This window comes from Molothrus ater, chromosome 9 (assembly GCF_012460135.2).
Source record: "Molothrus ater isolate BHLD 08-10-18 breed brown headed cowbird chromosome 9, BPBGC_Mater_1.1, whole genome shotgun sequence".
NCBI lineage: Eukaryota > Metazoa > Chordata > Aves > Passeriformes > Icteridae > Molothrus > Molothrus ater.
Window position 1 is genome coordinate 13902494 of NC_050486.2, and position 72089 is coordinate 13974582.

The 72089-nt window shown below is 39.4% G+C and overlaps 1 protein-coding gene across 1 annotated transcript; it reads right to left on the minus strand.

Moving 5' to 3' along the window:
• Nucleotides 1-1148: 1148 nt before the first annotated feature.
• Nucleotides 1149-36817, minus strand: SLC44A3 (solute carrier family 44 member 3). The gene is given in 17 exon segments (XM_036388271.2): nt 1149-1400; nt 2723-2821; nt 4604-4840; nt 5312-5449; nt 14459-14536; nt 17050-17206; nt 21794-21959; nt 27707-27745; nt 27748-27892; nt 29570-29694; nt 30327-30416; nt 30947-31116; nt 32487-32580; nt 34019-34155; nt 34596-34738; nt 36024-36131; nt 36756-36817. Coding segments are annotated over 17 exon segments (1959 nt in total). The 5' UTR covers nt 36783-36817; the 3' UTR covers nt 1149-1394.
• Between the last annotated feature and the right edge of the window lie 35272 nt (nt 36818-72089).

Consider the following 72089-nt stretch of genomic DNA (forward strand, 5'->3'; position numbering starts at 1 on the left):
TGCCAGGCAGAAAGTAATTAATCTGTTTCTTTCCCTTTTTCATCATTTATCCTATATTCCACAACTTCTTGAAGTGGCTCATATTAAAGTAGACTGAAGTTAATTAAATTATGGATAAAAAGCAAGTATTTCTTAGTGTTTATAGATAACTAGTCTCCTTTCAACAGCAGGAGGCCAGATACAGTATTTAAATGAAATGGATTTCTTATTCAGGCATCAGTGAGCTTTTCTGTACATCATTTCCAAGCTGTGACTAATCAAGGGTTTATCAATCTATTCATTTAGACAGTTCTGAGTCACCTGCAGTGATGTCACACTTCCTATATTGATACTTTACTGAAATCCCTGGCTGGCATCATTTTCTCACCACAAACCTCTCCTCAAATAAAATTTGAACAAAGAGAATAAAATGTGCCACCAAGTAAAATCTGAAACCACTCCATACTCAGAACAAGGTGGAGCCTACAAAATGTATTACAGTCAGGATCCAGGCAGAAGCTTTAAAATTGCTCACAAGAAAGTGCTGGCAGACTGTTACCAAGTTAATTTTTTTTAAAGTGTCTACACCTGTGTTCCTCTTCTGACTGAAGCCCTGACAGTTGCTCCATTTCCTCCATGATGTATTTAACACCCATGTTACAGCTAACATTTCTATAAAATATTATTTATAGCATTTTTATCTCATGTCTGTCCTGTTATTTTATCTCTGTCATCTGCTACTTTGTCAAGCTCTAAATACAGATGCAAATTTTTCTGCTTCATCTTTTCAATTGCAGAAAGAAGGAAGGAAGGACTATTCCTCATATGCCCTTTGGAGAGGAGCTGGACAGTTTATGTTACAAACTTGTAAAAACCATTCCCAAAAGAGTATAATTGAAAGAAAGACGCCTACCTCATAACTGCTAATTATCTTGACTACAGAGAATTTCTATCAAGGGTAATTTCCATCAGTGAGCTTAGTCTGTTCCTTAATGGGCTGTTCAGATATGCAGAATGAATCAGGACACAGTCATCTCAGAGCACCTCCTCTACAAATGTTTCTGCATTTACTGTTCTAGGGTTGACTGGCACAGCATTCCCAGAGAAACCTGAAAAAATCATGTTAGCTCCATGACCTTTTTGACTTACTAATTTAGTCTGACAACATAGAAATTTACAAAGAGTGAGTTTATTATCAACTTTCAGACCATCATAAGAAATGTAGTAATAAAAATCAGATGTGATGACACACAAAATATTTTATTAATACAAACAGATTGTGTGTCATTTTACCAGTGCAGAAGATACAACAGATTTAGGGAGCTAATACTTTGTCCTGGGCTATTGGTCACCTTTACTGATGACCGTTTTTGCTGTTGCTGATCTGCTTCCACACTTTCTGGTGTACTTCACATTCAAGTCTACAAAGAGAGAAAAAAGAAGTCAAATAATGTGTAGCACTGTTTCTGCATTTAAATGTCGTAAGAGTAAACTGGGAAAATGATTAAGGTTCTTTTGTATCTCAAATCCACAATCTTCTTGCAGGGAATAACACCCACCCAGCCTCTGGTTTCTGTGCTTGGCAAAAAAATTACTGAAGAATGCAATAACAGACCCAAACAATGAAAATATTTAGTACTATCCCTCACTGTAGTACTAAACTGGAGGAGTCCTCTGCCTGTAGCAGAATGTCCACATAATTGTGTGAGAGGTCACTAGAGCCTGGTACCTTTTGAACGCAAATCAAGAAAAATCACCAACTTCTGTTACACTTGTGTAAGTAGCTGTGACAGCAGAGGACTTGTAGTACCCAGCAAGTGTGGGTGCCAGAGGAGCTGTTCCTGCAGAATCTTCCTCTAGCAGCCCTAGCCTGGCCCCCACAATGCTTGGGGAAAATCAGTCCCCCTGATTCTGAACTTGCTGGGGCAGCTTCTAGGTTGGGCAATTTGCAGTATTTTTTCAGATGTCAGTGAATAAGTGTTGACTCTGAGGACCTTCCCAAGCCTGGGTGTGGGGAAACACTCCCTTCTGGCATGTCAGCTTTGTTACTCCATCATAAAACTAAATAAATATATATTCTGATAAAAAAGGAAGAGAGGGAGAGGGAGAGGGAGAGGGAGAGGGAGAGGGAGAGGGAGAGGGAGAGGAGAGGAGAGGAGAGGAGAGGAGAGGAGAGGAGAGGAGAGGAGAGGAGAGGAGAGGAGAGGAGAGGAGAGGAGAGGAGAGGAGAGGAGAGGAGAGGAGAGGAGAGGAGAGGAGAGGAGAGGAGAGGAGAGGAGAGGAGAGGAGAGGAGAGGAGAGGAGAGGAGAGGAGAGGAGAAGGGAGGGGAGGGGAGGACAGGACAGGACAGGACAGGACAGGACTCTAAGCTCTGGTCTTAGAGGTCTGGAACTTCAGCATGAAATTGAGCAGCCTACCACTCTTCTGACTTTGATACAGCAGGCAGGTGAAAGACTATCTGAATATGATTTATCTCCCACCCCTCTGGCACTGTCCAAACTTTCTCTTCTTCTGCTGGCACAATGGGGAATGTGAAAAAAAAAAAGAGAATAATTATTTTATCCATTTATTTTGCACTAGCAGAGGGTTTCCTGAGGAGGGAAAGCAATAGAAGAACAGGATACTGGATACACTATCCTGGTTGCTGTGAGATGTCAGGAGCTATGTGATAATCCCTTCTTGGAACATGAAGGCAAACACATTAGCTGGCAGGTAAACACATATCCCACGCTCCTGTCTCACCATAGGCTGGAGCTCTGTCCCATCTTCATTATCCTGGAATGGTCTTGTGTTTCTGTGGTTTCGATCTTCTGTTAACTTGTTACTCTGACTCACAAAGGTCTACAAGCAAAAACCAGGGTGAGAGCGTTTGTGAAAGGAAACCATTACACTAATAAAAATACCTGGTGAAGGAAGATAATTAGCCCAGGGCTAAGAAACTGTAGCTGGTTCCTGGCTGGATGACACTGAGTGACACTGCAAGGGACTGCAGAGACAGCAAAAGTGATGAATGCAACTGAGAAAGATGAATCAAAATCTCTGTTACAACTCCTACTGCAGGAATGAGGTTTCCAGCTGTATGAAATCCCTCCCCCAGCTCTCCACCCACTTCTGCATATTGTCCTGAGGGCCACAGAGCCTCCCTTCCACCCCCGGGATGTTTGTAACCTGATTGTAACACAGACAAGTCAAATGCCTTCATGTGTTGGGAAACTCCAAATTCTTGTCTGTGTTAGCAAACTTACTCTTGATCATACAATGAGGAGGAGTTTGGATGTGCTGCCCACAGTTTTTCCATAGAAGGGTATAGAGCCTGTCCTGCTTGGAAGACTCCTTGTCCCTGGGGGAAATCCTCTCTTCACCCACAGCTCTAGGGCATGGCTAATTACACAGAATTAAGAGCAGAGTTAAAGAGAAACTACCACAAAGTATGGAAGTGGAGAAAGGAGAGCCTCTGTTTCATGAAGGAAAATTGGCTTAAGAAGTATTTAGAATTTGGCAAAACAGAGAGGGAAGAACAGAGGTCAAGGCTTCAGAGTTTTCCATTCGGTTTTATATTCCTAGCCAGGCGATGTGCTTAAGTACTATTCTGAACCAAAGCCAAAGAATATATATCTGCTTTCTTCTGTACAAAGGGTTAAGCCTATCTTTAGGCTGCCTTTTTGTTGTGCTGTTGTTGTTCTCAACAAAATTCTATGAATATTACAGAAACTCTAACAGCAGCATTAAAAAAATAAATAATAACCAGAACTCCAAAACAGTTCTGACATTGTCCTGAAGAAAGCTATCCAGAACAGTTGTGTCATATGAGTTACTCTGGCTGCTGGTTGTTTTCATGGATTGCTAAGATTTTCTCTTGTTGAGTAGTTTGTGAAGGAAAAGACAGAAGTGTCAAAAATAGCACAAAAGGAAAAAAAATATCTGCATCTTCAGATATTCTCTTAATTAGAAAGGGGTGGCACATATATATTCAAAGGCTTCAGTTACAGCACTGCATCACTATTAGCTAAGTACCGAAGGTACTACAATACAGTAATTACAAGGGTAAGATGCAGAACAACCTGTCCAGAGGCAGAAGAGTTTAATCAAGAGATAGAAGACAATGTGTTGGCAAAAGAATCTGTAAAGGTAGGAAGCAGAGCAACTCAGATTTGCATTAAATATGTACAGAACTACAGCACCTTTAGGATGTGGAGTGGATCCCTGACCTGCTACTTGTTAATTTTTTCTCATCAGTGTACAGTGAGTCACAAGAAATATAAGCATTAATCTTAGGGCACCCCATGGATCAATTTCTGCAGCTAGCTTGTCTATTTATTTATATCTTCTAATTACCAACAATATATTGAAGATATATCTAATTAGGCCTAAAGAGTCAGCCATTACTTACTGAATATGATCTAAAAGAAGGCAGCACATCATAGCTAGACACAGGAGTCAGAGGGACCCATTTACTTCAGTTTATAAATTAATGTACTTGTATCCCTGAGTCCATCCTGTTCTAAGGTGTTGGAAAGGAAGTAACATGGGTTGTGAGTTCAGATTACTAGGTCTTGGGGAAAGAAAAAGTGCTTAAAAGCTTAGAATGTCTCAAATATCTTTGCTGTAATCAGTGGGATTTACCAGCAGCTCCTGATCCACAAAGTATGGCTTCTCTGCAGTCCCATCATTTGTTTCCATATCAATAGCAAAGCAAAGGAACATGGCATCTGCTGTCACTTCAAACACAGACAGAAAACTGTGGGACATCAGGTAGGCAAAAAATCCAACCAGCAACAGAGGAACTACCCAAGCTTGCAACTCCCGGTGGTAGTTAAATGCCATCAATCCCCCAAAAACAGTGAAGCACACAACAAACACCTGTAAAGGGCAGCAAGAGAGAAGTGCAGCCTCATTAATCATGCAGAAATGTTTCTCAAGTAAAAAAACAATCTCCCCAAACCCTGAGGCAAATACATTACAGCCAGTATTTTAAGAGCACATCTCATCTGGGAGACAGCTAAGCAATTTCCAGCATCACACAGCTGTGGCACTTTGTGTTCAATTCCATGTATAAATACCACAGGGCAGAGGAAACCTCTTGCCATGTATTTACCAAAGACTTGATGCAATTGGAACTGCCAGAGGGTCCAAGGACACTGCTATCATACAACAAAATAACTCTGCAAAGGTAAATTCCTCAGATATTCTTCTCTCCCAAACTTATTTTATAGCATTGACAACACTGGATTTAACAAAGATAAACTTTATTTACTTTAGGTATATGAAAAGATAATCAAACCTGATTTTCCACTTCATTTTTACAGAACCAATATTTTTATTTACTCTTACCTTTCCTAAAAATAGGAGAAAATCTCCAAAGCAGCTAATGGATGCAAGTTTAGCAGAATTCCTTGCCAAAATACAGACAGCATCCTTTGCTGATGTACAAAAATCTGTCCCATTTATGGCTGTAGTTGTGTATGCATGCTGAAATGATATAATAATGTAGTGAGAGAGGAAACACTGATAATCTAGATTTTACTTCAGCAAAACACAAAGCCTTAAACTCCATTTGGAATTACTGACTTTATGAATATAAAGAGTTATTTATTTTAAATTACTATAATAGTCATGCTTCTAAATTCAAAGAGTTTTTCTACATAATTTCCACCATTAGCAAATGTTACAATAGTGACTAAATAAATCACTGAAGCCACATTTATCAGTTTATTTTAAAACACCGAAGTTCCTGACCCCAAAATTTGTGAATGAATATGACACAATTACCAGAGAACATCTGGAGTCACACTGTCCAAACTTACAGGCTATCTATCTCCAACACTGCTGGCCAACTGTGTAAGTGGAGAAATGAAGTTATGCATTTACTGGGTCATTAAAAGTTGATGATTAAAGAATTTTTATACATGGCTCTTTCAAACACTTTAGTGAAATTCAAGCTTATAGTTATAGCCATTAAACAAACCTTTTTGTGAAGGATTCTGGAACTAGACCAATGCCCTACCCCACTCAGAACAACAGATAATTGGGGCACTCCCAGTTTTTCAATGTATTGAGAATTTTACATTATATTGCTTGGTGGAAACTTGCCTGGATAGGTGGGGAGGATATTTACCTTCATGGATTTGATTATTTTTGCGCTTATGCATAAATTAACATGTATGTCCCATTTATGGAACTCCTCAGCAAGGTTTTGAAATTATGTCCAAAATATCAGCTAAGAAAAGCAGCACTCATGATACATGAAACATATTCTTGGCTTTACCAGCAATACTTATGAGTAGTTTCCCTTTACTCAAACTATTAGAAGGCAGATTACACCACAAGAACTTTAGTCACATCTGATATGGTCAGTAAGAGCCACAGTGTGCAAGGGATTACTCTTCTAAAGGAATTTAAAAACCAAACATGTACGTGGTGCTTACAATTGCTTTCTGCTTCACCTGGAAGTGAAAAAAAAACAGCCCATAAGGGGTTTACTGAAAGTGAATTATACTGGCCTACTGAAAACCCTTCCTGTTCAAAAATCTGTTTTTTCTTACTTACAATTCAAAATATAAAACAATTTCAGATATCTGAAGCAAAGAAAATTCATTTCTGTAGAGTTCAGTTTCACCTGTGAGCAATTTCTGTAGCATGGCAAAGCTATGACATTGTCTGAGAGAAGGAAGGAAGGAAGGAAAGGAAGGAGGAAGCAGGCAGGAAGGCAGGCAGGAAGGCAGGCAGGAAGGAAGGCTGGTTAAATGCAATCAAAGAGTTTATGCCTCTTTATTGTGGATATTATTTATATAAAAAACAGTGATTTTTCCTCTGATAGTAAAGAAAAAACCATTGACATTCTGTAAATACTGTACTTACATATTAGAAAATACATCCATAGATGGAAAAAGTATAAATAAAGACCACAGATCTATTGCCCATTCTATGAAAACATCAGAGACACCAGTGAACTCTACAGAAACTCAAAGAGTATCTGCATAAAAATATGTTTAAACAAGCAAGCTCACTTCATTCCTAAATAGGAAGAAATGCTTTCTTTGCTAACTTTCATTTATCCTGAGGGTGTTCCCCTCCTGGCAGGATGCCATCACACCAGAACTCCCAGGATGTGGCCGCAGGAGAGCTGCCAGTGCCAGCCCTGCTGGCCCAGGACACGGGCAGAGATGGCCTCACATCACACTGCCTCTGTCTGCCACCCAGAGCTGTCACTGCAGATTTCAGACATGGACAGATTTCTCTTTATAACATGCTGTGAGTTCAGTCTCTTTCATCATTCCCACTAAACACACAGGGAACTGAGACACAAAGTAGAAAAGTGTTTTCTAAGTTTGTTTTTGTTCCTTAAGATCTAAATTCACAGAGCAGATCCTGATCTGGTGAGGACAGTATAAATTTTGCCAATAAATTAAACAGAGATTCTGTATTCATTATAAATTGCAAAAAATGTGTTTTAAAAATAAAAAAGAATGTTGAAAAAGCACGTGAGCTTGTACAAACATTGTTTCCAAACTTAAAATAAATACTCATTTGCTTGCACTCTTGAAATAGCCACTTTGGTATTCAAAGAATGTGCAATGAAAAGAATTTCTGATATTTATTAACTAGAATGGTTACCTTGGAAAGATTGAAAATGACACTGGAGACTGTACACTACCTGAACAGGCATTTGTTTTGTTACAAACCAGCTGATAAAAAATGGCATTTATAGCAGTTACAACTTAAACAAATAATGTAAGTATTACCTAATGATAATACTCAAGAAATAAAGGCAGCCAGGTAATAATCTAACATTCTAGAATGAATAGGAGAGAGACAGAAATTAATGAACTGCCGAAGGCTACAAAACTAGTCAGACACATGTGAAGCAAGAATATTACCAGCACAATTGGAAGACTCAGCCAAGTGATCTCTACATTTTAGCAAAAAATACATTTCTGAGAAAAAAATATTTGAAGGGTTTCTTGTTCAGCCTAGAATCTTTTCCCATGCACTTGCCTCACAATTTTCAAGTTTCTCATACAGACCCTATGCCCTGATCCCATCCGGCCACACAGAAAACGACATATTCTCACTAACAAAACACATCAAACATTTAAGCTAACATACATTTCCATGCAACTCAGCATTGCACAAAAATGAGCTCAAGTAATTTTTCATTCTTACTCATCAAGGAACACCTAACACATACAAGTTATTACCTATATTTGCAAATAATTTTGGACTTTCAACAAAAAAGCTTATATATCCCATTAAGTTTAAAATTGCAGCATATGTGCAATAATCCAAAGGCTTTCAAATTAAAGATTGTTGCGAAGGCTAAGATGGAAGACCATGGCCAGTTAAGAACCTGCTATCATTTAGAAACAGGTTATTTAAATATGTTTCTACAGAAAATATTTTTCCATGCACAAAAGCTTTAGTGGATTTGAAAATGTTTGGGAGAAGAGCAGCAGGAATGATCCAAAAGGCATGGAATGTCTTCTGTCTGGGGAACGTGAGGCTCTTCTGTCTGGAAAAGACATGACTGAAGGAGATGCAGCAGGAGGCTCACGCTGCCGACTCATGAGAAATGCAGGGAGGCTGTGTAGGCTTAGATGGCTCACTGTTTCTTCCAGAACAAAGGCCAGGCAGGGGCAGGACAGTATGAAGCATTAGGAGCCAAATTTAAAAACAGACGGTATTCCTTCTCACCATAAATCTGCAAACTGTGGACTGCTGGGCGAAGGATGCTTTAGCTTCTAAAAGTTCACAGGAGCTCAGCGGAGATGGGGAATTTCAGGGAAAAGAATCTGCTGAGAGTTATTTAACACACAGAAAACATACAGCTCAAGAAGTCCCTAGGTTGAAAACAGATTCAGAAACAGCACAGAGGCAGGGAAATATCCTTTTGTTCTACCTTAGCATTTGCTCACAGTGTGAAGATGGGATACTGAGCTAGAAAGAGATTCAGTCTGATCTTATATACACATTAGAACTCATATTTTTATCTTTGCCTAATAAATTGATCTTTTACAATGGTAGTCTCTGTTCTGGTGACAAGCAAGTAATGGTGGCATTGAAAGCATTGAAAGCACAGCGGATAGTGGACTGGGATCAGCATTTATCTTTCCACCAGCAAGTTGATCTCGTATCACCACCTCTCTGAAGAACACAAGCTCTTCTGCCTTGGGGCCTGGGAACTAGACGCTGATTTCTCAGTGTCAGGATGAATAAATAGGGAATGTGAATGTTTACATATTTCCAAATACCACAGTATGCAAAAAAATCTATTTAAAGAATATATCCTTCTGTGCCTCACAACACAGAATGTCAAAGGTCTTGGAAAAAGTGACCTGGTAGTTTCATGAGAAAGGCGCTGTGGCTCGGATCCAGGCTGTAAGTTCTCCAATTGTTGAGAATAATTGCTACTTTGTGTAACAGCTGAATTCAGTCCTCCATTCTAGGGCTTGCTTTCATAAAATTAGCTTGGGGAGAAAATTGCCATAGCAACAGAATCTTCTTAAAAAGGAAGAAGGAGACATGCTGATCTCTCATTCCAGTTCAGCTTTTTCTGCTCTGCTGGTGTTTTCATCCCAATCTGATCTTATTGCTGCCAACTCTCCTGGGGGCTGCCCTGGTCAGCTACCCCCAGTGCAGTGTAGCTCAGGCTGGACCTTAAATTGTCTTAGCCTGCAAGTGTCACTGATGCCAATGGAAGCCCTTCAGAAAACAAAATCCAGTGGTAGCAAGAGGCAATGAGTGTGGCTGCTGTGCAGCAGTTAGTGGTCTGGTGAGAGTGTTGTATCATGACTCTCAGATGGTGGGAAATGAGAGCAAGATGGGCCTTGTGAGGCCCCACTGAAGAGATGAGGACATACAAGACTGGAAGGGACTTTCAGCCACTCCAGTGCCTATTTCAGATTAACATATTACGCAAATCTCCTAAGTGGAAAACCCCTTCTTTAAATCACTTAGGACTTCCCCTCTCCCAGGCCTTACATGTGGAGCTGTTCCAGACAGTTGTCCTGCTGGTCCTTAGGAACCTTCCAACTTCCAGACATTTATTCGTGAACAATTTATATCTACTCTACTCTATTTTTCTGCTGATCTTGTCAGGCTTTTAGCCCCCTCCCTGCTGTCTCATAGATGGCTAATGGGCTTGCTCTTGCCCTTCATTTGTCACAGGATATTCCAGTCCCCTCCATGAGATAAGCCTGAGCACATAAGCAGCAACTTGTACAATGGCATTTATCCCCTTCTTTCCAGTGCAAGTGTTTCATCTCGTAGTTTCCAGGACTTCCATTTCACCTTATATTTTCAGTCTGGACTTACTGGAGAAAATTTTCAGGTTTCCTTGCTTCCTACTCTCTGCGTTATTGACTCCTTCCATGGCTGTCAGCCAGTGGGTAGGACCAACACAGCTTTTTTCTCAGAGGGCAGTTGGGTGTCCTTTTCTGCTGCATCACAGTGTTACATGTGGGCTCCATTTCCATGACAGGGTTGGAGCAAAAGGATCCTGCTTTATGTGCCCATTGCATGATGATTACACCATTACTGGGGTTGCTTTCAGGGCTTCTGCACTTAGTGAGAAAATGTTCTTATTTGGGATTTTTGAAATAAATCAAACTGAAGATTTTCAGAGAGTTGTTAATAAATTTCTCTGCTTAAAAGCAGAGAATTACCTGTCACTCGCTTAATTGCCTTTTATTTTCTCTTTCTCTCTCTTTTCCCCCCCTTTTGTTTCTTCTTAGTGGGATAGGGAAGAAGAGAAATGTATCAAAGTAAGAATTAGTCAACTTTGTCCAACTGTATTCCCTACACGGTTCTTCCTACAGAACAAGTTAAGACCTAAAGATTTTTGTTTCCTATTATCATATACATAAAGTCCATAGGGGGGAGATAAACTTATATAAAATATTATTTCAGTGTAGAAGAACATTTTATCCTTGTATTTTCAAGAGGATTGAAAAATTAGCTCTATATCTAGAAGCAATATTGCCAGTAACATTAAAATGCATTATTGTTCTTGGGAGGAAAGAGAAGTAGTTGATGGGGTGAGGCACAATGTGTTTGGCATGGAGAGAACTGTTCTTTACAATAGCATGCATTAATTTTGGTTTTATCTAGGTGAATTCTCCAGAAGGCATTTAACTGAAACCTCCTGATAGGCTTCCATCCAAAGTTCAAGAGACAACCAACTGCTATGGATATAGAGCCGTTAGACAGACTTGCTTTGGTTTATTACACTGCACAATTGCTGGCTTTCAGCTCCCAGGAAGGGTCTCTGTCCCAGGAAATGGGGCTCACACCCTGCTGAATTCACTGACAGCCCAGAAGGCTGCAGCACTGCAGCAACTGTGCTGATGAACACAGAAACCACACCCTGCTCAGCAACCCCTTCAGAAACCCAGGCACTGTACTTTGGAGCAGTCACTTTGCCAACTGGCCGCAGATAGACCTAAAGCAGACACAGAAAAGCAAAACTATCCAGTTGTGTTGTTTTTAAAAAGTCACTGCAACAAGGCTGTAAAGGGAGAACATGTGAACACTTCGATGTATCTAAAGTTAAGACTGCCATCAGAACTTAAGAAAGCAGGAGAGACACAGACCTCATAATTCCCAAATCACATTAAAAACCAGTATATTCTTTTTACAGAAGAAAAATTTCAATCTCCTAGATTTTACTTGAGATGATTGGATATGTTTATCTGGAACATACTGAAACTATCAGAGCCAGACAAAAAATCTGTGGTAATTCTGACAAGTGTTGGCAAGCAGAACAGTCAAGTAAGGATAGTGACTTTATACTCAGAAAGCACTTTTCAGCCACAGAACCCTGAGTGCTTTACAATTGTTGCTAATGGATTATACACACACATGAATCACTTTGCCCATGACTGAAGTGGAACAGCTTAAGGAGTGAACTGTTTTACAGCACATAGCAACACTACACCACAGTTTAGCACAGGATCCAGTTGCAAATCCAAGAGAAATTTAGGAAGGCTGAATGTAATTGTCCATATTGCAATCTGCACAGGACACTGGGCTTACATTACCCCCCCTGCAAATATGACAATAGCCAGCATCTAGCACAGCACTCTCTCATGACAGGAAGATGACAGGGTAACTCTTTGGCTTGTTCCAGTTAACTTCCAGGAGAGCTGAGCAGAACCTAACTGAGCCTGCATAGAATGAGTCACTTCAGGGATGCATTCAACTATTAAAGTCAGTATTAAATATCATCACATGCAGGGTGGTAATGCAGCCCAGAAAGTACCCTTAGATAACATAATAGAGCACTTGGTTGACTCTGCATGGGAAGAAAGAAGCTTGCATTCTTTCACCAGGGTTACTTTCTCCAGCACCTGTTTCTCATCTGCCAAGTTCTCAGAGGGAAAACAAAATACTGTTTAATCCTGATTAAACTTGTGAATGAAGGAACAGAAAGAATTTAAATTACCTAAGCAGTTTAACAACAGGTTGAAGAAAATAGTGCAGAAGTGATTGGATCATCTATTTTTTTTTTTTTTAGAGCTTCAGGTAATTATATGCTTTTCATTAAAGTGAAAATAATGCTAGAATAAAAAGCAAAAGAATAGTAAATAGTAAGGAATGCTAATTTACACAATGATCTTTGGACCAACTTTTACAACAGCTGTTCCACATTTAAGGTTACAAAAATACCAAAATCTGAACTTAAGGAATACTTCTTTAAGAAAATGTTAGAAACACAGGTACAATTTTTTAATCCCTCCCTCCCAAGTCCTACTCTCAGGTCTGTGTTCAACATATGTAGGAAATTTCTACCTTGCTCCTGGCAGCTTCCACCCATCTCAGTAGGAGCTTTTAAGAGCTCGCTACTTCTGTTAATCAAGAAATATGTCAAAGCTGCTTAAAACTGCAGACATTTTTTCCTTCCTTTTTTCTTTTCTCTTCTACACATGGCCACAGATTTTACAGAACCAAAGACTAAGACTTTCAATCATGGTAAAAAAAAAATTTCAATAAATAGCCTTGAACAGATTAGTTATAGGGGAAAAATGAAACAAATAATTAGATCCACAAATTACTAAATGAGATACAATAACTCAAGACCAATGTTTAAATTTTGTACAGATAGAAGTTCTATTAAAATCTTAAGGCCTGTTCTTGCTTTTTTTCTTCTCTAATTATTGCCCAAATTTCCCTGGATTTGAAACATGTGGACAACTATCACCTTTGCTAAAAATATATTCAAAAAACAAAACAAAAGTGAAGACCTTATTATGATCATTAGATTTAAAACCACAACTCACATAAAACCAGAAACCTGCCAACAATAGAATAGGAAACAGGAAATCTTTAAAGGGGAAAAGAGCTACAATACAGCTTTCTGAAACAAAAGGAAGAACATTACAGTAATTAATTCTTTTAACAAACACATAGCGGGCAACAGCTGGAGAAAGTAAACACTAGGATGCTGGATATCTCTTTGAAAGGCAGGAAGCCAAGCCAAGGGGAACGAGTGACTACAAATAGAAAGCCTGGAGGCAAAATGAGCTCTGATATTCCTCACCAAGTCACTGCCTACAAGACCTACCTAGAAAATTTAAACCTGGAAAATTCAGAAGTTTCACTGCATAAGTATTTAATCTATGGTGAACTAAATTGAAAACTCTCTTAATAACTGTCCAAGACTAAACCTAATTTATGCACCTACTTAAGAGGAGAAGTCAGAACCTTTATCAGGATTGTCTTGTTTACTTCACTAGTACCCTCAGCAATGAGAACAAAGAGCTCAGCATTCAGAGGGTGGAATCAGCATGAACGTATGATTCCTTTCACATTAGGAATATCACAGTTCCCAGAGATAAAAACAAGGCAATGACAAAGACAAAAACTAACTATTTACAATTATATGTGTAAATCTGGAATGCATTGGGAGAAAAGAATTGTGAAGGTAAAAAGAGGTGTCAAGTATCTGTAAAACTGCTGTATGTCAGAAATCATCCATTTCCAATTAAAACATCTTTTAAACAAGACTGCTATCACCATGGTTTGTATTTCCAGATCTACTGATACTGGCAATCACTAGGAATTCAAGTTTCTTTATTAAGGACTTTCAGGTGGAAAACACTGTAGCTAGTTAATGTCACACCTCCAGGTATGTTTCCTAATTCTTTATTGCTCCCTGCTACCTGGACTCTGTGTTTCAGGAGTCTGGCACAACTCAACAAAATGTTAAGTATTCTTACCTCCAGAAATAGCACGTGGCCCTCTGAAAGGGCTGACTATCTCAAGCTGTATTAACAAGTTTTCTAAAATCTAGCACCTTGCATATTTGTCAATTCCCTGTTTCTTCGCACCAAGCACTTGGAGGCTTTTCTGTGTCTTTAATTTAGGTGGCCAGCAGGAACCTCTGGCCTGCACACCACACTAAGCCATTTTTAGCCATGCTAAGGGTCAGGCACCAACCATGGTATCCAGGCTAGGCCGAGGGACTGAGATGACAGAGCATACCTGGTTAAAGTGTCTTAAGCAACTTGTCTGGAAGCAAACCCAGCAGGAACAGCAGTTGAACAGGTGCTTTGCATTCTTCTGCAATAAAATGAAATGATTGGTTATTGGACACATAATTAGCCTCAAACAAAACCAATGTTCTAAAAAAAAACTTGCTTTACAGGTGACTGACTCTTCTAATAAAATTTTCACTTGGGCAGCAGATATTTCCATTAGGATTTTAGGAATAGATTTTAATTCAGACTGTTCAATATTAATGACTGCAGAGCTGTGCTTTTTTTCTTTTTTTTCTTCCTGTGGATGGAAGATTCTTCTCTGGGAAAAGAAAATATGTGCTGCAAGCAGCTTTGTGAGCTAACAGCTGCCTGGGGAGAAAAACAGGCAGGCAAGTCAGTAATCCTTAAAGCACTTCACAGTGATCAGGGAGTACAGAGACAGATTTTTAACCTGATTATCAAAAACCTTTCACAGTTCTGAAATGACCAGTACCCTACTGAACAAAAATAAAAGAATGGGTAGAAGGGCTTATATGAACATCCATGTGTTTTGACTGAGAGCATTACATTCATTTTTCAGATCAGGAAGAAAACTCTTGTATTAGAACAGGCTCTTTATAGACCATTGAGCTGTATTAATTTCATAGCAAAAACTGAGCAGTAAAGCTTAAGGTTTGTTCCATGCTCCTCCATCACATCATGAGCTCAGAACAGCTCATCACGGAGATGATGCAAGATCAGAACAAGACACCTTGGTATCCAGAATAGCCTTCCAAAATTAAGTGCTTGTTTTTCTCAACAAAAGGAAATCCAGTTCAGGGATACTCAGTCTTTTTAATCTTATTTTTCCAAAGGTCAGAATGTTTTTATCTTGTTTTGGAAAGCAGAGATCTTCCAGTCTCTATAGAAAACTCAAGTCCGAACAGCTACTATTGTTGAGGCAGAAACCACAAACCTCCCATTTTTTTCCAATCAGGTTCATGAAAATATTCCAGGAATAACTCCTTCAAAACAGTGACTGTACATGCAAACTCCTGACAGAGAACAATTTACTCTTGCTACGTATTGCTGGAGAGATGATTTTACTAAAGCTGTGTTATCTCAGTAAGGACTATTTGTTAAAAGCCTAGAGCAAGGGATCTCACCTACAATTTCCTCTCTGATTCTGCTTGAAGACTACTGTGAAGAAAAATCTGTAAATTTACCTGCAAACTCACAGGCCCCTGACTTCTTCTCTGTTCATAGAGAACAGCAACATTTTTTGCAAGGGTGGGGAAGTCTGTGTGAGCTCCACAAGAATGCAGGGTCAGTTCTCCATCCTTTAGTCCAGCTACTCTGGCCCTCAGTGAAAGGGGCCATGGCCTGTCCCTTCTGCCATGCCAAGGAGCAAGATTGGGTACTCCTGGGGGGATCCTTCCCAGGACTGAGCACATGAGCTGCCCAGAGCACTTTCTAGTGTCCTTAGCAGCAGTTACAGCTGTGGGGCATGTCACTGAATGCTTGGGAGCTGGACCAAAAGGAGCCTGCAGCACAGTGCTGCAGACACAAAGAATCTTTCTTTGCTATTTAAATCTACAGTAATTCAGATTACAAGAGCATGTAACAAGCAAGTCCAATTATCCTGCTTTCTCTAAAGACAGAAAATATTCTAAGTCTCCCCACCTACTGTCTTTATACAATATTCTTAGTTAACACAACTCACAAAGTTTTATAACCAAAACCTCCATATGAAAGCAACATAAATCCAGACCACACCTTTCAAGTGTTTTATGACAAGGAGTTTTTATTTAAGCATTCATAACCTATAGCTAACACATGCCTCATAGTAAATACATTGTCACTGTAAATGTAAACACCCTGTCATAACTATACATAACATGCTCAAGGCCAATATAAACCCTAGAGGAAAAGACCTACATTAAAATCTTTTCTTAAATCTTCTCCTAAAATCAGAACTGTGCATTCCTGACAGTCCTCCCTCCTTGCAAAAGTGCCAGAATTACCTACAGTGCTGTGCTTTCAGCAGAAGATAGATGCGGAGATGCATGAAAAGGAAAAAAGAAGGAAAAAAAATATTCAAAACAGCCCAGATCTATGCTTTATGTGTCTTAAAAGATGTGTCTTGGATACTACAACTCCCAGGAACAGTTCTTATTCCATATATTCTTTCTATAGAAGCATATTACAAGGCAGATGAAGTATTTTCTATAAGAGATTTAAAATCTAACAATAGTATTCTTACTCCTGCTCCTTAAAAAAAGAATGCAAAAGTTTTAATAGAGCAGTCTGCCAATTTTTTCTTTATCCTTCAGAAAAACCTTTGTATAAAAACACTAAAGTTGAGTTTCATATTGGTATTTTCTGCTTTTAAAATTATCTGACATGAGAATAAAAAGGAAGCATTGATATCTGAGTTGGAAGAAAAAAGCTTTCCTAATGAAGAAAACATGATAAAATATAAAATCCATCTATTAATAATAGACAGTAATAGCAATACCATCTATTTTAAAGCAAGATATATATTCTTCACTTCTTTGCCCCATTATCTCATCTTTAAAATACTATTTTTATAGTGTTACAGAAGTATTTACCTACCTTTTGGTTTAGGATATTGTAAAGATACAAGAGAACAATCCTTGGTATTCTCAGTATTGTGATTAGAAATGAGCCTTTGACAGCAGTTCCTAGATGGTAGCAGAAAAGAACTGATATGGAAGACAGGACTGGATGAGGTGGTGGGTTCTTTTTATTTCTAGAAAGAGAAACAAACAGTTTTAAAAATGGTTTAGCAACTTATTTAAGAAGATAAGCATTGTGTCTTTTCAGTATGGGGAAATTTTAAGAATTATGCTGTTACCTCCTTTCCTAATTGAACTACTCCAGTTTTTCTACTGACTTCATCTGAATGTTCACCTTAGTCCAAAGAAAAGCAGCCAAATTTATAACTTCTGGGTTAGTTTAATTCTTAAGAAATTACTATTTTCTGGAATGGAAAAATATCTAGGAAAAAAACTACAATGGAAAATAGGAGAAGTGAACAATATCTGAGAATACTCCTTGAACACCTCTTTTCTGTCACTTCTCTTATTCTCTGCAGTCTTTTCTTTAACTCTTGGTTCTGCAAGATTTTAGTCTGAGGGAATGAATCCACTATTTCTTCTTTAGTGGTAAAATTAAAACTAGAAAATAAACTCACAAGTTCTCACATATAGAATTGAGAGTTACTATCTACTTTTATAATTGTAATTTGGCCCAATTTGGTTTTAAATTTTAAAAAAATATTAATGCTTCTTTTTTCCCCACAGAAGAGGCTTTCTTTTTAAACTGAATGCAGCAAAAAAGCAGTATCATACTGTATGTTTAGGATTATAATCTGAACTAAAAAAACTTGTAGTTCTAGTACACACTAACCTGTATTGTTTTGTAAAAATGGTGCCTGCCAAAATCAGAAAGCAAAGCCAATAAATGGCTTAAATACAACTTTTATTACTTTGCTTCCTTTATAAAGGTCAGTTTAATGTCAGTCATTTACAGACAGTAATATGACACAGCTCTCAAGAATTTATATAAACCTCAGGAAATCACCTTAAAGAGATTCCCTCACCCCTTGTCAAACACTCAAAAAAAAAAATCAACTAGATTAACACTCTAAGTAGAGTTAAAATATTTCATAGGATAAAAAAAACACATACGGATCAATAGTCATAATTAGTCCTTCCACAAGTAACTCTTAAGCAACTGGCCCAACCCTGAAATATTTAGTTAAGCAACAGAACCAGCAGCAGTTTGACTAAGTAGCTACATAAAGATCAGACATAACATCACACATAAGAAGCCCTGTTTTCAGAACTGATTTCTTCAAAACCTCTGTTATCTTGAAAAATCAGTAGTTTGCACAAGAAATTAAAATATAAAAAGACATCAATAAGAGAATGACTGGTTTGGGCTAAGAAGCTCTAAAAATACAATATTAATATTCTATTAATCCTCACTTCAGCAAGGATTTAAATCCTACACACTATATTCACGAGTGGGATTATAGTTCTGCAAGAATCCTGAAGGTATCACTGCAGTTCATTCAAAACACAAAAAATTTAGCAGTGGAAAAGTTGTATTTAAATATGTGAATATACCACATTATTTGAAATAGGAAATTCCAGCAAAGCAGTTGCTACATTTATTATTTTTGTCTTAAAACCAGGGGAACAGCTTGGGGGATAGTGGAATTTTATACTGAATAAGGCAGTTTGGATTTTTTTTAGAGTCATCAGGTTTCTGTGTTAGAAACACATGCATTGAAGTGTGGATGAATTATTCTATTCATATTGATCCACTGTTTTCTTCTCCCCAAAACACTTTTCCCTACATATGACAGTGTTAGTTGATCTCAGAATACAAATTATTAAGTTTCTGCAAGTTAAAGGCTAACTAGTGATAAGAAACAGAAAGAAGAAAATTTATTCCTGTGTCAACAATGTACTTATTACCGAAGAGAAAAATGAAGAAGGGTTTTGATATTTTAAATGACTAAATAATGAACAGGAATGTAAAAAAAAACATTTAAAGCTTAGTTTAGATAAATTTTTACATATTTGGATGTTTTTCCACAGCTCCTTTTCCTAGCAAAGAAACTAGCACAAGAACAGGCTCTGACCAGGATTTTGCTTTGCCTCCAAACAGATTGGAAAAAGAACAGATTTTCCTTGTAATTCTGGTTCAGAGTAGAAAACAAGAAAGAGGCTAAACACAGCAATAGGTGATGGTTATGTCTGTAAACAAGTTCAAGATTGGCTCCAACCTACTCCCATTGCTCCCAAGGCTGAAGTTTCACCCACCTTTGTGCACGATGTGGCTGCAATCCTGAAGGGGCTTTAGCACAAGCAAACAATCATTATGCAGTGGATTCTGTGCATGTGCACTCATCTGCATGTGCACAAGGTACCAGGGAAATCTGGGAATCTGCCTGATTGGTTGTAAGACTGAATAGAGCCACAGCTTGCTTTTCTTCTTTGGTATTTCTGTTTTATGTTATCATGAGATTGTTTGATTTACATACAACACTGCTATTCCAAACTCCTGTGGACCTGTATTCAATATCACATTGTCTTGGAATAATTTTATTTCTTCACTACTGTCAATTGCCTTCATTTACTTGTGAGCTCTGTGACACTCAGTGTCTTTCTTTAACACTAAGTTCCTTGAATCAAATGATCACACATGCATCTTTGCTTTCATTTGAAAACATTTTTTTGAGAATAAAGAAAATGTCATCTTGACACACCCAACAGACACAGATATTTAAATGGGAGAAAAGTGTATTTCTTCAGTTCTTTAAAATTCTCTTAAGAGCTATGCTTACAGATTTCTTCACTTATGTCTCACCAATTCCAAAGACTGTCTAAAAATAACTTTAGTATAAAATACTTCAGAAATGCTAAGGAATTAATCTTCTATTCCTCAAGTAAATATGAATCTCAATTTTCAAACAAACACAATAAATTACAAGATTTGTAATAAAACAGACATGATGAGACTAACAGAGACCACACAGACTGTACTGCACTTTTACTCTATCTCAAAGCCACATGGAACAGGTCTGACCACATACATGATGGTGACTCTTTTAGGTCAAGTATATAAGTAGGGCAAAGGATGGCCATAAATATTGCAAATACATTTGAAGGGGAAGCCTTTAAAAGTTTGTTCTAGTTCATCTCTCAGTGACTTCTGTGCAACATCCATAAACCTTCATTTTTGACTTACTGGGAAAGATATGTATTTCACTTCTCTTGGAAACTGTGGTACTCAACACCTTAGTCAGGTAAATAAGCCCAACCCTTAATTTCAAACCTGTGCAGTGGTATATGTGCACTGGAGCTACCAAAGAAGCTCAGACATGGACAGAACTGTGATGCCTGTGATGGACTGAGTTACCATATCACCTTCCTTTACTCCCAGAGAGGGGGAAAGGCTCATCTCCCTGCAAAGGTAAATAGATACATAACACCTAAGCACATCAAGGTGAGAATAAACCCTCATGTAAAACACCAATTATAAAAAAGAAGGCTTTTTAAAAGACCAAGCCCTTTCCACAAGTTGTAAAATGTAATCATTAAGCAAGAAAATCTACTTATTTTTATTAAATCAATGAAATCTTTTTTGTATTCATATTTAATCTAAAATAAAAGAAGGCCAAATCCATTTTCAGTCGTGGTATTAGAGGCCAAATAAATGTATCCTGTAGGCAGAATGACCCCCTGCCCACCCCATTTGCAACTCAGCCGTGGCTGTTGGCCGCGCAGCGCGTTGCTGAGCGTGCTGTGGAGGGAGATTTCCGCATGGGAAGGCCGTGCCATTTCCTCAGAGCACTCACAGGACAAGAAGAAAGCCTGTCTGTAAGATCCCATAAACAAACTCTTGTGACATGCCTTTATGATGCAGCCCCAGGGAATACATTAAAAACACACAGCAGACAAGCTCAGAGTTGCTGGAACAGCTGAAGATAACCCTTGCCCTTGCTGGTGTGGCTGCTCCTGCAGCTAACCACCCTCTAACCACCCCTCCCCATTCCTGCACTGCTCTGCATCTCTGTGGACCTGTGCTGACAGCCTAAGGGCCGGGACAAGGGATTACCACCACAGAAAAGTTCCATTTCCCCTTGCAAACAAAACTCTCTCAACACAGGGCAGGTCACCTGGCAAGCAAGAGGAGAGCTTAATGGTATTGTACAAAATGATACCAATACAATTGGGAGCAGGAACCTTCTGTACTTGGCAGCCAGTTCCTGCAGCAGTAAAAAATAGCTGGAAAGCGGAAGCCCCTAGCAGAGCAGTAAATGTCATCACAGCAGTTTCTACAGGTGCTTCCCTGCCCTGCACCAACAAGATATGGACAGTGCCTTTGCCTCGGGGATTTATGTGGTGTATTGCACCACAAATGTGGTGTATTGACCAAAATGCAATGGTCAAACTGCCCATGAATACATGAAATTACCAAGGAACAATATACTGCTTCTCATTTGGAGCTAAAGCAGTCCTCCTGGAAAAGGGTGCAATGCAGCCTGTGCCTTCCAAATGGTAACTCCCCCAGAGCCAACAGAGCTCCAATATCAAGGCCCAGTTTGGCCCAGCATCTCCAGCAGCAGGGGTGAGCCACATTAATATCATGCCAATTGTAAAATCTTACTCAAGATCTTACAACAAGCAACATTATTTTATAGTAAATTGGATTCCCGATATTGACATAAATTGCAATCTAATTGGGACTTTTTTTCCTAGAAAAAGATTGAAAGTAAATGCTGGAAAATCCCCAAAACTATCTGGGGCTATTCTGCACTCACCTGTTGAAATAACAAGTAACCACTGCCCCAGCAATGACCATTTGCTGACAGGCAAGAATGAATTCACTAGTCCAGATAAGGCCAACGAAATGATACCATGCCATGTAGCAAATTCCAGACAGAGCTCTGTATTCTACTTGTCCTCCTGAAGTGGCCTGTGCAGTACCTGAAGTTGGGATTACACCACTGTGTTATTTTAACATGTCAGACAAGGGGGGAGAGGAGAAAGGGGGACAGGGACAAAGAAGGACATGGAAGTGCTTCTGTGCATGTTCTCTTAACTTCTCTTCAGTAAAGTTACAAAAAAATTAATTCGATGCTATTTAATTCTGTCCATTCTAACAAAGTTAGAGAAACAACATCTTATAATTCAACTTGGATTTTGAAAAAGAAAATCTCACAAAAAGCAAAAGATTGTGTTTGAATTGGGATTGAGACACAGCTACCAATAAAGGAAAAAGGAAAGCTACATATTAGTAAAGATATCTGAGAAGACATTACTCTAGACTTGAGTAATCAAATAGTTCAGAAGTAAATGAAATCTTGACGTCCATTATTCAAATTTGAAATAAATGCATAGTTATGAAATGCTTTAGGGTTTTTTTGTAAGAAGCAGAAGAGAAAGACTACAGAAAAATATTAAGGATACATAACATACTGTTGCAGCAAAACAAAACAAATATTTTAACTGCTATTACTAATCAGAACCATGGCCATTAGTCTTCTGTTCTCTATAATTTGCAATCTTTGTGCAAAATACAGGCAGATACATCTAGGCTCTCTAGGAGGCAAAAAAGCAGACATGGTATGGTAGTACATGCTCCAATGCTACTACTGTATCTAGGAGCATGGATAAATTAACTTATCCAAGCTAAAAACATTCCTTCCACTTCTGTTACGAACAAAGAATGTATTTCATATTCATAGATGGCTGTTCACAAAAGGTGGGGTCAATTCAGATTCCTCAACCATCAGACCTTTTTTCTGTGCAATCCTGTTTGTGGCACTTGACTCTGAAGGGTAGTCAGGGGATAATGGCATCAGGACAATTTGACTCTAGTAAAAGGTCTCTAGGTTCCTAACATGCTATGTTTTTTTTTTTATTTTACCAAGCCTTAAGTCTACTAACCTTAAAGAGAAACATGTTCACCAAATAAAACAATCTCTGGAGGTGAGTAGTTTCTTATTCCAACTCCATGAAAGAAATAAAAAAGTGAGACAGAATTGGCTATTACTGCTCAAACAGCAGTATAACTTAAGCTTTAATACTTCATGTATTCATTTTGTGGACTTGGCAGTGTTAGGTTTACAGCTGGACTTGATGATCTTAAAGGTTTTTTCCAAGCTAATTGATTCTATGACTCTGTGTTCTCTTACAGGACAACACACCACATTCAAATTCAAAACCGCCACATATACAAAGCTATCTAGGAAATGATTCCTTTCTAGCCTGTTTTTCTACAGCCACAGACTTCTTACTCAGAATAACTAAAAGTAGAAACAGTAAAGATTTGTTTCAGCAATACCATCAGGTTTAGACAAGCTTTTTTTAAGTTTTCAGAAGCAGCCTTTGAGTCTGTAAATAAAGAAAAATATCCATCTACCCCATAGTAGCACTGCAACATTATTTTAAAGTTCTTTGAAAGATAAAAAAATGCTACATGGGTACATAAATACAGATATATGTTCTAGATTTATTTTTTTTTCTGAGAGGTTAACAATATTGGCTGAACAGGCAAGCTCTCTCCAGTGCTGTTTGGTTGGTCATTCATAGAAACAATGTAGTGCTTCCAATATATTCAAATGAATTTTAAGTCTGTGAAGTGCAAGATATTTGATGGTTTGAAAAAGCTACTACTCAGATCTCTTCTCACAAACTCTCCCTCATTCCTCCCCATCCAGTGCCTTGCTGGTTTTAAGTTTGCACAAGTGAGGGTTTTTTAAGGTGAGTTTTTGAGGATATAATAATTTACTTAAGTCATTAAAATAAGTAAGGCACCATATAATTATGAATTCAAGAGATTTTTCGTTTCCCATATTTCTTCCAGAGGCTCTCAACTGCCTTCTCCTGCAGCACACAACTAGCTAAATACACTCATTATCCAGAGCCTACAGCCTTCACTAAGGGAACTCAGGCAAACAAGATGTCAGTGACACACAAGGTGTCCTGCTTCTCCATTTTCGTGCAAAGACATTACACCATTTGGTAGCAGAATTAAGGACATTTTCCACCATATAATTCTCCTGAACATTTCTTTTTCCAAAATAGACCTGTTCAGGCTTTGTTTCAGTACTGTTGTCATGAAGACTGATAAATGTTCATATGGCAAGCTAATCCTGTTTGCTTTTTACCAGCCTACTTAAATAACCACCTGCAGTAATAATAGTAATGGCTTTGTCTTTCCTGGACAACCTTGTACCTGTACATGTGCACAGTGCTGTGCTCAGCTGCACAGAAATCAGGCAGAGCCATCTGTGATTTCACCTTTGATCACTTTGCTGATCAGATAAGGTAAACTAGGTTTGTTATTTCACAATAATCTGTTTAATGATATAAACATCTCTGTCCGATTTCCTGTCTTCTGGGCCTACCAGACATGCCTGATTTTGTCAGCAGAACTACATGCAAGGTTATTTTTCTACATCAGTATCTCAGATAAACTTTAAAGCTGTCCTAGATAACCCGTCAAGAAAAGTGTATGCCATTTCCCTCATCATTCTACTATGATCTATCTGTTCATACAAACTAAACTTTTTCAACACAGCCCTGAAATACAGTTCAATCTGTCAACAGAATGTTTTTCTCCAAGGACACAATAATGAATCCTCCCTGTGTACCATACACTCTTAGCGATGACATTAACAACTCAGTAAAGAACTGAACTCCCTACATCTGAACCACCAAATCTGGAAGCCTTTGATCAGAACAAGTGTTGATCTGCTGCCAATACTTCAAAAGAAGTGATGTTAACAATGCAAACAGGCCAAGTGTTGCAGCAGAAGGCAGGAGAATTTCCCCTGGGACTCGCAGCACTGCCCTGGCAGCCAGCAGAGCCGGGCAATGGGACACCAGTCAGTGCTGGCTGTGTGTGGCACCTTCAGCAGCATTTTGGGACTGCCACACTTAGGTCAGACGTCCTCCTTCAGCAGCTACTGCTCTGAGGCTTTGCTGATGCCTGCAGCAACAGGCTGCTGTAAGAGACAAAAAATTCCTAGGAAGTCTAATCCAGCAATTTCCTTATCACAAACAAAGAGCCACTGACAAGAAAATACTGAGAGCCTGTTTATCACTTCCTGTTAACATGAAAATATGCTGTGCCACTCCCACTGTGAGGAAAGGTTCTGGAATCATACACTGAATCTTAGTGCTTCCTGCAACACAATCTATTGTGTTATCTTATTTTGTGCTTTTTCGTGTAAAGGTACTTACAGGTAAGCTACCTGACTGTAATTGGAATGTCAAGGCCCCTGCAGGAAATACATTTTTATTGCTCATTTTGCTGTTGCGCAGCTTTATGTGGCAGTTCTGCTGCTCACTTGCTTGTAGGATGCACCTTTATTACACAAAAAAATCACACCACCTTCTCCTCCTACATTCACACTATTTACACCATGCAGACCTCAGCTCCTGCACTCTGGAAAGCTGAAACACATTCTCTGCTGTGCCACATGGCTACTTCAGTTCTGCAGTGAAATACCCACAAATTAGCAAACAATAAAACTCAATAACTCTAAGACATATCAGCTTTTCCAAAGAACAGCTGAATTCCATTCCTAGCCAGCTAATGGTTCTAACTGGTGCCACTGTGCTACCTAAAGTCTCATGAAGTCTTGGCATTTCTCCTAGTTTTGTAGGTCTGGAATTCACTCAGTCTCTGCTGCTCTTACAGATTCTGAATTACCAAGGTACTTAGGCAGGTGCCTACCCTAAAATGCATAAGTAGTCCCACTGATTTTAATAGGATTATCCATGTGTTTCAAATTAGTCATGTGCATAAGTACCTTTCAAGTGCAGGCTATAGCCTTCTATAGCCCCCAAGAAGTTAGGATTTTTTTCTCACAGTAACACTAACTTTTGGAGGAGATGTAAATAAGGTGCCTGCATGGTCGCATAATGATCAGGTGTGCCACAGCTGAAGCAAGGATCAAGTGCTCCAGAACTGTTAAGATGCAGAGACACCATAAATATCATATAACTAGTGCAGATTCAAAGAAAATGTTAAGAACAGGTGCAGCACAGCAGCAAGCCAATTTAATTTACCCATCTCTCTGTATTAGACAAAAAGACTAGTGTCTTTTTAAACATTTCATTTTTCCAGCTTTCTTGGTATATTTGCATTTAAAATACAGCCTGCACAGCCCCAGAAAACATGTTTGTGAGAAGAAAATGTCAAAGTGTCAAGCCCAAGAAAATCACCACCTGTATTTTACAAGCTGAATCCTAGACAGGTAACTATTTGTCAATGAAGAAAACAAATTGCTATGTAAGAGAAAGCATATCTTCAGAGATCTTCAGAGAAGTACTCTCAAGTGGTGCAAAAAGTTCCCAAAACTCAAAATAAAAAGAAACGTCTTCCACTTACAGGACAATTGTAGAAAACTAACAAATAATACCAAGGTGTCCTGTCAGTGCATTATTAACCATGCACTTGTCATTACAGGATGTGTGGGTCTGTCATCGTAGAACAGCAGAACGACCCCAGCTTATCTGATGGTGAGCTGCTCTAACAGGCAGCATTTCAGAGGACTCACATTTGGGTTGAAAATTTGAGCGACAACCTAACGGAATATTCTCAGTACCAGATCTCGTTTAACGCTCGTCGCCCAAGATTTGAATTACGAAGCACATCTGAGGTAGAGTAAGGGACTGGAAATCCTAACAGCAATCCTGCTGACACGGAGCTGCCGTGTGCTCAGCCCGCGGGCCGGCTCAGCCGCTGCATTGGCCATCCCCCGGAGCGGGCCGGGTCAGGCGCTGTGTTCCGGAGCACGGCAGACTCAGGCGCTGTGTTCCGGAGCGGGCCGGGTCAGGCGCTGCGTTCCGGAGCACGGCGGGCTCAGGCGCTGCGCCCCGGAGCACGGCGGGCTCAGGCGCTGTGTTCCGGAGCACGGCGGGCTCAGGCGCTGTGTCCCGGGGCCGAGCCGCCCTTTTGTCCCCCCGGTTCCCCGGATCCGCTCTCCCGCCGGGCGGGCCTGAGGCGCTCCCCGCGGGCTGCGGCGCCCCCTGGCGGGCACGGGCGCTGCTGCTGCGAGCACAGCGAGCGTCCGACGGCCCCAAAGGGCCGGACCCAGCGCCCAAGCCACGCACGGACACAGCCCGCACAGAGCGGCGCCTTCCCACCTGCACTCATGATCGGGCTTTAACTGAGACGTGATTTGGGTTATTTATAAAATGCACACGTGCTCTTAGAGACATTAACATGCTTCTAACAGGAAGATCTTATAAGGACTGACACCTGCACTAAAAATACCCGGCCAGAACACCTCTGTCAAAACATATGTTTTACTAGGTTGCTCATAAAAGCAATATATTTACCTTCCCTTCTTATGCTAAATCTGAGAAAAGTAATTTCTTTCAAAACTGAAACTTTATCATCACTGTGCTGTGCAGTAAATTTGTGCTGTCCTCTGTATTGTTTGCATCACTTGCTGAAAAGATCAGCATTTCTTTTAAGCTAGAAAGAAGACAAAACATAAAATACCTTTGAGCTGCACAATGAATGTAACAGCAGGTAAAAAAAAAAAGAATTAAAAAATAAAAAAAATTAAAAATTAAAATAAAATAAAAAATAACTCAGCTGTGTAACAATGCTAGCCCACATTTTGTATGCCAACACCAAGAGGTCCACATTTAAGAAGAGAATTTAGGAAATGGATAGCACTCAGTCAGAAACATGTAAAGCATATGCTTACCTGCAGTTCCTAAGCTAAGCAGTACAGCAACCCAAAATACCAGAAGACAATGAGAATCAGAAAAGTCCAGAGTGGCTGGAACAGGAGGAAAGGAATTCTGCCAATGATTTTGCCAACAATTCGAAAGAGTTGTACAGAGAAAGGAAGCCTCTTTCTTAGTACAAATATAAGGGAGAGCAGAACAACCTGTTTCAGGAAAGAAAAAGACAAATTGTTAGGGGTTTTACCTCAAGAAAATTATCAGAGTTGTCAAACGTGAGATCAGAGGATACAGATTTCCCAAAGACATGAAAACAAAGCAATTCATACAATCTTATTACACATTCGAAAGTCCTTCCAAGACACTGCCTATGTTCTCAAAGAGCTTGTGGACTAAAATTTATATTCCTCCAATAGTCCTTGCTGGTTTTTTTAACAAAATAGCATCCATAAGACTTTAATTGATCTAATGGATACTGTCTGTTTTGCTTTATAGCAAACATAAACATACATTACACACTGCACATTGCTTTCACATACCCTGCACGTCATGAACTTTTAAACTTTCTTTCTACTCAGGTCAGTTTGCCACTGTTCACTTTCACAATGGTAGGAGAACCAGTCCTTTCCTGCAGTCCACAACCCAACTAGTTTCTGAGCTATGTATGTATAGGAACAAAGAAGACATAAAATGAAAACTTTTAAAATAAATTATCATCTTCCCAAAGTAAAAAACCCAACCCACCAATAACAAAACCCCAAGTCAAAAATCCCACAAAATCCCCAATTCTTTGTATGTGACAAAGCACTATGAACAGCAATTATAAGGGAGGTTGGAATCTTTAAAGCAATAAATACAAGCAGTGGCAGTTCCTTCACTAGTGTTCTTGCCTGCTCTGGAAAGAAGCCACCAGCTCTGAAGAGAAGCATAACCTGCAGCAGTGGCTGTTCCCACAGTTCTGCAAACAACAGTCAGTTGTACTGGAACACACAAGCATTCAAAGAAACTTTTTCTTACCTTTTTAGTATCAGCAGATGTAATAAGGTCATTACTTATAGAGGATATTAAAAAAAATCTGGTCTGTGACACATTTATATTTGTCACTGTAAATTGTCAGACTCTTCATATCTGGCAAATTCCATATGGATCTTACTCATCTCTAGGACAACAGGACAACTGCTTTGACAAATCTCATGAAGTACAAATTGACTGTACCATCAAATTGAAAAATGGCTCCTTTTAACATTGCAACATCAGAGTGAAAAAACTCTCTTCAAAAGTTGCAAGTCACACTCAGATTTTCTGTTGTAAAACAAGGTCAGTGAGAGAAAAACAGAATTTAACCCCATAACATGAGGTCTAGACAATGCTGCCTGCGTTTCAGTGCCCCTTTCATTGTCTCAAAGAGCTGCCACCCCTTTCTCCTGCTGACAGGGTGGGATGAATCCACAGATCTCGTGTCCATACTCAACCAGTGCCCCTGTGCATATTCAACATGATTCTCCAGTGAGCTGATGCAGCAGAAAATGGGCATGGAACACAATTCTGGCATTTTTACACCAACAACACTGACACAGTTTGTACAGTTTTGAAGTATGGCAAGGCTGAAAAACAAGTTTCGCAATGAATATATAAAATTATTTTTGTAGTTTTGATGGGGGCCTAAAAATCTATTTGGAACTAGGGATCTTTAAAGTCCCTTCCAACTCAAACCATTCTGTTATTTTATGATTATATGTGAATGAATGTAAGAAGATCTTAGAATTTACTCTCATTTTCCAATTTGAAAAGAATTAGGAATTATTTTTATTGTTGCAGAACCACTGTGGTTCAAGTTTTCAAGATACAGCCTCTGCCATTGCTTAGGGCAAAATGCTACTTACAGTGATGATTGTTGAGAAGATGGCATATCCAAGTAGGAACTTTACATTTTCCTTCTCTGTTTCCAGTTCAGTGCTGGGGTCATTCCTGTAGTCGTAATGGAGCCACCAGAGCACACCTGACACAACTGAGCAGAGCAGAGCAGCGTGAGGGTGGGCAGGGCACGCTGTTGCTGGCAGGATGATGCCTGCCCACCTTCCCTTCCCAGTGTCCTGCCCTCCTAACCATCCCCCAGGGCTCAGGAATACTGCCAGTCACCAAAGTGAGGCACAGGATCAGTGAGCACAGAGAAGCTTCCAGTAATGGCCTGTCAGACTGAGGTAAAACCGCAGCAGAACATTTGGATTTCCTGCAGTCATCCCGAAGCTCAGGCATGTAATTTCATTGTGGAGATCCAAAGCTAACTTTCATGGAATGACAAGCTTTAGCCAGACACATTCCTATGGTTCTCCCCTCCTAAAGCAGGCAGTGTAAGAGTTCACTAAGCATTCTTTGAAACAGTAGCATTTTCATAACTGCATTCATCTGCCAAAAGAAATGTTGTTTCTAGGCATCTATAAAAACAATAAACATCACCATCATCCTAACACTCAGCAGCTGGAACAGCACAGCCAGACCTTGGCACCAAACGGCAAGCAGGCCTCAGCTTGGAAATGACTGTGGTAAGCTGAGGGTTACTGAGGATGGCCATGGAAATAAAGGATAGCTGTTTGTTCAGCTGCTAATCCTTCAATACAGTGAAACAGTAAATATACTTACACAACAACCCAAACACAACCAGTGCAATCAGAGTATGGATGAAGAGGGTCTGAATGAATCTGAAGGCTAAAACCAGTATCAAAGAAAAGGCTGAAAAATACATAAAGCTTGAGTGTTACAACCCTTTTAATTTTAAATATAAATTTAAGGTTCTTGTAGAATTTTAGCTTTTATTTTTAAACAGTAATCTTAATAGCAACAGCATTTAATAAAGCTGGCAACCTTTTTAACATTTAAAGCACACAGTTACCTCTAACTTAAATAATAAGAAACTTATAGCTGATATATTTCACTACAGAAAATACTAGCTTTTTAATAACATCTTATGTAAGAGTTAAGTTCAAGTATTCATGCTGATGTAATCTTTTTCTTCAACAATTTCTTACAGTCCTCCAAAATGAGGTATTTAACCATGTCATGGACCACAGAATCTGATAGAGATCTGCATTTCACCAGTCTATTAAATCTCTCCTGATAAAATCTGATCACCCTTCCTTAAAAAATAACTGTGCCCAGAAAATATGAAAAAAGTCTACTTTTGAATTAAACATATAGACTTACAAGAAACACTTTAACCTTTTAATTGAATATCATTATCCACTTTTTATTTATAACCTTACCTAGTGCAAGGACACTCAGTCCTATCACAGTATCTCTTCCTGCCAATATTCCACTCAGAATTCGGTGAAAAACATCCATTTCATTAACCATACTTATGAGGACAGATGCATATTTGGAATAGCATTCAGGATTTTGTGGAACACAGCGATTAAATAATGGAAAGGATTTACTGAAAGGTTGAAAACAAAAGTGGTAAAAAATATTAATTACTGGACAAACAGTTTAAAATCCACAGAGATCCATCCTGCCATTTCCACAGAGAGCATTCTGTTATAAAGAGTAGTTTTGTGTATAATCTGCAGAATAAGCTCCTTAACAGTGTCATGCCTGTATCACTGTACCAGAACAGATCCATTCAAGATCAGCCTGAGAAAAGAAATTAACAACTCTCTCATTAACTATCAGCACATAGCTCCTACTCCCATTCTAGTCGGGCTTCACCTGCTTTGCTCCAATGTATTTATGTAAAAACAAAGTTCATGCTAACATAGCTGTAACCTATGCTGTTGTAGATAATTCTAGATCAAAACCACTTTGTATTGCTTTTATGATATTTACGCATTCTAAAAGCCGCACCAAAACAATGTTTGCAAGGCACAATTAATGGCACCAAATATTTATACAAAATTATTTGGCACTCCTAGCCAAGCTTCTTGCATGTATTTATTGTCCCACTTTGGCAGTGCTGCCCTACAACAGCCAATGGCAAAATCATACCTGAAAAGGAGAGGTTTTGTTATCAACAGCTAAAAAAATCACTACCCATCTTTGCTTCTACCATGTAATATTACTGTGCAAGATGAATAACTTTGCTGATTTCCTTGACAAACCAAAAAAAGGCCTAGAAATTTGAGGAAATAAGTGAAACAGGCCATATTTTTTCATCAATTTACACACTGTCCTTTGATCCACTGTATGTAGTGTTTTTACATGTCTCCTGCTCTCTTCTTTTCATTTTGTTCTATTTTCTGCTGTTCAGAGCAGATTAATTAGCTCTGCAAACACAGAGATTCCAATTCTCTGCTGTACTTTCATGACACAGTGGAACTTAAAATCACAGGTTTAAGAATTTTGACTTACAAATGCCAGATTTTACAAGACAGCGACATCCACATATCTGTGCTTCAAGCACATAAAAATGGCTATAAAATTATTCTGATGGAAATTTCTGGTCTCAGGAGAAGAAGCAAGGCTAAAGACCACATCCTTGGCATTGAGGGAGAAAGCAAAATCTTTGCAGCAGCTAAGCTGTTCCTCATATGGAGTGCTTTTTCCTAATTTGGAAAAGGAAGAGGAATGGAAGGGCAGAGGAATAAAGGGTAGCGGAATGGAAGGAATGCAGTCCTTGTTTGTTCTGTGGGACACTGGCATATTCACAGGCACATAAAAGAACTTGTAAGGATACACAGACAAAAAAATTAACAAAGCAAAACCATCCTGACTGTGAAGCATCAAGCCAAATACAAAATGTGAGAAAGTAACAATCCATAAGAAGCTGTTTGGACTGAAGGAGGTTGTAAAGTACTCAGTCATTCTTACCTTGGTGGAACTGGCAGTGTGGGACACAGCTGAGCTGCCTCTGGATTTACTGTGTAACTGGAAACGTTCAGGCTGTAAACACAAAGGAAAGAACCTAAAAAAAAAAAAAAAAAAAGAAATCAGAGAGAGGAAAAAGTAACTTAAGATTAGTAAAAAATTGAGAGAAAAACCACATTAACAGCTAAGTTTTGTTTGCACTTCTGGTTTGATCCTTAGCAGGCCATTTTCATCCCTGATATTCCAGTGGGAATATGAATAGTAAATTAGGTAGTTGAGTAAATCTAAACCAACCTCTGCAGAATCTTTTGCTTTCTCAACTTAACCACAGTTACCACTTATGTTCCTGGAGGGCAGGCACACTCAGGCACATTGTTTGCTCCACAGTGCCATTAATCTTGCTCACTAGGACTAGAGAAAAACCTGAAAAGATGGAAGCTACAATAGAGCCAGGCCCTCCTGAGTTAGAATAGAATACATCTGTATCCAGAAACCTAACTTGTGCTGGGATCTAGGTGAAATATTTCCAGGTTCTCTGCTCCATTAGACAGCACTCCTGGGAAAGCTATTCAAAATGCAAGACTCCTCTCTGCCTTGACATAAACATGCAAGCAGTTGTAGCTGGAATTTGATGCAATTATGTTTAGTTAGACTGAAAATACTTATATAATCTCACAGGTGTTTACAGCTTCTGCAGATACAAAATTATATCAAACTACCCCAGAATTAAATTAAAACAAATATTGTCAATTTTAATAGCAATCCCTGCCAAATAGAACAGCAAAACAAAAAAAAAAAAAAAAAAAAGGATACTGACCTCCAACAATAATAGCCATTAATATTCATATGGTCTGAAGTTTATATACACTCCATGAAATAAGGCTTAGGCTACAGATTATTTTATTTACATGTTGGACATGAATAAACTGGAGCCTCTTTCACATAACTATTTCTGACTATTTCTGACAGCATTTTCATCTTGAACACCAGAATCAAATAAAATTTCAAGGTGTGTCCTGGTTTTGCTGGGAAGTGAGTGGCTGTGTGGTACTTAGTTGCCAGCAGGGGTTAAACTACAACAAAATGGAATAGCAAACGTAGGGATCTAATGTTTAGAGGGATAAATCCACTTGTGTCTTCATGGAATTAATAATTCCACCACAGTTTTAATTACATTTAAAGGAACCAGTTGGACAAGAGTCACAAACAACATATGAACCCTGGTCACCTACAGGCACCCCCACCAAACTTCACTAGTTCATTATCAACAGTTGGTTTTCTGTTACATAATCTCAGCACTGTGCAGGAGTTAATGAACAACTTTCTAATTTGCATAAGAGAGCTATAACATTTCAAGAAACTATGGGTTTGAAATAAAGCAGAAACAAGACATTTTATTTTCTGCTATCATGAACTGTTCAGGAAATTAATGGTAAGATATGACTCCCTAGTGTAAGAGCCATAACAAAAACAAAGTGGAAGCTGCTCAACTGCTCTACAGATACACTGAGGTACTCATATTCCCTGTGGCACACCATTATTCCTTGCAAAACTCTGTAGATCTTCCAAAGAGTTGAGTTGCTGTTGTGGACAACTTGACACGCACAAGGAAAGTGAACTGATTTTGGGGCTTTGTATTTCCAGGCTGCATGAATTCAGAAAGAACACATACCTAGAAAGAAAAAAGATCCTCTTCTCAAAAAACAAGCTTTCTTGGTTTTTCATAAGTTTAAATTCTGAACCTTCTTTTTTAAAGTGCTACAAAGCAAGTGAAACTTTTTCCAAAGGAGTCAGTGGAATGACTGGGAACTTCAATGTGCAACATCCTTAAGTAGAAAGATTTGCCATATAGAATGACTGCCTGTTTGGCTGATGTCTCATTTAAGATCCTCTTTAAGAAGGCAGCTGCATAAAGCATAACAATGCAGCAAATTTTTGAATTCTACCTTAACTTTTTAATTTCACTCACTCTTCTGCACTACTCCCACCTTTTTTGCCTTTCAATACAACAGTGTATAGTTACAGAGATGTATATGACTGACAACTAGAAGATACATATTTTACTAAGTTCTCAAACATTTGATTGATTTATACATTATCTGATGCACTTACTTTTTATTAGTCATGTCCAATCCAGAAAGATTTGCCCCTTCTACAGGAGTGTTCTTCCGACCACATATGTTCCCAAAGCTGTCATATCCAAGCACAAGTCTTTCTGCAGCACCAGCCACCACAGCATAGCCACTTATAAATATCTGTTAAAATATTTTTTTTAAATATGAAAGCATGCTACCATAGCTTTTCCTTCCTATTCAATAAATATTCCTTTTAGGTCATGCATTTTTGCCTTCCGGTTGCAAACAGTTAAATCTAAAATTCACCCCTCTGCACAAGGCCAGAGCAAGTCACATGGGCAACTTCATAGCCCTAATGCTTCCTTAGAGCTTTCCTTCATCTCTTGTTGAAAGTATATAAATTAAGCAGAATAACAAAGGAGAAGGAAGATAGAGGTCCTGATTAAAATAAGAGGAAAGCATTACTAAGGTGCTGAACACTGTTCCTAGTGATGTTCATGTGTGTCAGTAGGCAAGATCACTCAAATGGTGATTTTTCATGTGCTCACTGCATCTCATGTTACAGGGTGACCTTCAAGACACACTTGGACAATAGAACTGCTGCCATGATGAGCCCTTGAAGCTGCTAGTGAATGTAATCAGAATTGTTTTAAACACAAAATATATTTAAAATGGAGATTACCTGAAATTTCAGGAAGGAGCATCTTTAACACATGTAAAAAATATGTAGAAAGCCATCCTGTGCAGTGTCACTTAGGTAACACTGCCCTGACCTTTTAGTTGTTCTGTTGCGAGATCAAAGTTCCAGTAGATCATCTTGTAAACCCCAAAAGTAGCTAAGTACCTCTGCTGGACAAGTAGCAGCAATTCTCAGTCAAAATGAAACACCTTGTCCAGGAATGCAGCTTAAACCCTCCTGTACATTGTGAGGGCCAAAACAATCCCTGGAAAGAACCTTTGCCAAGGTTCAGCAGCAGCAATTCTTCTGTGAAACTGGTGAAGTCCTGAGTACTGCTTTACCCAAGACTTATCTCTCCATCACTCCAGCTACTGAAGAACTCAGTGATGCAAGCTTCTCCTCTGTCCCATGGGGTGCAAGTCACATTTCACACACACCAAGGACAATCACTAAGCTCTGTGGCTATGTGCCAACTGCTGGCTGCAGCAAAGCTCCCCAGTCCCACATTAACCACTGCTGCTTTGAACGAGTATAGCTGAATATTGGCTGTGCTCGAGACAAATTGCACAGACCAGCACAACTGCCTTCTAACTTCAGCTTTAGAGCCTTTATCTGTGCTTCTACTTTTAGTACTTGTGACTAAAGATTGGATCTGGGTAAAACCACGTCTCATACACAAACATGTACAAATATGCTTCTTTAGTTCTGAGAACAATCTCATTTTTGCTTACAGCAGACTTATTTTGATTTGTCCTTCCAGAGAACAAACAAACTGTGCACACTTACCAAACCAGCCCAGAAAAGACAGAAGAGGAGCAGCCAGAGAATGTCCGTACACTTTCTGTAAACAGCTGGTCTCCATTCCCGTAGTTCATAAACACTATCTCCTGAGTCCTAAATAGAAACAAAAACAAGTTCAAGAAAAGAACAGAACAAACTTCCTGTGAAATTAACTCAAGTCCCAGAGGGCGGAGATTTCAGCAAGCGCGTAACTTCGCCCCTTCAGTGCGGAACACCTGGCAGCTCTGTGCCGTGGCGAGGCGCGCTGTCCCCGCACTGCCGGCTCTGTGCCCCCGCTCCGTGCCCCCCGCTCTGCCGGCTCTGTGCCCCCGCACTGCCGGCTCTGTGCCCCCGCTCTGCCGGCTCTGTGCCCCCGCTCCGTGCCCCCCGCTCTGCCGGCTCTGTGCCCCCGCACTGCCGGCTCTGTGCCCCCGCTCTGCCGGCTCTGTGCCCCCGCTCCGTGCCCCCCGCACTGCCGGCTCTGTGCCCCCGCACTGCCGGCTCTGTGCCCCCGCTCTGCCGGCTCTGTGCCCCCGCACTGCCGGCTCTGTGCCCCCGCACTGCCGGCTCTGTGCCCCCGCTCTGTGCCCCCGCTCTGCCGGCTCTGTGCCCCCGCTCTGCCGGCTCTGTGCCCCCGCACTGCCGGCTCTGTGCCCCCGCACTGCCGGCTCTGTGCCCCCGCTCCGCGCCCCCCGCACTGCCGGCTCTGTCCCGGGCGCTGTGCCGGCCCGCGCTCACCTGCCGCCGGCCCCCGCTCCGCTCCATGGCCGCGCTGGCCGGGCCGTGCCGGGCCGTGCTCCGCGGGGCGGCGGGCGGGCCCGGGGCGCAGCCGGCTCGGCGGGGCGAGGCTGCCCGGGGCTCGGCTCCAGCGGCGCGGGGCCGGGCCGGGCCGGGCCGGGCGGCGGCACCTCCGGCAGCTCCGCCCGCCGCTGTGGCCGGGCTGTGCCCGGGGCGGCGGGGCCGCTGCGCCGGCAGGAGGGAGGGAGGGAGAGAGCGGCATTCCTGCCCCGGGCGCTCCGCTCCCGCTCCCGGGAGGGGCGCTCGGGGGTCCGGCAGCTCCTCCACAGCCGCAGGTTTATACAGGGCCCCCGCCCGGGGTGGGAGGTTTATATTTCCCCCTTCATTAGCTTATTCCTGGGAATAGCTGAAGATTTGTCACTGCCGGCACAGAACGGGGGCTGTTCTGTCTGTAAAGCCCACTGACACCGCGATACCCGGTCGGCTGATCCGGCTGCATTATCAATACACAGCCAGTCATAGATCCTTTTCAGCTTCTCTTTGGCTGTAGTTTGTACAGTTACATCACGCTGACGTGCTGTATTATGCTATACATACTCTCATCTATGTCCATATGCATTTTGAATGCACAGGAATAACCTGCAACAACAGGAATAACACTAAATTAGGTCAATCCATGTAACTCAGATGACTGAGGAATGCGGGAATTATTAGCCACTTTTAATAACATGTTTTCTCTGTGCTGTCCCTGTTGCCGATTTATCTTTATGTTCAGTAAATTCAGCTCAATAATCTAGAGAAAATTACAAATTGGAAGGATGTTAAAAGTATGGTTTTGTCCTCTTCCTGACAGTCAGTGGAACAAATAAATATCGTCTTTAAGAAGTACCACAACATCTGCAATTGAAATAAAATTGAATTAAATGGAAGCTGTTCCGCAAAGCTGTTTAAGAATTGGTCCATCTTGCATAGGAGACAGAGCACTAGGCTAGTCTTTTCTAGAAAAAGAAAGCAAAACAAAGCCAATGTATTCCAGTTCTCTGGAGAAAATGCAGCATGAAACCTTGGTGACAAACTAGCACAGATGGAAGTAAATAGGTAATATTAGAAACGGGGCTTTTATAAAAAGGAGTGAATCTCTGCCCCAGAACACACAATGTTCTGGGGCATACATACATACAAAGTCATACAATGTTTCTGAAATTGACATTTTAACTGTCTTGACAGAACCTGCTAAAATTCTGATTTAAATTTACACACACCTCCACCCCCACCTCCTCCCCCTCCCAAGAAGTGGTTCTGAAGAAACACAGCAGGAAAGAGTTCTAAAAAACTGTCTTACAAAGGATTTATTAACCATTTAGTTTCCAGCCAGCTCATAGTTCTTGTCTTTATCAGCATTTTGTCTTTTAATGCTCATCATTCATCAGTTTTGGGGAGTTTTCAGAATTTGGATGAAAATTAAATAAATTCTAAAACCGAAGGAGCAGTTTTGTGCTTATAAAACTTAAGCAGAGAAAATAGTTTTTCCTTCACTTTGTGCTGTTGCACTTTAAAAATGTGTGGGAAAAGTCATTTTCCCTTCAAATACAAATGTGAAAGTCCACAGGAAACTTAACAGTTTTGGTTTTTTATAAGATAAGTTAAATTTTTTGTTATATCAAGAAAGCTAACCAAAATTATTAATAACTTTTTAACCTAGACAATAAGAACTCTGAGACAGGATCATTATCTGATTAAGAAAAAGCATCTTGAAGAACAATGCCAGTAATGAAGGCCTGTATTAGAATCTGATGACTTGCTGTCATCACATGCTAATATTTTGCTGTTGGTCTGGCACTTTTTGAAGGATCCTCTTTAAATTTTGAGTTCCATTCTTACTGTGAATAGAGGAAACCAGCAAATGGAACAAATATTTTTTTAATAAACTCCAGAATCCAGGTAACTGAAGTTCATGTAAAAAACAATTGGAATCAGAAGTAGAGGCCTGATTTTACTGAGCAATATCAATCAAGATTCTTTTATTTCTTCAGCTAGACAGACTAGGAGCAATTATCTTAGAAATGCTAGAAAATAACTCACAATTAGAATAAGATTTTTAAAAATCATAAATTAAATATTTTAATTGTAATAAGTTTTTATCCTGAGTTTCAAACATGATCGAATAAAACATTTTTTCTACTTAGTAGCAGCTGAGTACTTTTATCCTGTGTCACTAGGTGGGGCTCGGCTCCCAGTTTCGAGCTGCAGCTCAGCATTTGAGATGGGTGCACAGAGCCTCACACCACGGTGAGCCAATACTCACAAATGAGGAAGGATCCTCATGCTACAGTTGAAGAAAATACCAGGAAACAAGGCTCAGATTGGATAACAGATTTAAACACCCACATCCAAAGCATAATACCAAAAACTGTCGCTTGTTATTTGTCCAATCTTGCCAAAAATTGCCCAAAAGATTTATTTTGGATTTTCTGTCTTACCACCTTCACAGGATAGAGCCTGGTTTCTGCAGCTGAGTTATTTGAGCACTCTGTGAGGAGCAGGGAGCTTTAGAAGTGATATTTTGTAGTGCTGAAATAGAAATGAGATGAAAATGAATTCTGGAGAAAGAGTATTGCATTAGAGAACTGGTCCCTCTTTGTGAGCACTAATGACTTGGCCAGAGAGGTGGCCACTGGCTTGTGCTGTTTCTGGTGAGAAGCCCATGTTGGAGCCTTTGGTCTCAGTCCCCTGGTCTACATGGAGAAGATGCTGACTTTAGAAAATAAATATCTTCATTTCAATCTTGTATCCAACTACAGCCACTTCCATGGGAGATTGGTATCATGAGGATCCACAGTCACTCATAAGTCTGCACTGATCTCCCAAGAATGTAACATTTCTTGCAAAGGAAAAGAAAATATTTACAGTCTTGGAGTACCCAGGAACTCACAGTGATTTATTTGAATTTTAAGACATTTTTAAATTTTCTAACCATTCAACCTGCTTGGTGTGTTGCAGTGGGGGAACCACAGCAAGGGAGATTAACATTTACTCTTCTGAGACTACTTGTAGTTTTTAAAGGATGTTTTACATGTTACCCATCTTCAGACATGTTTATCAGCAACAGAGATGAGCAGCAGTGTAAATTCATGGGCATTTTTCAACTCTCTGTTTTTCATTAAGTCACAAAGAAGATACAGAAAAAATCAAACATGAAATCAAGCTTTGTGACTCCAAGCTTTAATAACAAAGTTCTAGTTATTTCTTATGACTGTAGTTTATTCACTGAGAATGAGTCCTGGTGCTGCCTGCACTTAGGGCTCAACTTTCTCACCAAGAAACTTACCTGATTAAAACCGGAGCAGGAATGCGGACTGGGAGAGGAAGGTGCTAAATGAAAACATGACAGTTCCTTGCTAGACTGGTTAAGTGAGATGACTATCCCTATCTGTATCCCCTTCTGGGTCAGACAAGGAACAGAGACCAATTATTTTAATAACAGGACACGGTAACTGGGAAACTCAGCTTAAAAGCAAACATTTTCTGCCTGATTAGAGAAGGTGCAGCTGAGCATAATTTCCATTGCTCTCAAATGATCTTGCTTATGTACAATAGCTTAGCAGGCAGGCACTGTTCTCTGTAGGTATCTATGCTTGGAAAATCCTGAACTGTAACACCAAGAAACCAAACATAATGCCTCCTATGATGCTCAAGCTGCTACTCAGGTTTGCATTCTAAGTGCAGGTGTTTATGATCTCATCTCTCTTGGACCATTCAGTATGAAATTTCTCATGGCAGGTGCTCAAGATTTTTGAAAAACATCAGCACATATTATTCAGTCACTTTTAAGAATGAAATTAAAGAACCAGACAATATAGTATCCCTTCTTGGATAATAGTAAAGATATTATTACACATTATTTCATCAGAGATTTTTAATGGACAAGAGGAAAGAAATATTTCTAGCTTTTTCTCATATTTGAGAAAATTCATCCATATTTACCCAAACCACTTTGATAAATCATGGTGTATGCTCAGTCAACTTGATGAGCTTCATAGCTAAAGGATCTGTAGTCTGTGCCTGCATGGTGTACCCAGGGCCTGGCTGAGACAGTCTGGGCAGCCCTGAAAGGTGCTTCTGACCTGTCATGGACTTTCACTGTTTCACCTTCACATCAGTGATTGTCCTGATGGAGAGCAGGCACTGCTCCTGAGATAAATATAAAGAAAAAGGAGAGCTAGGTATTGCTGCTGAATAGGTTTCTGGAGTTGATAAGGAATACTTTGGTTGATAAGGAAAGCAGGACCTAGCAGGTCTCTGAGAAGGATGAGGGATTCAAAACATCAGTATCATGAAAGCATTTAACCTAAGGCTGTAGACAGTGGGCCATTATGCCTCTGTTGAGCCACAGTAACAGACTGAAAGCCAGGACTGGCTCAGCAAAGGCACCAGAAACAGAAGTGAAATGGTAGTCAAGGACAGTAGGGGAATGGCTGCCAGAGAGAGGAGGTGGAGGGAGGACTGGCATGCAAGGGACAGCATGCAGGATTTGAGGAAACAGTGGGGCTGGATGTGAGTGAGACTGAGAGATAGTAGGAAATGGCTGAAAAAAGGAGGCCAAGATTGAAAAAAGTAGAAGCCTGAGAGCTAAGGGAGGCTAGAACTGGTATGGGGAGGCATAAAACTGGCCAGGTAAGAAAAGGGTAGACAGTGAAAGCTGTGTGGGCATAAACAAGCCATAGCACAAGTCCTGAAGGTACTTAAAAGATTAAGACTGTGGGGAGAATCTGGGTCTGCCACCACTCACTTTCACAAGCAGAGTATCCTCCTGTCAGCAAATATCCTCAGTGTTGGCCTGAGAGTGCCAGAGTGCCCTGGCAGACTCAGGCCTGGCTATCAACCCAAAGCTCCCAGTCAGATTTCTGATCAGCCTGCCAGTACTGCCACTGCTCCTCTGGATCCACTGGCAGACTTCTGTCCAAGGCATCTAAAGAGTCCAATCTTTCTGATGACTTGAGGTAGTTTCTTTATGATGCTCCATGCTCACTTTTCTGTTTGCTCATCTGTTTGCTGATCATTTACAGCTGGACTTTCTAAATACTTAGTTGTAAATATAATTAGGAAAATGCACGAAAGATAAAATAAGCAATATTTTTTCTAGTAATTTTTGAGATGTTTTACTTCTCAGCCTTCTCACTTGAATTTAACAAATTAATAACCAAATTAATAATCAAATTCTTCTGGATATTTCTAGTGCATTGAGAAGCTCTATTTTTATTTCAGGACAATGATTATTGAGTAGATTAGCCAGCAGTCTAGAAGAATGGAGTGTACACATGCCTCTATAGTTTTAGATTACTGCTGCAAACCACCATCCCTCCTGTGATTTACCAAATATATGAATCATTCAAGGAACGAGTATAATACCACAAAGTTAATTTGTTCCACTTGCCACACAAGCATGCAGACATCTGCACAAAGAGCCCTTTCATTCCTCACAAGCTAGAGCACAGCCTGACCCTAGAAAAGTGTTTGCTGAGTTGAACTTGATAATAAACTTTAGAGGTGACTCATTTCAAGGTCTGAGAACAGAGCAAGAGAATCAATGTTTCAGGATCACATGGAACATTACTTACCAAGCCAGACAAGGCTGGAGCCGTACCTTTGTGGGAAATCAGAATTACAATGTGCCCAGGGTTCTGACTGATGTGGGTAGCAGAAGGTGAAAGAGCTTGAACTGGAACAACTTCTGTGTCTCAGGGCTGTTCATGTCCCTCTCTGGTCTAAAGAGCAGACATGCCAGTACATCTGAGTGTCTCAATACAGAGAACAGACAAGTTACACTGCTCTTCAAAATATCCCCTCAAAAAGCCAGGGAAAGGAATTGCTTGAGTTTCAGAGGAATTGGGAAGTGAAAGCTGTGGATTTGGAAGGTTGGGAAAGGATGGCTTGTTCTGTAAATTATGTAAATGCAAGGAAGGATGGAAGATATTCTTGAGAGCTGCAAAGAGAATGGAATAACCTAGGATAAACCCAAATCAAAGAGTATTGCAAAAGGCTTCAATTGGGACCGCATGGAGTATGCAGAAATATCTGTGACCTGCAGAGTCAGGTTTAGTTCTGAATGAAAACAATGAGATGTTTTCATTAGTTGGGTGGAGACCAGGGAAATGTGGTTTTTATCAACACTAAGATAAGTAGCAGAATCATTGCAACGACTAGAGGGAAGTCTTTTCTGAAAGCACAAGATGCTTCACTGATATTTTAGTTCTTGTAAGGACAATTTACAATAATAGAATCAGCTACTGAGTGTTTGCCAGAGAAAAATAATGGTGTTGTATCCAGAGAGACAGCTTGGACTGTAGGGCTTTCAAAGAGCCGCGAGTGCAGAGGAGCGGGTGTCGCCATCTCCCACTGGATGTCACTCTCGGGCAGTTCTGTAGCTGCGCTTTGCCGCGGCAGCGCCTTGCAGCTCCTCCTGGCAAACCCAGGTACCGCGCATTGCTCAGCTACACGGTCTGCTAAGAGGCTTCAGTGCCATTTGTTGGCGCTTTTAGTTTTGGACTTTGCGAGCACTGCTTTTCACCGGTCCCTCTAGTGGAAACAGCCTAACTTCATGGATTTATTGCCACTAGATGTTTATTGTACTGAGGTTTGACAGCATGTACAATTCTCTCTGTGTTAATTAGTTGTCTTTTTAAAACAAAGCCTGACAATATCTAGTGAGGCTTGGGCAGCAGCATTTATTATTCTGCTTTTTCTTCCTCAAAATAACACAGGTTGTATTTAGAGAAGGCATTAGGCCATCTAGTTTACTCAAATGTAATGCTCCCAACAACAGCACAGGCAAGCAGCACAGAATCTACTCAAGTTTTAGATTACTGCTAGTAGTCCATTTGTAGATTTCATTATATTCAGTGCACACTGTGACCAATTGCTTTACGTGAGAATAATCATTATTTTAGTCAGGAGTTCCAGGGAAAGGGTGTTCATGGACAATAGTGTGTTTCTGCATAAGTTTCATGCACCTAGACAGGACCTGAAGTTCCATTGCAACACACGTTAAAAGACTTAAATATCTTCATTACCTGAAAAGTGAATGCTGAACACCCTGCTTTGCACAGCCTGTTGAGAGCAGGAGGAAAGGTGATTATCTATGTACTTATGCCAGAGGCTCCCTTGTCAAAGAATCATCAATCTGCTCTCCAAACACTGATGTTTGAACAGCACGTCTATAAGATCAGTATGTGGCCAGTCATACTGAGTCAGATAATGGCCCACAGGTGTCTGTTATTTATCTGACATACTCTTTATACTACCTTTGGTTTACCTTCATTTTTTTACAGAGACTTCTCATAAATTACCTGCTCAATTTATGTTTTGTCTTAATCAGTCATGAGAAGAAAAATCAACAGCGAGTGGAATGCAGTAATGGGCCCAGCAGCCACTGGTGGTGTTACAGACTATGAGATGGCATGACTTACGTAAACAGTTTATTCATCTCCATTAAAGTGACATTGAATCAGCACTCTCCCAGATGAGTAGCTCTAACTCATAGAAATTCTGCAGTCATTCTTACTAGCACACCTATTTATAGGGTAGGAGTGCAATAGCTGAAATATTTGCTAAGAATTGTGGTCCAGTTCTGCAAAACCTAATTAAATGTGAAATATCTAGAGAAATAATTCCTACTCTATTAAGAATTCTTGGAATCTAATACTATAAACAACTTTTTTGGAGAGAGGAATCCTGAAATCTAACGTTCTTTCCATTTAATTTTTCCCATTATCTGAAAAGATATAGAATAGTGTTACATGTTATATATCAAACTTTCTCACAAAATTTATCCTGCACATGTGCATGAAGTTCAGCTAGGCAGAGCAGCTGGAGTCTAAAATCAGAAGCATGGAGCTCCATGTCATTGGCCAGCCCTACTCTGCTCTCATCCATTGCCTGCTGGTACTCCAGTACCAATATATAGTTTAATACAATATGTAATCACTTTGTTTCAATGTTTCCATAAATCATTTAACGGGAAAGAAGAAATAGTTTTCCTTTAATAGTAGGAAGATCAATATTAACTAATCTTGTAGCACTGTCACTAGAGTTAACATTTTTCCATTACTAAGATTAAATAACTGCATTCTTTTGAGGCTTCTTTTCAAGGAACATTTCTGCTTCTGCAATAACAACTCATCACTCTGTTCATAATGCTTGCCATAAGCAATCTTATTGTGTGAAGTGTTTTTGTGGTGTTAGGTAAAATGAGATACAGTCTTACACCGAGACCTGTGTAAAGCAAAATGTACATAAATGTCTAGATATTGTTGCAGTTTTGATTTATTTTAATCTTTGCCCATAAACTGAGGGTTGTTACTCATCTGTTGTGATTAAACCACAGAACACACTATTCCTAGTCTGTCACATTATGGGTAAAGTCATGGGATAGCTACTGTGCTTTGATTGCATTCATGCAGTAAAAAAGAATTAGCATTCTCCTAGCTGTTCCCAACACTTGTCGTAGTAAGTGTGTATCATTACAGTGGAGAAGACTGTTAGGCAATGTTTGATACAAAAACACTCAATGGAAGGTAAAAACTTCTTTGAGCAGCTATTTGAGGAAGCAAGATTTCGCAGCAAACATTGCGTGCTTAAAAATGGAAAGATATTTTGAAAAAAGGATGTTGACCCTATTTCTAGTGACTAAAATTTGAAGTTGTCAAACTGACATGAGCAATGGCAATATAACAATTTCCTGTCCACATAACATATTTGCACAACATAATGTTACTGATAACACTAACTAGGAAAGTGCATAACCCAAAGGATGTGGATGTGTCTGGGAATTCCCATGGCCCTTCCTGTGTACCAGTAAAGGAATAAGACAAAACAAACATCTATGGGCTAATCATGCAAACTCTTATTCATAGAGTTTGCTCCTCTTCACCTTGTTGATATGTGGATTTTACGCTTCAGTTTCCCTGTCTTAAGTCAATTAAAAGTAATCCAGCTTTCTGTCAACACTTGGCTCAGAAAATAAATGCCATATAAGAAACTATTTAGAAATGGATTGCTTTGGGTATGTAACTGTTCTAGGAGAGTTAGAGGCAAAAGGTGATTCTGTTTTCTTTTTGGCTTGTCTTTGCATCCATAGAAACCTCTGGGCTGTAGTGGTCTGGCTGGCATAGCTCAAAATGGATTATTTGAAAGCTCACCAGGAGACACCAGAGACCTGCACTCACACTAGGCCTCATATGATTACTCATTTGTAGAAATTGTTTGCTCATTCTTTCAGGCAGAATTTACACAAGGTTTGGGTTAAATGTAGGGATATGTCCTTTTGATAGTTCACCCTTTCTTCTGTGCCTGACTTTCTGCTGTCCAGCAAGTATTTTCAGCCCTCCCTGCCTCAGTCCTGCCTCTTGCTTGGTAAACTGGCAGCAGCTGTGTTTATCTAATCTCCTAAAGCAACCTCCAATCTATGTATAAAAGCATGCTGGCTTTGCCACACATGGCTTTGTTTATTGAATTAATCTGGTTGTGGTCTGCTGTGCACCACACCCAGTGTAAGGAGAAAAAGACATATATTGCATATGAGTTGTAATTTTGATAGTACTCATGTAACAAGACTATTGAAATTTTAAGACTAGTGGCTAGTGTATATTTCCACCTGATTTATTTTTTAAAAATTCAAATATTCCGTTTTTACTGTGGTAGTAGTCACCAAAACCAAAGTATTTTTATATTTGATAACGTAATCTTAATAAAAACATTCAACTGTGATATGTTTCCCTCAGGAACCAGCTATCTGCAAAGAAGTTTCAACATCCACATCATCGGGAGTCACAGTTGGATCCAGATTTCTTTGAATTATTTTGAAAATTGGCAATAAACAACAGGTTTTTATGCCATCTTTCCATAGAATAATGCAATTTCCGTTCTCACTGGTCCCAGAGAAGTATATATTCATTGTGTATCTGATACTTTAAAAAGAGAAAAAGGCCTAATCCACAGAATTTTAGCAAGTGTGGTCTGCATTACTTATCACTCTTTTTCTAAGAGGGTTATGAAACAAATACTGGGGGCCAAAGTAAATTGTGTTTCAGTGATTGTATAACAGCACATGCCACTGGAGGTAGCCTGTTAAACAGATCTGTTCAGATCTGTTGGAAGTAGCTGTAAGTTTTCTTACCCATATTAACAAGCTGTATTCCGTGTTTCATTTTGTGTTGCTGTGGAATGCTGTAAAACCTTTAATTAAAACTGGAAGTGTAAAGATACTTAATTTCCAAACATGGCACTGTGTTCCTTTATACCTTATTTTAAAAACTCTTCTGCAGATATGTTTGTAAACGAAGCCACTAGTCACGTCTTTCATGTTGCAACTTGCTTTTCAGGCTTTTCCATGAGAACCCAATGCTGGTATTTCATTATTCTACAACAATTTGGATTTTTCTAAGTATCTCTATCTTTGGTAACTGGAAGGAAGTTCCTCCTTGCTCATACTCAAGTTTGTTGCAACTTATTAAAATTTAGAAATCCCCATGTGTAAATCTCACTTCCTGTCTACTAGTGATCAGTGAAGTAGCATTTTAATAGTGGATAAAGAGGTTAATTTTTTATGCAGTTGTCCATTTTTCTTTGGATTCCATCTCTATATATCATGTGACAAAGAGTGCTAGGTGTAGTATGGAAAATTTAGTGAGACAGAGAAAACAAAGCAACCAATGTCTCAAAAGTTCCATGGTCAGAAGCAAAGGCTCCTGCAACAGAAAAGTCAAGGAGGGAGAAAGAGGAGAGATGCGCCTCAGGCAATGATATTAAATGCTTGAGTAATCAGGGAGAAAACAGACTTTAGAAGTGTAGACAGCAAAGTTTCTCAGACAATCTCCTGTGATTTTTCTTTGTTCTTACTTACAACTAAGAATTAATATTATAGACAGAATGAATGCAGAAATCTCATGAGTCTAACTCCTAGTTATTATTTCAGTGGCAAAATATAGAAATGGACTAAATCCTCCCTGTCTATTAAGAAACATTCAGAAGGAATAGGAAATATTAAACAATGGAACAGGAAGGTTTGGGGACAAAACCAAAAGCAGGTATTCAATATGATTCTCATCTGTCATTTCTCATTGTGATAAAGGAGAAAGAGAGATGTAGGAGAACATACTCTAGGTGCTAATATTTGCCACCCTTCCTGATGTCTCAACAAATTAATTCTCATGCCTGGACCTCTCCAGGGATGGAAGGAGAGAGTCAGAGTGTCCCTGTTTGCTGTGGTTTGTGCTTATTTATTCATGGATTTTGAATCAGCCATGCTGTTAGTTACTGATGCCATCTGGGCTTTGATGTTCTCAGAGCACATGGTAACAGCTCCTGAGACACCCTCTGTTACAGTACTTACTGTGTATACATTTTCCTCCTAAAATGAAATTAATTGAATAATGATTCCTATGACTGATTCAGATCTTTCTTCTGTTTATGAAATGACACTGGCTAATTTCTAATTTAAATTTTTATGTTGTTTTCTTCAACTAATAAATTTTTTAAACTTTTTTCCCCTTCACTCATGACCAGGTCTAACAGTTAAAAGTAGTTAAAATGGTTGAATAACTGATAATTAAAAACTATAATAAACATAATAACTGATGCCTAGATTTATTTTGACTCAGGCCTACTCACTTGCCAGCATCTTTTCCAGGGATATATAGGCCTGTTTACAAGTGTGCTGGGACCGTAAAGTAATGGCCATAACCTGAAAGTAATGGCTCTGTGAGGATACAGGTGAGCAGATATTAAGAGTTATAGGGCATTCCTGAGAGCAAACATGACAAACCAGTTGGTTACCATCTGGCCACATGTACCTTGTACAGTTCTCTAAACTAAAATGTGAATTGTTAGATCACAATATTGTGAACCTTCAGCATGAATGTGAACAGCTAAAGAGCAGTAAGGAGGGGTGGATATATAAGCAGACAATGGACAGAGGAGCAGACAATGCAAAATTATCCATCTGTGCTCTGATTCATAGAAATGAGTGGCCCAGGCACAATGAAAGATGGACAGAGTCATTACATGGTTTCATTCTAAAAGGAAGCAACATAAGAATGACAGAAAATAGAATATGCAACAAGTTCCTTTTTTTGTCTCTAATATACTCCTTTTGTGGTTTATAATATATATATATTTTTTTTTTGCCCATTATACCAATATTGAAAAAAGAAAGCAAATTAAAAGTAGTTAAAGGGAAACTGAGTGTTAGAGACTGACTCACCCTGATTCACAGCCCCATCAAATGGGGCTTGCAGAGTTCAGGTGGTCTAAATTGGAGTAGCCTTGTAGTTACAGCATAATGGACAGACAGAAAATGTCTCTGGAACTGCCAGGCTGGAATTTTTATTAAAATTAAAATTGACTGAAGCCTGTTGTAATAAGAGTTGAAGTGGACAAATGTAAGTAGTAATGTACTAAAAACAAATCTTGTGTGTATGCCTGTACTTCCAGTTGAACCCTAGGCAGGCAGTAATCAGCCTGTTAGTGAGAGGCACCACTGCAGGTCAGCAAGACAACAGAATGCAAAATGCAAAATTCAAAATTACTGCAAAAAGATTATTCCTCTGTCCATCTCACACACACAGAGCAGCACGTGCAGTTAGCAGAGTTGTGTCAGTGCTGCCTAGCAGACACAGACTGCCCACAGGCTCCTACAGGCTCAAAAGTCACATGATGTCTATGTTCCCTGTATTTTTCATCAATATGTGTTGAACAGCTAAGCTGTAATACTGTAAAGCAATAAATAACAGTGTGCTTACCCAAACAATTAGAACTTGTTTATCTTCCCTTGAAATTCCAGTTAGTAGTGGGTTGCATAATGGCTTTTCCCCATTGCAGTCAAGCATCCACCTTACCAGAAAAGGCAGCCAATAGCAATCTAGACTAAATAGTGTGTTCATCCCTGCAGTGGTGGGGCATAGCACAAGACCAACATTTGCCCTGTTGCAAGGGTCCTTATGAGACAGAGAAGGGACCCAGAATATATTCCAGGACCTGACTTTTCCTCTGGAAGGGAACAGAAATATTCGTTGTGCTCCAGCTCCTCCAAGCCATTGTGCTTTGAAAATGTAGCATCTGGTCCAAAATCTAGTAACTCTGGGCAATCTAACTGAGCATTCATTTCTCAAACTGTATAAAATGTATTTGCTGTGCCAATTGTTCTGTTCTAAGGCTTTAAGAGGATGCCAGACGTGAACAGTTGAATGTGGGTCAGTGTTGACCAAGGTGATCTGATCAAGGATTTGACACTTTTGCAAGATATCTCTTTGGTATTAAAAATGTTAGTCTGTCATTTTACTATGGATTGTTTATGGTCCATAGAATTAGCCTACTAATTTTTCTTTCCTATTCTACTATTTGCTTGTTACAGTGCTATTCCGTTCCCAGAATTGTCAGTAATCATCTTTCTCTTTCAGTTAGCTGTTGACTCATGTAGAAAACAGTGTAAAACTTTCTGAAACCAATGGGGCTGAAAGTCTGTAAACAATGCAGTATCTTTGCATTACAAAATATTTAGTTAACAATCGTCTCTAAAGTGTATACTTTAGGGAGCAGCTGCTCCAAACTGTCTTCCCTGATGATGGCTTAAAATTAACACAAAGTAAACCCAGAAAAGAGGAAACAAGAGACATCATTAGCTCTCCTTCATTTACTACACAGAGTCCAGCCAATTTCAATTTAATGAAAGCGTTTATTCCTCTGAGCAGACTGTGACTTCCAGAAATAACAATTTGATGAATGATTAGCAGCAGTAAATACAAAATGTTTATATCATGTTATGTATGAGCCCTGAAAAAGTAGCAATATTGAGTCATTGACTTGACTAGCTTAACCAGACACAGAAGATGTCTCAGATGGGGGAGGTGGTGCTAACACAAGATGTGCCCTCTTTTCAGACACACTGGGGATGATCACAGCCATTATCTGCTTTGCCATTTGCAGGACATTGCTATCTGAACACAGTATGAGAAGCAAGGCTTGAGGAACCATATGTAAGTATTGCTGGCTTCTGAGAGGTTGTATTTATCTTGCAAAGGTAAAAATGCCTTTCCAAGCTAATAACACATGTTTATAACCAGTCCTGATGGCACTCAGTTCACTGCAGATGTTACAGATTCATCCCTGGCACTGGAGCCAGTCCTGTTTTCTGCAGGATACAACTGATGGAACTTGCAAAGGATGATGCCCTTTGAAATCTTTGCGCTGCATTTTAATAAGTTTTTTTACAAAAATGTTTTACTAGACAATGCAGGAAATGGGGACATGAAAACTCCTCAAACTCCATATCCCTGAAGACATTGAAAGAAATACTGATCATACTGAATCAATTTGAAAATGTAAGCAAATGGATATTAATGTTTTAGAATCAGGAATATTTCAATGTGGGGGATTTTTTCTGATAATGTCAAAATGCAGCACTTTGGCTTTCTGGTTCTTATTTTTTCCAGAACTCTATGAAAATTTCAATATTTCACTGTGATGAAAATACATTTCAGTGATGGTGTTCTCCATTCTGATTCTTGCATTACTGGGTGAGTTGACATGGATCTGCATTGTTTTAGTATGCCTGAAGCCCAAGTATTATAAGAGCTAAACGTTCATTACATAATTCTGTTAATAAGAAAATGTTCTTAATGCAGTAATAAAACAATATAAGTTAAATTGAAATGTTCACTCCAGGTATGTCTTTGAAAAATAAAGGTATTTTATTTACTATCTCTCAAAGTCTGTATAGCTTAATACTTAACTGAAACTCTCCTCTGCCAACTGAGTCTCAGAGTTTGAGGGAGATGTGGATTTGCATCTGAGTTTTACAACTCTAACTGTAGCTATTTATTAAGAAGGATCCAGACACCACCGGAACTGCACTTCAGTTCCTAATAATTGATTTGGCAATGCTAATTTTAAATAAGTAATTTAAAGTAACGTAGGGACAAGACCCTATTAGCAGAAATAAAGAAGTTTTTGTTTTCTTCTGATGATCAAAAATGTATGTGCTTAGATAGTATATGAGAACTGTCTTGGTTATGATGTCAAATCTGAAACTAGAAAGAACTTGATTCTTCACACTTTCACTTACTTAAGCAAACAGGAAAAAAAGGAAAGAAAATCAGGAAAAATATGTCAAATTTACTTCATTACATAATGATAGGAAGAACTTCAGAATGATAAATCTCTTGTAGCTTAAGAGTTTTTGTAGCTTAGAAATAATGATAACCACAATTCTCAGTGGACTCAGTCTAAGTCTAAGAAGATCAGGCTATAAAAAGTAAAATTTGGAAAACACCTAATCACATGAAGTTAGCTACAGAAGCTATAGAGAGTAAGTCACAGCAGGTCAGTGCAGAGATCTGCCATCCCAGGAACCATCTGAGCATTGCATTACTTGAAATCTTTTCCTGCATTTCATTTCATGCCTATCTGACAGATTAACAAATAGATTTCTACACTCAGTGAAGCATAAACTCACTATTCATCTTAAGAGAATAAATCACAAATTAGTGAGGTTTGGACAGTATCTGTGTTGAGTTTTTTATGTGCCGCAAAGCAGTAGTGAAATAGGACAGTGGGACGGAGCTCACAGTTTGTGGAAAGGCAGATGGGAGACCCGGATTCTGGAGTGCTGGTAGGAGGTGTGGTACAAGTGTGGGTGCAGCACAGAGCTTTGGGCTGAGAGAGGTGGTAGGACAGGCAGGGCAGCACTGAGGAGCTGTGACCTCGTGCTCTTTTGGAAGCAGAGTGAATTTGGTGGGGTAAAGCTTAGAGGCTGGGAGGATGATTTGAACCAGGTGTAGTAAAGAAGGCAGCTGGCAGGGTTCCAGGGGCCAGGCAGGGACAAAGGAGTGAGACCTGGGGCAAGGGAGGAACATGGGAATGAACCTTGAGCATAATGAGGAGGTGCAGTTCATGGCACCACCTCAGATGTGGGGCAGGCATGGAGGTGTGGGGCTTGGGGCTGAGGAGAGCCACCAGGATGGGCCAGAATTGCAGAGAGTCCCTGGCAGGGCTCCAGAGAAGCCGTTCCCCAGCAGTGCTCCTGCAGCACGGGCACTGAGCTCGAGGGATGGCTGCCAGGCCCAGCAATGCTCGTGGCTGGGGACAGGAGCGGCACAGGCGTGGCAGCCAGGGCGTGCTGAGAACATGGAACAGCACAGCCGAGAGCCTACAGAATGTCGAAATGCCCAGACCTTGGTTCTGCGCCCACACAATGATAAAGAGGAAGGAGAAAGCAAGAACTCATACAGAGCAAGTGGTAACATGCTCTGTCCCATGATTCTCCCTGGAAACGCTGGCAAAACATGGGTTGCTGTCTGCATTGATTTGTGTCAAATGGCAACAACACATCTGAGGGTCCAAAAACTGTCTTCAGCTCACCACACAGCAAGGCAGAAGACTGCAGCCTGATAATATATTTTTTTTGTGGGAAAGTTGATTGAGCAACTTGTCATTCTTTCCTTTTCCCCTTCTTCATCTACTTAGTTAAAGGATTGCTTTTAATAGCTCATCTGCCATGGGACAAATTATATTTCTAAATTATTTTCAACTACAGAAATTAAAGAGTTCATGGCATCATTATTGTTGCTTTTATTACTATTTTATGCCTTTTCTTTCTCCAAAAGATGTCCTTTCCCTAATTTAAAAAACAAACATGAATTATGTACTCCCTATGACAAGCTAAAATTTAGCATCTAAAACCCCCAGAGAAATGAAAGATTTGACTCCAACATATGAAACTTGCTGAGTAATGCTATCCCTGAAAAAAATTCTACTTCGACTCATGCAAACCACATCCTTTATAAACAGACCTCACTACTCCATGTTGCATAACGTCTGTAGCAGTTGTGCTTGTTATCAGCTTTATTAGCACTTAATAACTACACAAATATTTTCCAGTTCTTTTGCTTGTTATGTCTGTGTATGGTTATACTAAACGCTGTGTCAGAAATTGCTATGAATAGGACTGTTACATTCCTTAGCACTGAGCAATAATCCCTCTTTAGAAAGAAGAGGTAATTCCTAATTGAGCTTTTTCCCTTGGGTGGTGCATGCATACTTACATATACACATATGTATATAGCAAGTGTATGTATACATAGATATAGATAATATAGATACAGATATACATAAATACATATACACACTGCTCTCTACCAAAGTATGGTATTTCTGAATGTTACAGTTCATATGTCCTATAACCTGCATATAACATCTTACACATAAAGGATTGTACAACCAAACAGCATTAAAGACACATTTTAGGGTTTAATGCCTACTGGTAAGAAGAGAGAAATAAACACCAAAAGAGTTAATTGTGTCTTGTGGAAAATAAAACTTTATGCGGAAAAATATCCGTGAAATTAAAAGGGAGAGGCTGCTCTCTATCTACCTTACTAAAAACATACTATATCTAAATTCTGCATTCCTTGTGAACCTTGAATTCCTATCCAAATTGATAAAGCACAGTAAAGTGAAAGTTAGGATTTTAAAAATCTATTCATACAGATTTGTGAATGAATATTGACATGACCACAGCATTTATTTTAGAACACTAGATCATAGAGATGATAGGATGTTTACCTCAGAAACAGATCTTACTGTAACAAAAAGAATTTGTACGATCAGTGATCTTCCAGATCTTATTTCTTGTGTTGGTAAACAGTTTCTTGACTAAAGATGTCCAGAAGCACAGTAAGATGTGGAGGCTATGAATCATATACTACCTAGTACATAACCTCTAAATATACTGGAATGGGTTTATAAAAATATGAACCTAATTTTCTAACATTTATCAAAAAAATGTAGTGAAATCTCAAGTATTAGAATATTAAACAGCAGCTAAATCTGGGATGTATTCAGCTGGGAAAATAAGAGAACACAGTTTTTAATTTTAATAGAGGAACTTTTCAAGTCATATAACATTTAGCCATTGTCGCTTAAGCAAGAGAAACTCTCTCTAATCTCCCCATCAACATATACTTGTTGATTTCAATGTCTTTGCCAAAGGCTTTTCTCCACTGACCCAGAAGTTTTGCTTATTATGCACATGACTTTATGCTACTTGCTTTGATGTGTCACTACATTCAATCAAATAGTATTTCTATTTCATGGGACATTTTACACAACTGTGAGAAAAGATCATGTTTCTCGCAGCTACTTCTAAGCCGAGCTAATATGGAAATAAATATGACATCGTTACAGCAATATAAAGATATATGTGTTTGTACATACAAACAAAAGCATCATAGCTGTCAGCAGAGCTGACAGATAAAGTTTGCAGGTGTCTTTGACCAAGGCACTTAGCTCCCCATGACCCAGTTTCCTTATCTGAGAATTAAAGACTGTACCACCTAGACTTCTACCTTCCTTTGATAGTGTATTTCAGTTGAAAAAAAGATAGTATTGTTTGTATAATTACTTTGGTTTGCTTTCTCCAAAAATACCTTGAAATCTAAGAGCAAAGATAAACACATGCTCCTTATGAGTGGTCCGGTAGTAGGGAAAGAATACTGAATACCCTTGCATCTCATCATTCCTACTTGACTCTGCCACAGGGAGGAAGTCCTTTATGGAATATTATCAGTAATCACTACAGTGCTGAACTACTTGAAGACCATTAGTTTGGGTTCAGAGGCAGGGACAGCTTAAAACGTCAAACTCGGGGATGGTTTTAAATGCAGAGTAGGTATTTAACAGTATCTTTAAACACTTGGAACCTACCAAGATTTTGAAATCCTGACAATCCCTTTGTGAAAAGTGATTATTGTCCCCAAAGCATTTCTGACGGTAACATTTGCTTTTATTTGCAATAGAAATAACACAAGCACAGTATTTTTCAAAGAATTTCAATGCCTTGGGTTTTGATGCTGGTCAGAAGTCCTAAGTCTGTGGTTTAGGCTGTCAAATCCTTTTTGTAGCATATGCAAGTATGGTATGAGATAGTACAACTAACACAATACTAATATGGATTAGTTTTGCACAGTTATGGCCTTTTAAAATTGAGATTACAATATTTCAAGTACTCTTTCCTAAGCGACTGAATTTTTAAACAATGTGGTTTAGTAATGATGGTGTAAGATATGTCTGTTTGCCTGATGATGCAAACCATAAAGAATGCATGGCGTTTATTCTCTTTGTTCATTTCTGAGCATTATTTCAGGTAGTGCTTGAGACTATCTACATGTTAGACATTCTGGAGCCTGACTACTTACAGGATATCTGTCTTTATGCAGTATTGTGATAACTGGAATCATCCAGCACATTTTTGCCAATGAAAATGTCATAGATACAGAGAACTCTCAGCTTGGAGGTTTGTTTTGAGAAGGTCTAGTCTTGTTGACTTTGAAGGCATGAATCTGTTTTTGTGGGCTTTTTGCACAGGGTTTGTTGGTAGGAATTATGTTGACTTCTCCTGAAGTGGCATCTGTTAAGTATAAACAGCTACCCACATATTCAGACTGTGCTTTGACAGCTTTGCTCATATAGTGATTTAAACATGAGTGTGTCTTTATAACCAAACTGTGCATACAGACTCTCTGAACACAAGCACAGCTATGCCTGCCCAGCCCATGCCCACTCCCTCACACCTTGCAGCAGTGTCAGCTGCCAGCCAGGGTGCCATGCTGTTCCACAATTTAATCTTTCACACACACGCGCCCAACCAGAAGGAAACGTTACCAAATCTGTCATAAGCAATGCAGGTACCTAGAGCACATCAGGCCCCAGCTTTCCTGGGCCTGAGACTTTGATTTCCTTTGGCATAATAAAAGTAGGCTATATACCAAAGCAAGGTTAGAGAGTTGTTTCATACTTGTTCCCAAATAAATAAATAAGAGATCTTTCTGTATAAATACATCACAACTTTTACAATAGACTTTGTTTTGAAATTTGCTATTTCCAAATACTCTGGAAGAATCAGAAATTCAGTATTTAATGTCTTCCTGTAGGGTCTTGGAACAGACTGCTGGAGTGGGAGGCCTCTGGCAGAGTTCTGAGTACACAGGAGTCACACATTAAGAGCAAAGTTCCTATGAGTTTGGAAAGATTTTCAGCCATATATTTGACTTTTAAAAACATCTGCCTTCATTCATTTCCAGCATGTTTATTTAATTTGAGACAGATGTCTCTCATTAGCCTGTTGGTGGGGCTTGGCTCCCTGAGGCAGTGTCATGCTCTCCACTGCTTGCTGTTGCTTTTTGAGTTTCTGAAAGAAGAGCTTTCAGAGTTCCTCAATAGAACAGAAACAGGCAGCCACACTGCTTTTTTCTGCAGTACACTTTATCAGTACACTTACCTATTTACAAGTCTACAGACTCCAATTGGGTCTACCTAACTGTGGTTGGACTAGTGGGGTTTCTAAGGAACCAACAAGCTGAAGTGCTGGCCCTATTGCCAGCATAAGGGATCAAATTGCTTTGCTCAGCTTTCTTTTATCCAAACACTTCCTGTATTAGGGGACTACTAGGGGAAACACATTCTGCCATAATAATTTGTCTGTAACGAAGCTTTTGCTTTCACCAGTGTGGGAAAAGACTTTAATTTGTCTTCAGTGCTGGCTCCTCAAGTCTGATGCAAGGGAGTCATTAGAGTTACTTTTTTTTTTTAACTGGAATTCTGTGTGATAGGGAATAGAAAAAAATTAATTAAATGTCTCATTTGTGGCTTAAAATCTATGCCAAGAAAATGACTGGAAATTATTAAACTAAAATTCATATTTATAGAAAGAAAATCCCTTTGTATCAAAAATATCTGGTGTTTGCTTTCTGGTAGTTTTACACTTTTAACCCACAAACTAGCCAGTTTATTTTCAGAGATTAAAAGCCTAGTATTTTTTAAAATTCAGAATCTTTCATTACATCACTCAATTCTCAAATGCTTTTTATTTCTCTGCTCTGTGAATCTGGAAAAGATTGATACAAAAGTGGGAGGCTGTGGAAAAGGAAGAACATCTGACTCACACAATTAGAAACCGTGGCCAAACCATTCTGCAAGGAGGAGGTAGAATGTCCTGGGAAAATTGAAAACTATTTTTTGGAAACAAGAAACACCAACTGTGTTCAATGGGTCTGTGTGAATCTCCGTATTTGGTGTACTGTTCTAAACACGTACTCACCTACACACACTAAAAATTAACACAGGTAACAACTGAATTAATGAAACCAATTAAAATAAATGCACATTTACTAAAGCCTCTTTTTGAAATAATAATTTGGATATTTACATATTAAATTATGTGCATATATGTAAATATTAATGACTGATAAATAAGCAAAATAGAATTTTTCTTTTGACTAAGAATCTATTTGATGCTCAAAATGATACAACCAGTTGTTTAATTTAAAGTTTGTACTCAAAGACAACTATTTTGGAAAAGAAGGAACCCCTTTTTGATATTTGGAACTGTTACAGTACTCTGCAGTTATGCATGTGACTTGAGCCATCAATCATAATTTATTTCATTACTAGATAGTTTTTATTGCTTATTTACCTATGTAGTATATAGGGGAGACCTGTCTTTAACAAGCAAAAGTTTACACAGTGATGTCCACTTTTAAATGTGTGAACACCTGAGATTTTAAAATTTTCCTTTGCACATGAGAAGTAACCAGAGTACTGTAACCGTGATTTCAGCAGGGCATATGGGACCTCTCCAAATGTGATAGAGTGGAGAGGCTGATGGGACAGGAGCTGCACAGACACACTGCCAAGTGCTGGCTAAGGGTCTGGTCCTCAGGGATGGCCACCATCACCTCTAGCAGAAGCAGTGCAAGAGGTGCTGGATACAGGGGCAGGCACTGAGGCTTATTCCCTTCTTATTAGACTCCAGACTGGCCTAAGAAGATTATTTACTTTTTTCATGCAGCCAGCTGAATCACTTCATTCTTTCTGATCTGACTAGCAATAAGGGCAGAAGGGTTTTCTGTTGGAGCTGTGACAAATGTTGTTTGGGCTGGGTTACCTGACTGCAGTGGAAAACAGGAACAACACTGGCTGTGGGAACACATGGATCCTGAAGAGGTGGTAAAGGAGAAGCAATGTATCTCTGAGACAGAACTTGGACCCACTAGAGGTTTGTATTTCAGCTACAAAAGACAAAATAGCTGATGAAAAATTACTTGAAAATAGTACTGGGCTACCAGCTCAAGAGTTTGGGGGAGCAAAGCATCTTGTAGAGTGCAAACCCAAATGTTAATGTTTTTTAGCACAGTTTGGCTTAAGTTATCCTAAGTGTTTTTTGTCTTGTTATCAGATGACAAAATCAGAGGCTGCCTCTTTGTGTGGCATTTCATTCTGTATGTCAGAGCCTATGGAAGATCCACCAGATAATGCTGTGTCTGTGTGTGTATGTTGGTTGCTCCTGTGATGATGCACATTTCTAGCCTATGCATAGGAAGACAAGTAAGGCACTAACAGTGACTAAGCAACTGTGGTACCCAGTAAGATCCAAGTCTGGGCTGCATGGGCCTGGCTCCTGAAAAGATTCTTGGAACATTCAATGGAAAAATACTGTCCTTCTGACTCTCACTTGTTGATCTTTAGCCAGCATCCTGCTCAAAACAGGAGAGAGAGACAGCAGGGAGATGGCTGTAGCCAAAAGGAACCTGGGGGAGGGAAATAAAAGCCTTGGAGTGCAGTGTAATACCAAAGCCCTGGGGAAATATCTTGGAAAGCAGACCACTCCTGCAAACCTTCTGTGACTGTGTGAGACTCTCTGGAATCAGGACAGATTTTGTCCAAGGTCAGAAAACCTTGTGTTTTGCACATGTTGTTCAGCAGATGGTTGATTGGGTTCAACCTTTATTTTGAGGTTTCCTGGGGATGAAAATCCCCAACACAGTGGACAGGGAATTGAAAGCACCCAAAAAGAAACAATATGTTCTTTGGGCTTTTCACCATTTGAATGACTGTGTGGAAGGCAGCCCAGCAAAATACTGGAGTCCTTCTGGGAATATGATCAGAGGACTTGTTTGTTCTTTTGTCTTTGGTAGTAAATGCAGTATCCAGATCTAATGTTTACTCAACTTCCTGCATAGATGAAACACTAGAGGGGGTCCAGGAAGACATGACATTATATAACCACAATGACACTGGCAAACAGCATGGATGCCAGAATTCAGAGCTACTCACTGCATGTTCTAGGCCCTGACAGGTTCCTTCTCCTGTTTAGAGAGAGTCACAGTAATAGTTTAGAAACTGATTTCCAGGTGGGTGATACACCTTGGCAGTCTCTAACAACAATTTCATGGGCAGAGCAGAGCTTTTGTAGAATGTGCAAACTGCCCAGGAGTCTCCACATCAACTTGGCTAAATGTCGAGTCAGGCATGTATAGACAAAGCACCTGAGCTAAAGCCTGAAGAATTAAACTGCATTTCATCAAGAATTAAGATAAGGCCTCTTTAGGTCAGGTAAGATTTTCACTGCAATCTCCTGTTTATTAAGCAACAAAGGAAATTTTTGGGATGGTTTCAATGAACATGAAACCATTATGTGATTTGTCCACAATGTGAAAGCAGAGAGCAACACTGCGGTGTAGACCTGTATAGATGCACTTGCAAGACACAAAGCGAATTATAGAGCATTTAGGGTTTACTCTGTAGGTGGGTGCTTCTAAATGGTGTTCTTACTCCTGTGGGATTTTGGTTGCTACTTGGTGGCTGACATAATTAATTCTTTCTTTACTATATGTGTGTACTGCAGTCAGTATAAAGTCACTGAGAAAAACTTGTACATAATGCTTCCAAGAGATGTTTGTACTTTCTTTGCCACAGGTAAAACTTACTTAACTTTTTTGTATTTCTTGCCATACTACTAACCAGTTTTGAATAGACTGTGGAGTTTAGTGGCACAATGTGAACTTATTCCTTATTCCAATGAACACATACATAAGAGAACTGGGTTCTCTGACAGTATTTTTGTTGGAATAGTACTTGGAGGCCAGAAAAAGCAATGGAATGCACCCCTGCCATTCTTTTACTTCAGCATATTGCTTGCAGATGATGATGATTAGAGTAGTAAAATTTTGTCCATTTCATGTGATAAGAAGGAAAGAAATACAGGTTTGCATAAAACATCTGTGCAACAGAAATGCACATACAGGAGACGTTAACTTCATCTAACATAACCACTTAGAGCTTCCAGAGGGCTTAGGGCAAAAGATTTTAACATTTTCTTTACAAAACATATTTCATAAAGTAATCCATTTCAACCTTTCAAAGGAAGAACCTGAAAGTAAACTAATTTCTGCCCTTTTTTTAAGACAGAGAGTTACACTCATGCTAAAACACAAACTCCAGCTTATTGTTCTAATCTGTTTCACAATACAAAAATACAGGAATTTTGCTATAAAACCTGTCTAGCAGTTTAAATGGAACTGTTTAAAATGAGTAAAATAAAAGCGCATCCTTTGTCTACAAGCCTTTTTTTTTGTCTAAGTAGAATTAGATCTCCATCTACACCATCTAGAATTCAAAAGCAAGAAAAAAGAAATTAAGTGGAAAGAAAACTTTCTTTCCCTCCTAATATTTCAGAGCTAAGCATTGTGACTTGATGGACGTGCCTGCCATTTCTATTGTACACCTAAAAGAATGAAAGAAAAGCAGAATACCCAGAAGAAATACTGGGGGGTGCATGCTGCTTTTATGATGGAGCAAACTAGAATGCAGGGTTTGCTATGGTTTTTCACCCCTATGAAAGCATGATCAGCTGAGAAGTTGAGTCCCAGGGACCAGGACATCCTTAGAACCACACCTGCAGGAGGAAGTTCATGCTTGGGAACTAAAACCAGTAAGACATTCTTGGCACTTTAGCAATCTCTAGTCCTGAAACAGATTGCAAATATTCCCCAGATGTGAAGTTGTGAAAGCCAAGGCTCCACAGCAGCAAGCTGAATGAGTTAGAAAGGAAGCAGACAAGGCTCTCTAGCAAGGTACTGCATGTATCACGAGCCCTCTAAAATAAATATATATATATATGATGTATGTACGTACTCTTCGCCAACTCACATTTAAATAAATCACAGTTTACTAGTGAAAACCTATCTGATAGAAAATTGATGACCATTCCCACAATTGCTTTTTTATAAGGCCTTCATTCAGAGTTGGAAGAAACATTATTTCTTACATAATTTGTTCCACTTGCCCTTTCAGAATAAGATGTAGCAGATCCAACTAAAATGAAAAAGCTAAAGCAGTAAAAACCTAGTCAGATTAACGGAAAGGAATGGAAATCTCACATTCCATGTCTTCCTCTGGGTGTTATGAAACAAAAATCATCAATTTTTCAGAATCTATTAATCTGTAATAGATTATCTCTAACAGGCACACAGCAAGAGCTGCAACATCAATTGACTTTATGCTATCAATGCAAGGAATATACCTCTATATTAATTTGTGCTCTATTTTAGGAGCATACAAAAAAAAAAATCACTCAGTTCTAAACCTTTTTTAAAAGAAGTAAGCCCCATTCTTAAACTCTGTGCTGCCATATAGGCAAAACATCTTATGTGGTTAGCAATCAAATAACATAACTTTCATTTCTGAAACAAGGCCTTATGCAATTTTTAGGAAAGCAGCTCTTCTTTCTGGAAGGGACAGGCATGACCTGATGGCCTACAGACGTGTTCTGAAAACTGCCTTTGGCTACCCTCACAGAGCAGCAGATGGTCTCACATCATGAGATTCCTTTCACATATGACTATTGCAGTCTATATGCTTAGTCACTACAGCTATAAATAGCCTAATTCCTTGAGGAAGATCTCCCTCTGAAAGACGCTGATAAATTTATTGGCCTCTTTGAGAGGGAGATCTTCCTCAAGGAATTAGCAACAACTTGAACACTGGTTCAAATAGCACTTGTTAAAACTTACAAAAATGCAAGTATATAAAGTAGTTTCAAAAAAAAAATCCAACAAAAAACAACTGGATTTGCTGCCCTGAGCTCCCACAAAGAAATTTAGCTTTTAGTGGTTGGTGTGGGAGGCAATGGTAGGAAGGAGATAGTAACAATTTCTAGTCAAAGTTTCAGCCTTTTCCAAGTCTGTCTTCTTTTGGAACTCACCACATGTATTCTTTATTACAAAAATCTGTTAATAATTATAGTTCTGCAGAAAGCACTCTGGTTTCCATATCAGATTCCCATGGTTTCTGCTGGGAATGGTTCTTAAAACAGCAGAAAGGAGCGTCTCCTAACCCTGTGCTTACTCAGTGTGTTGCCAATGATATCACATTTTTGTTATATTGTGGTTTTACCAGAAAATCGTGAAAAATTTCATAGTCAAAAGACCACAAAATGGTCACATCTAAAGCTCATTGAAGTAATCATTGGAAAAATACTAATGTTAACTTCAGAGGTTTCCAGTTCCAAAATGTTCTTTTCATCCAAGTGCATGATTCCTTCCTCACTTTTCTGAAAAGCTGTGAACTTGAAAGGAACTGAAATTTAAATTCCAGTCTAAAATTCTTCACATATTTGGAGGATGTACTAACTGAGGTCTGAACTGTGCAGCTGACCCCACACTAATGGCTGAATCAATCACCTCAGTTAACAGGCACCTTAAGGGTGTAGGTTATTTGTGCCTCTTTAAAAGCTTAATCTATTTGATTGCCCTACATATAATGCACTGAAAGAGGGGGAAAGGGAAAGGTCACATGTAAACTAAAAAGTTTAACCAACAGCTTGCCTGCAATTAAAAGCAGAAAATCCAAGTCAGTAACATTCCAATTCCAGTTGACTAAACCAGAATTTGTTGTGATGGAACTGTTGTCATCTTTATTGCAAAGCTCCATACCTTCCTGGTGATTTCTCAGGGGCATCTCCTTGCAGCACTGACAACTTCTTCTTCATAACACAGCCAACAAACTCCAGCTCTCTCCTCACCCACCTAACCCACTCTTTTGTAGCACTCATTGGACACAGCTGTGGCCCATTAAAGGCAGGCCTCTTCCTACTCTTTGGTGATTAGTACAGCTGCAACTCCTCAGGTGTGAGACCACCTCCTGCACTAATCTCTTACATTCTACCCCTCCACGTGGAACTATACATTATTTGGTTTCAATTTGTTTAAAGGAAACCCTCAGGTTTAGAAAAATTCAGACATCTCTTCATTCCCTTTCTTTTTAAGTAAGAAAAAGTATTTTCCTAGATAGGTAGCATAACAAAATATCTGAATATATTTTGCTAATGTTTAAACATCAGTTTGAATTTTCTGTATGGTTTTTGGTTTTGCTACAAAAGAAACTTCTAAAATGATCTTCATAGTGACAAAGAAATAACTCAATTTTTAGAGGACAGTTTCTCTCAAATACCTTTTCATTTCATACACGTACTAAGAAGCAGCTCCTCTCCCACGGCATTGCAGATTTGACTCACATACTGGGATGATGAGCAGAAAGCACTCTGTGCTCACAGCTGTGTTCTGTGACACATGTTGGAACTGCTATGAAATGCCTTATAAGGTATTGCCCTGGCTGGCTCTTCAGCATATTTTTCTGAGATGGTTTTGCATGATTTGCACACAATAAAAGGTTAAGTAATCCAAAATCTGCAGATGTATAATGAGGAAAAGGCTCGCAGGGATTAAGTGATGTAGGGTTTTAAACACATAAACTAAAACACCAGCTATCAGGAGTCTCCAGTGACATGGCTTAATTTGGTTTGTTATGAGAGATTCTTGAGTCTTTATCTTTTCACTTAATGAGAATAATAAAGATTTTGGAGAATAAACAGAGTCATAAGTTCAGCCTCGAGAAGGAGACTGAGGGGAGACAGCATTGGAGTCTTCAACATCCTCATGCAGGGAAGCAGAGGGGCAGACACACTGATCTCTTCACTCTCCTGACCAGTGACAGAGCCCAAGGCAATAGCCTGAAGCTGTGTCAGGGGAGGTTCAGGTTGGTATCAAGAAAAAGTTCTTCACCCCATGGGTGGCTCAGCACTGGAACAGGCTCCCAAGGGCAGTGGTCACTGTGAAGCACCTGGACAATGCTCTCAGGCACAGGGTGTGACTCTGGGGGAGTCCTGCACAGGGCCAGGAGTTAAACTCGATGGTTGTAATGGGTCCCTTTCAACTCAGCATATTCTGGGATTCTATGAAAGCTTCATTCCACTTTCTGCTTCATATTGTAGTCAGAGTCTGCATAATCCAAATAAAAATACCCTTCAAAATGGGGAACAACCCCTATTTGAAGAAGCACAAATACACGGCTTATAGATTTTAGCTCTATGTAGTAGTCACTACAGATAAAAAGCAGAAGGTGAAAAAACTACTTTCACAAAGCCTGTACTCCCTAATGTATTCTATATCAGTCATGTTGCTTTAGGATACTTTAATTATACCCCTATATAAGTATATTTTTCAGTTCTTCTGAAGATCTGCTTTATCCAGTCTATGATGTGAAATATTGAAAGATCATGGTAATATCTCATTGTAAATAACTGGTAGAAAGCTAGAAATATCTTTATCTATACCATATACATACATACATAGGTTCATCTGATCATACATTATCCCTCTCTATATAATTTCTACTTTTTTTTCAAAATGCCTAATTATCCTCACGAACACCAAGACCTCAGTGTGGTGCCTTCATACCAGCTATAAAAAGCTGTATAGATGAGACAGTGTGGAGGAAGGAGACATGAGATGCGGGACAATGGTGGCCTTGTTTTTTGGACTTGGGCCTTATGTGGAACACAGAAATATGCGAGAGTTCATAAATCCCCTTCAATGCTTAACAATTTTTCACATTTATACTCTGAATATTCTTGCCCTCTTGCTGATTAGGGCTGTTCAGCTGGACTCCTGTTCATGTTCTCCCCTCTAGTCTCTGGGTTCTAAGATCATTCCCTCTGCCCTCCAGTCTCTCTTGTCCATTCTATTCAGTGTTCCTTCTTCTCCTTTACTGTGTCTCTTTGAGTACTTCCCCTCTGAGCAGAATTTCATCCCTACTCCTAAGCATTCATGAGCCACCTCTCCCTTCCCCCTGACAGTCCTTGATTTCTCCCACTCTTTTTTAACCTGCTTCCTTTCTCTCTAATAGGAATCTACACAAAGCTGCTTCTAGAATGGCCTTATTGTAACTACCAGGAAAACTTGTACTTCAAATACTTTCAGATTTAGTGCTGCGGTCCAAAGACCTCATACCTATTTTTCAGTTACCTTCAATGCTCTTGTTAAGAACAAGCCAAGCAAACTTTTATAAAAAAAAAAAAAAAAAGAAACACCAATATATTTTTCTACCCTGGCTCCCCAGTCAGCAAAAGCAGCTGCACTTATAACGTTCACTGAAGTTCTTCAGGGGCACTGGCAGCCAGACAATGGGGAACATGAAATGTCTGTGGGCCGCACTGTTTTCAGGAACAGTTTTCCATGTAGTTGCACAAAACCATCATTTCCAGAAAAGAGCTATCGGGCACACCCTCTGGTAAATGAGACAGTTCTTACTAGGAATTCGAAAAGCAGGAAATTACCCTTCATGTGGCAACATCTTAGTGTGAAAAAAGCCTTGTACCTGTGACAGTTTTACCAGTTCAGCACTTTGCCATTGCCAGCATGTTTTCTATGTTGCCAGGACACTTCTTGTCCTCTACTGTTGGCTTCAAGGCATTTTAATCCTGAAATTTTAAATGCTGAATTAGAAAGGAAAACTGTATCTTCATCAATGATTCAATTTGTTTCAGTAAACAAGATAATGATAATGTTATTCTAGCATCTGAGACAGAAAGTCATTTAGGATGAGGATGCCAATGACATCAGTGGGGTCAGTCATAACATCTCCTGACTTTATTTATTTCCTTGCTGTTGATGCAAATTATATCCCCTATACCAGTTCTACTTTTGATCAGTCACTTCCCACCAACATCAAAACTGAACTTCACAGAAGCCGCATGTAACTTAAAGCTACAGTTTGGATCCTTGTCTTAAAGGATCCAACTGTGCAATCCTCTATTTGTTCAGATGTGCTTTTCTTCTCAGCTGCTCATTCATTTCCCCAGATACAATGAAATATCCAAGTTGCCCAATAAATCCTCTGATATAATGTTATTTTATGGAAGCTTGTATAAGAAAAGCCAGCAGCTTCTAACCTTTCAGACTGACTAATTTCCAGTCCATTTTGTTATAGGCAGAGGTGTTAGTCATTGCTCCCCACTGTTCTGTTCAGGGGTGTTGCCAAGCTAGTTTATAGTAATGCCATCTTTTGGAAGACAGCTGTATAGGTCCCAAATCCCCCTTCATACCATAATGTTTTTGCAAAGAAGGCTCCATTTTTCCCATTCCAGCCATGCCTAGACATAGGTGCATGCAAAATCAGAGTTTTCCCCTTAACACCAGGCTATCTGCTGGCCATGCTTATGAACTACATTCAGTGCCAAAAAGCTATCAGTGCTTCCAAGGCAGTAACATTTGAGTTCTGGGTTCACTTCAGGAGAGGCATTCTGTTGAACAAGTCCTGTGACCAGATGAAAAACAGCTGCCTGTGTGCCTGGGAAAGGAGAGCACTTCATCCTGCCAGCAACTGGGCACAGTCAGAGTGGAAAAGCTGCTGGGTACAGCCTGGGGCAGTGAGAGGGAGACAGGAAGTCAAGACAAGTGTAGACCAGGAGACTGCTGTGAGAAGGGGATTACCTGCTACAGGGAGCAGCTCTAGGGCCAGTATGACCAGTGATGGGTAGAAGGCAGCTTTAATAACATGAGGCAGGAGCAGATCTGTTCAGTTGGTCCTGTAGACCAGGTATCTACAGTGGCTTTACAGACAAGTTCTAGAATAGTCCTGTTACCAAAAAGGCCAACTATATTTCTGCAGATACAGAGTGTCCAGGAGCAAAACACAGCAGAATGGTGTTTTTCTATTATTACAGATTTATACTTTTCTGGTTTGTTATTTGTATACCCAGTGATATACAATTCTATTGATGTACAACCTATCTTAAAGGAAAAGGCAGATATGGCACAGAAGGGCCTCAGGTCCTCCTCACATTTCTGACTGGCACAGCTCAATATTGTGTTTTCCTATTTTCTATACCCAGGAGGAAGTTCTGTGGCTTACTGAAAAGATCAGACTAGGGACTGTACCAGTCAAAGTGGATTTGTCAATCCCCTGAAGATGAGCCATCTTGTCCTTCCCTTAATGAACCAGTACCCCAGGAATTCTGAGCTGCTGCATATGTAACAATATTCAAGATAATTCCATTGCATTACTAAACTCACAAATATGAAGAAATTTATTTTTAACATTAATAATAAATTCCAGACCTTTTTTTTGTGTAGTCAGCCTCTCACCATTCATTCTGTGGTGCAATGATAAAAGAAGGAAATGAGAAATGGAAATTCTGGCACTAAAAGACAAGCTCACAGCAGAATGAAAAGGAAGCATCTCTACAGACTGATCATTGAAGAGGTGCATTACAGGAAAGAGTGTCAAAAATCTTCTCCATGAATTAATATCTGAGGATAAGATTGGCATGTGTTTATTTGATTTCATTTTTACAGTGAAGCCACTTTGGCTCCTTTACTATGGCTTTCTTTTAGATCTTGATCACTTTTGAAGAAAAGAGAAGCAAATTGTATTTCAGTTTAAAAGCCTTTGTCATCAGTAATACAAAACTTCATCAGCTGGACTGCTATGACCCAGATTTGGTCTCCTCCTAAACTGTGTCAGCTCTGAGCCTTGTTGCCCTTGAACAATTTGATCACAGGAATACAAAATTTGATAGTTTGGGAGTTTTTTTTTAGTTGGTTCTTTTCTCTTTTTTCCACCTTGTCACTGCACAGGCTACAGAAAGAAAAAATTAATTCAATTTATTACTGCTTACTCTAATGAAGCACACTTGATCTTAGGAGAGATGTAGTAGCACAAATAACGACTAAAGCCACAGTGAGTAATTTCAGCAGAAATTAAGTAATTGAAAGAACTCCTTGTGAACAGGACACGTTGTGATACATTCACTCCAGAGATTTTCAGCATTGGAGTTGAAAGATTAAATGTGGCCAAGGACAAGAAACTTGATCATGCCAAGAAGATATGATATAATATGTCAATACATACATCAGTCATCAGTACAGGAACCTGATAGAGCAAACAATTTCAAATACAGCTGGACTGGATAATCCCTGGAAAAATGAACTGATGTGAGCTCATCTGTGTGGGTAAACAAAACCCATCAGAGGTCAAGGAGAATTCCACAGAAGCAGTTATGCAAAAGGAACAAACTGTACCCACCTATGAGAAGGCACAGAAACATGCACTGAGACATTTCCCAAAGCGTAGAGGAAAAATGAGCAAAAAGAAGGCAGCAAAGCATAATCAGGCCTTAAGCTCTCTCTTAAGGATGGTGCAAAGAGAAGATTTCCAATGACTTGTCCTTCCTCTTGGTTGGTGGGATTCAGGCTGCCCAAGACTGAACAAATGACCCCCATTTAGAGAAGATGAAACTCTGAGGAAAAAGAGGTACTGATGAAAGTCTATAGCTTAATGGGCTTTACCACAGGAAACAGCTGGGAGGCCACAGGGCATTACAACTCTAATTCACTAACTTGTTTACCCATCTTAGCTCAGGACTAAGCCTTTCACACTTAGTCTTCCTGATTAAAATAGACTAACTACTAAATTACATTTCCAACATCTCAGTATTTGTCATGAAGCTTTCAACTACATAAGTTTTTTTACAATCTGCCTTTCTACAACATTTTGAGTGATTTTCCCATAAACTGTGAAGCTTTGTTATTTGTATATGACACCTTTGCCCAAACAACAAAGGTTTCATTAGGTGCATAGAGAAGATGCAAAGATGTATGATCATATTTTTTTTTTCATTTATCTGAGTTTAACTTACATGTCCCTAAAGCCATTTCTGTGAAGGAAGCAGCCCAGACCAGTCCTAAGGTTTTAAACTTGCAGCTTAAGGAAGTGTCTTAGTAATAGCATCTGCATAATAAAGATATTTTGCCATTTTGAATAATCTCAAACATTAAAAATCCTATAGTAATATTTAATGTTCTGCTTTGCAGTGGCCATTGAAAAATTGCATCTTATTACTGATCTCTAGATTGTCTAGCTTTAATTTTCAAGCACTATCTGGCATCATAAGTGTGTCTGTGACTTAAAAGAGCCACCTCTTCTGCAGGCACTTTCTTTTAGGTTAGCAGCAGCTGTTTCTTGTTCTTCATATCAACAAGTAAACAAGTAGAAGTTATTATCAATTGAAGTTACTATCAAAGGAAGGCATAGTTTTCTATTCAAAAATTTTTTGTTATTATAGTAATTATTTTTATTACACTAAAAGGAAACAGTTAAACTCTCCATTTATTGCTCATTGTTTCTAAAAGTGACAGTGGATAGTGACTAAAAACAATTGGGATAATTGAGTAATTAGAAAAAGTAAAACAATTGGAAGAGATCATTATTTTTCTGATTCTATGACTCAAACCAGCTCATCTGTCTAGCCAGGAAAGAGACAAAAATTATTACAAAACATAATGCTTTGCTCTTTTTTCTTTTACTCTTTGGCTGGAAGGAAGGACTACTATTATTTCTCTTGTAATCACTTGCATTAATTGTGCCTCTAGTGCAGTACCAAAATGTTTTAAATGTATGGTGGTATCATGCTCTGATCTATGGTGAGTCAGCTCTAGGAGCTAAGCTAGTAGAAAATTACTATTTTATATTATCAGTTTCCTGGCAGTTTATCTGTCAAAATTGTTACACCAAGTGTTTATGTCAAAACACATAAGTAAATAGGGCTGTGGCAAAACTAAATTGACTTGGCTGAAGTAATTCTGGAGCTGCAGTTTCACTGTAGGATTGATCTAACATCTGCAAATGGAAGCATCTCTTATGAATCTATTTTTTACTCTGTGCATCAAGGATGCCCGTGCAGATGACAATGATTTATGGTCTAGGTTCTTTCCAGCAAGACAAAGCCAGCGAACAGCTAGAGATGTGTGAGTTAACTCTAACCTTGCTTCTTGGTGTACTTGTAGCAGTGATGTTATAGAAACTAAAGAAACATAGCATATTGGGAAAGTTCAAAACTTTAGAAAAAAGGCTACGTGAAAATTACTTTTATGGCCTCGAGGGTGAAAAGCAACGTTCAGCTTTGCAGTGGCAGAAAAGAAGATTCCAAGAATGAATCAGTGAGGGGCTAGCCAAGTCTGAACAGTCTTGGTGCAGTAAATGGACTCTTTAGGGCATGCTAGGGGTTGTCACAGGGTTGACAAAGGTTGACAAAGCTTCTTCAGGAGTGGGAGGTTCAGATGTTGCCTCACTAATTTGTTGGCTGTGGTCTTGTGACTGAATAGGGATTCCCACCCTACCTTGCTGCCTCCCAGCATTTTCCTCATCCTCTTCCTCCTCTCCAGACCTCAGTACAGGAGCATCCCCCTGTCTTATCCTCCCCCCATCTCAGCCCTCTAGCACTTCACTCCTTGGTGCCCATGCCTGGCTCAGCTCTGCTGCATTTCCTCCTCTGGCTCCTTCCACCACTCACAGCATGTGAGACACCAAGGGAAGCAAGGAACTCTTCCAGCAAAATTAAAGCTTGGGATTATATTAAAAATGGTTCTGTATGCAATGTACAGTGCCACCAGCTCAGAGAGGGGTCATACAACTCCAGCAGGAGAACGGGAGGCACAGCACAGGCCCAGGGGTCCCTCTTGTGCCTCCTCAAAACCCCTCACCAGGCTCTCCTGCTCCCTTTCAGAGGCTTCCTGTCCTCACATGCCACATGTCAACAGCTGCTCAGCCCGGTGAAAGACCCAGGGACAGAAAACAGAGCAGGGGCAATTTGTTTCAGTGCTCTTTTGTTTACAGCATTCTGTTCTAGTTTCTAAAAGCTCTGAGTGCCCAAGCCAGGGGAATTCTTGCAGCCCAAAAGAGCCTTTCTAAGCTTCACAGAGAGATTATAGCCTCAACACAAATCACAGAAAAACAGGGAAAAGCAAAACCAAGCTTGGCTGGCATTGGCTTTTTCTGATCCAGTTTGGATTTCTGCCCAAACTACCCACTAAAGAAAATATAATAAAATCATTCTGCACACAATTTTTATGTTATGTCAGACTGGACTTTGACCCAAACTAAACAAAATACTCACTACACAGTGTTTTTACATAACACATCCCTTAATCTGGAACATTTATGGAATAGATCAAAGTAGTGGAAGGCTACAAGTGCTTAACACAATTTGTTTTTAACTGCTCCATTTAATATGCATCTGTTCACTCATAGGTAAATAAACCTATCTCTTTTACTAAAATTCTCTGTGTTTTGATTTAAACATTTTTTTAGTATTTTTCCTTATACATT